The 70,047-nt window shown below is 32.4% G+C and overlaps 8 protein-coding genes across 13 annotated transcripts in view; 5 read left to right on the forward strand and 3 right to left on the reverse strand.

The window, feature by feature from the left end:
* LOC114751656 (WD repeat-containing protein 26 homolog) overlaps nt 1–1,051 on the reverse strand; it is a gene marked incomplete at its 3' end in the record, with an annotated part of 1,715 nt that extends 664 nt beyond the window's left edge. The window contains 2 exon segments of the mRNA XM_028940322.1: nt 1–235; nt 694–1,051. The exon segment at nt 1–235 is cut by the window's left edge and continues 664 nt beyond it.
* Nucleotides 1,052–3,536: 2,485 nt separating this feature from the next.
* LOC114751658 (oxygen-evolving enhancer protein 2, chloroplastic-like) lies at nt 3,537–5,544 on the reverse strand. The gene is made up of 4 exons (XM_028940323.1): nt 5,210–5,544; nt 4,439–4,671; nt 4,251–4,301; nt 3,537–3,878 (listed from the first exon to the last, which is right to left on the reverse strand). The coding sequence occupies exons 1-4, from the start codon at nt 5,451–5,453 to the stop codon at nt 3,618–3,620; spliced, it is 789 nt and encodes a 262-aa protein (XP_028796156.1). The 5' UTR covers nt 5,454–5,544; the 3' UTR covers nt 3,537–3,617.
* A 4,974-nt stretch (nt 5,545–10,518) lies between these two features.
* On the reverse strand, nt 10,519–16,877 carry LOC114751645 (uncharacterized). The gene is made up of 10 exons (XM_028940307.1): nt 16,352–16,877; nt 15,519–15,721; nt 14,865–15,134; nt 14,677–14,772; nt 13,942–14,021; nt 13,733–13,808; nt 12,661–13,077; nt 12,209–12,242; nt 11,420–11,509; nt 10,519–11,312 (listed from the first exon to the last, which is right to left on the reverse strand). The coding sequence occupies exons 1-10, from the start codon at nt 16,875–16,877 to the stop codon at nt 10,519–10,521; spliced, it is 2,586 nt and encodes an 861-aa protein (XP_028796140.1).
* Nucleotides 16,878–22,194: 5,317 nt separating this feature from the next.
* Nucleotides 22,195–26,286, forward strand: LOC114751649 (reticulon-like protein B8). Of its 3 annotated transcripts, none has more exons than XM_028940313.1 (6): nt 22,195–22,352; nt 24,325–24,514; nt 24,597–24,777; nt 24,871–25,012; nt 25,449–25,518; nt 25,878–26,286. In XM_028940313.1, exons 1-6 carry the CDS (start codon nt 22,230–22,232, stop codon nt 26,045–26,047), a joined length of 876 nt encoding a protein of 291 aa, XP_028796146.1. In that variant the 5' UTR covers nt 22,195–22,229; the 3' UTR covers nt 26,048–26,286. The 3 variants fall into 3 exon arrangements, with proteins under 3 accessions (XP_028796146.1, XP_028796147.1, XP_028796148.1); XM_028940314.1 differs by lacking the exon at nt 22,195–22,352 and adding an exon at nt 22,411–23,912 and having other exon boundaries at nt 23,999–24,514; XM_028940315.1 differs by lacking the exon at nt 22,195–22,352 and adding an exon at nt 22,411–23,912.
* Nucleotides 26,287–27,259: 973 nt separating this feature from the next.
* On the forward strand, nt 27,260–33,163 carry LOC114751652 (uncharacterized oxidoreductase At1g06690, chloroplastic). The gene is made up of 10 exons (XM_028940317.1): nt 27,260–27,653; nt 29,654–29,745; nt 29,832–29,872; nt 30,088–30,252; nt 30,356–30,378; nt 30,499–30,570; nt 31,435–31,602; nt 32,052–32,134; nt 32,215–32,277; nt 32,845–33,163. Exons 1-10 carry the CDS (start codon nt 27,437–27,439, stop codon nt 33,028–33,030), a joined length of 1,110 nt encoding a protein of 369 aa, XP_028796150.1. The 5' UTR covers nt 27,260–27,436; the 3' UTR covers nt 33,031–33,163.
* A 1,964-nt stretch (nt 33,164–35,127) lies between these two features.
* Nucleotides 35,128–40,235, forward strand: LOC114751648 (uncharacterized oxidoreductase At1g06690, chloroplastic). The gene is made up of 10 exons (XM_028940312.1): nt 35,128–35,561; nt 36,829–36,920; nt 37,009–37,049; nt 37,145–37,309; nt 37,409–37,431; nt 37,541–37,612; nt 37,712–37,879; nt 38,905–38,987; nt 39,066–39,128; nt 39,828–40,235. The coding sequence occupies exons 1-10, from the start codon at nt 35,351–35,353 to the stop codon at nt 40,011–40,013; spliced, it is 1,104 nt and encodes a 367-aa protein (XP_028796145.1). The 5' UTR covers nt 35,128–35,350; the 3' UTR covers nt 40,014–40,235.
* Nucleotides 40,236–41,868: 1,633 nt separating this feature from the next.
* LOC114751647 (transcription factor PIF4) lies at nt 41,869–45,774 on the forward strand. 4 transcript variants are annotated; one of them, XM_028940308.1, is made up of 9 exons: nt 41,869–42,184; nt 42,587–42,676; nt 42,777–43,674; nt 43,765–43,863; nt 43,940–44,005; nt 44,555–44,620; nt 44,702–44,989; nt 45,119–45,245; nt 45,339–45,774. In XM_028940308.1, the coding sequence occupies exons 2-9, from the start codon at nt 42,606–42,608 to the stop codon at nt 45,356–45,358; spliced, it is 1,635 nt and encodes a 544-aa protein (XP_028796141.1). In that variant the 5' UTR covers nt 41,869–42,184; nt 42,587–42,605; the 3' UTR covers nt 45,359–45,774. The 4 variants fall into 4 exon arrangements, with proteins under 4 accessions (XP_028796141.1, XP_028796142.1, XP_028796143.1 ...); XM_028940309.1 differs by having other exon boundaries at nt 41,869–42,086; XM_028940310.1 differs by having other exon boundaries at nt 41,869–42,058.
* A 21,006-nt stretch (nt 45,775–66,780) lies between these two features.
* LOC114751651 (polyamine oxidase 2) overlaps nt 66,781–70,047 on the forward strand; it is a 6,492-nt gene continuing 3,225 nt past the window's right edge. Inside the window, exons 1-7 of the mRNA XM_028940316.1 lie at nt 66,781–67,249; nt 68,247–68,362; nt 69,157–69,245; nt 69,354–69,467; nt 69,651–69,738; nt 69,838–69,923; nt 70,047. The exon at nt 70,047 is cut by the window's right edge and continues 102 nt beyond it. Coding sequence (XP_028796149.1) covers nt 67,213–67,249; nt 68,247–68,362; nt 69,157–69,245; nt 69,354–69,467; nt 69,651–69,738; nt 69,838–69,923; nt 70,047 — 531 coding nt within the window. The 5' untranslated portion in view covers nt 66,781–67,212. The remainder of the gene's footprint in view (nt 67,250–68,246; nt 68,363–69,156; nt 69,246–69,353; nt 69,468–69,650; nt 69,739–69,837; nt 69,924–70,046) is intronic.

A 70,047-nucleotide genomic window follows, 5' to 3' on the forward strand; every position in this document is an offset into this window, starting at 1 on the left:
GCCGAGCCATCAAATCACTAGAGCCACCAATGGGCTCAACAGAAGATGAACCGTTTGAGAGGGCTACTGATCCCTTAGAGGATAATTTCATTCGTTTTAAGGCTGGTTCTTCATCCTCCACACCTCCCATGAAATGTGCACCTCAGCCCATATATATTTTCAGCTTTGAAAAACAATACAAGAGTATAACTTAACTCAGGAAAAACCTCAGAAGAATCGCAAAAGAAAGAAATCCCTGCATATCAATGGTCCAAGAATCAGCAGTTAATACCATAAAAATTAAGCTACAGAGTTTAAACATATAATCTTAACTTCAATTTCTCCTCCATTGAAACAATAAATGAATACGGCAAAGAAGAAGAGCAATAAATTCAAGCTGTACCGCTTCAAAGCACAATGTTACTAACAAAGTCTACCGAAAAATGAAAGATTAGCTCGATGCCCAGCAAAGGTCCTGCAGAGACTATATGAAATACAAAAACACCCATCCAGAAAGAGGCTGGACTCAACAGTAGGGAACCAAAAAAAAAAAATCCACTTTACGCGGAAACAAACAAACCAAGGCCCAAAAAATTAGAGATACCATCAAACCAAGGTAAAACACAGGAATCGGCATCAAAAGTTACAGATCCAAAAACAGCAGAACAAGAACCCGGATAAGATGACGACGGTTACAACGATCCGCCGACTTACCCAAACAGCAGGGGAACGATCCGCAGTAGGCCGGAGGCGCGATCGTGACTTCAACCGCGCCGACGACTTGTTCTTGGACGGTTCTTGGCTTCAGTTACCAGAGATAATAGACGCCGAAAATCCCACCCAAACTAAAACTTGTCCCTAAGGTTTCAGATGATGAACGGGGTATTTATATATGCAGAGGGAGGAGGAAGGAAGGAATGAGAATTACATAAATAATAATCCCACAGGAATTCTCAATTTTGATTTTCTTTTTTCTTTCTCTGTTGTCCTGTCCTTCCCTTTAGCTGCTTCTTTCTTTCTACTACGCTCGCGAAATGACGATCACCCCCTTGCGCCTTTGCCAATCTCTTTTGGGCTCTTCCTTTCTTCTGGCATTGGTATGGCTATGGTATATACCTTCCTTGCTCCTCAAACCATCACCCTTTTTATTGGTTCCTCAACGCAACCATCCACGTTTTCTAATCTCTCATCATTCAATTTCAACCTTAATTCTTCACCTAACTAAATGCATTGGTGTAATTTCAAATATTATTAAGCATCATTTTCTTAGTCAATCATTTTTAGCATTTGATTGATAGTATCAATTTAGTTAGGTTTACGCCAAGAGAAAAAGAAAACCATCCAACATAAATATTTTGATATATAATACTGTAAGAACTGAATAGTTAATTTGTAAAAATTAAAACAAATAGTTAGATATTTATAAAAAAAATATATGTATGGTTTTTTCTGAAATATGTGCCGTTAATAAAAAGAATTTAGCAAAAAAAAATTATAAATTTGAAAGATAAAAAAGATTAAGTTCTTGTATGTAAAACTAAAACAAACTCTTATACAGGAATTTGTATTCAGGACAGAGGAGAGAAGAGAGGGATAAGTCACTTGATAATTTGATATGGTGATGGTTGTATTTTTTCTTTATATGACTATCTAATTGAATTATATTTCTTCAGTCCCAGATATAAAACCCTTTTTGTAGTATAAATTACACTATAAAATGAGTTTTATATTTAAGACTACAAGAGTATTTAAGTATTATCAAAACTATTTGAGAATAACTCTTCTAAAGACGCTTTTCACATTAACACAAACTAGAATTTTTTGTTTGTTACACATAGGTATCTTTCTATTGAAAGTACTCCTATTTGAGATACTGTTAAGCACCAAATGTACGTACTTCTCACAGTAAGAATTTAAATATTAATTTATCACGTTGTGAGAAACTAATTCCTTTTGCTAACTCTCATTAGTTAAATATCATCAGACCCAATTGAGAATAACTCTCTTAAAACGTTATCTATATTAACACATATTAGAATTTTTTTTGTTATACATATGTATCGTTCTATTGGAAGCACTCTCATTCGAAGTACTATTGGCACTAAATGTAAGTGCTTCTTCAAGTGAAAATTCAAATATTAATTTACTACGTTGTGAGAAATTAACCCTTTCTACTAACTCTCATTAGTTACAAGTTAAAAACCTCACAATTAAACACATTGGTCATGGCCCTATTGAAACTTCATACATACTTGCATAATATTTACTTGATGATCATATAAACTCTCTGTTAACCCGTCACTTATCTCCACTAAATAATCTTATGGTGAGCATATCAAGCGTGGAAATTGAACATTCATATTTAGATGACCAAATTGAAGCATTGTATGTTTCTTCAAGGACCACGTTGCAGAAATGTGTTTTGTGGGTGTAAAAGAAGTTCGCGCTTATTATTAATATTTAAAGCACCTCAAAAGCGAACCCTATCTAACTTTGGAAACTATTCTTAATATTTAATTTTATGAAGCGAAATATAAAACCAAATACATAAATTTATTGACCAAACGAACACGAAAAGTATCACCATAAATTACCAGAACACAAGTGTTCCATGAGCTTGAAGTTCATGAGTTTTTTTTTAAAAAAAAAATATAATTATTTAAATAGTATTAAATCGGATGCCTTTCATAGTTTAAATTTTTTCAATCTTCTAGTTCTTCTAAAAAATGATAAACCAAATGCGATAACCAATTGTCCGAATCAACATTTTCTTTTACACTAGGTTGAATTACTATTGTGACACTGTCATCAGTAGGGTAAAATTAACCTGTCTCACAACGGTCTTAACTCAGCTCACGTTCCCTATTGGTGTAAGAATAAAATTGATTGAAATCTTATATTTATAATTGAATTCAATTTACCAGCAAACTAGTAGGGATGAGAGGTAGGAGGGGTTAAAATTACCTCATCTTGAACAGAGCACACGTTGTGCTCTCTCCTTCCCGCACGGTTCACATCTGGATACCCATTCTCGGTACTTGGGGTTGATTTTGTTGACTCTTTGACTTAGTCCGCCCGCTTTGCTCCCTTTTGCACGTTAGTTCATTGCTTGATTTCTACCATTACGCAAGTTGCCCCTCGCACAATTTGGGGTTGCACTATTGCGTGATTAGCTTTATTAGTACTTTGGTGAAGTCCACCTATAACATTATCTTGACTTTAATTTAATTTTCATAACAAATTTTCCTTTCAAAGGCTTTGTTTGCAGCAGTATAGTTTGCAAAAAGCAAGGGAAGATATTGTGCATTTTGATTTTGATTGAATATGCTTAATTGAATATGAATATATGATTGTGTTTGTTTGCAAATTTGCTTGAGCTGATACACTTCAAGCTAGCAGTTGACAAAGATTCTGTGAATGGGAATTGAACCCCAGTGAAAATCAACCGAGTATCTATAAACTCCCTCATCCCAAACACGCTAAAATCATAACAAATATCCTCAAAATAATGAAACTCTGGGGGGAAGGGGGACAAAAAACAAAAAAGGAAGGCCAAGAAACTCAAAACATGAATTAGGAATTAAGATGCACATGTTGATGATTTACATACAGATTGTCCTTTGACGTATTAAAAATTGTTAAGCAACACTGAAAGAGCTTGCTGCGCTCTCCACAAATCTCCTTGCCCCCTTAAACCACCTCTTGTCTCCTGCTTGAGCCTTGCATATGTAAAGCTTACCATCCTTCACTGTTGCTGTGATCAATTGGTGCTTCCCGCCTTCATCTCCATCAGCAGTTCTTGTCAGCACTGTCACAGAGTAGTACTGGTTCCCACCAATCACGGGCGATGAGCTCTCTAAGATATTTGCTGTCGCCACGGCATCTGCTTCGAACCCACCCTGGCCAGTTAATAAAGTTTAGAACTCGTTAAATCACACAAGGTTGTCTGGTTTGTTCTTATAAGGCCAAAGCCTAAAAGTGATCAACTCTGTCTGTGACTGAATTCTTGTTAAACTGATCATCATGCCTCATTCCTCTTTTACTATCAGCAGTTGAAACACTCACATTTTAACATATCAGCTTTGAATAACAAAGGACATGATAAAGAAATAAATTTCCCATTTGATGATCTCACGATTCTCGTCAAGATGGTTTTACAATGGCAGTGCAGTTGTATGAAACACTCAAGTGTGTCTGTACATAGATTTTAAACCAAGTGTACAATCTGTAGGCACGAGATAGTTCTGTTACAGAGCAAACCATCTAATTACCTCGGAATCAGTTTTGCCAAAGTAGGCTTGTTTTCCTAGCAAATAATCCACCTGAAAAAGAAGCAGAATCAACTCTTGAGTTTAAGTCAGAAGTTGCTGTCATACAAAAAAGGTATGCTTCTATAACAAAAAAAAAAAAAAAAAAAGCCCTTTATCCATAAACAAGTGGAAGCTTGTCACGAATTTACCTTAGAGAGGAACTCCTCAGGTGAACCATAGTCAGTAATGGATTTCTTATCAGTATCAGTGACTGTGACTGTGACGTAGCTGTTGGCATCGAAGTTATCCTCATATCTTAGAACCTGACCTGGGTATTCAACCTCCCTGCTGGGGTTCCACTTGGAGGGGATTGAGAGTTTGAATCCATTTCCGTTGTAGGCAATGAAGTCAGTGTCTGTCTTTGGCTTTCCAAACACATTGGCTGCAGGCAAAGCAATCATAATTTGATCAATTTTCCCAAAGAATTCGCTTGATCTTAACCATTCAGACGAGATCCAATTAACTCAGTTCCTTTTTCATTGCACATCTGCAGCCTAGTTTTACTCAATCGACCCAGAGTAAATCGTAAGCTTTAATTACCACAAACAGTTAGAATGCAAAGCAAAGCAGTTCAAGTAGTCATGGCATGGCACCAGATATAAAATAAATTCTCGGAGAAAGCAATACACCAACTTCCTTAATTACCAGCAATATTTCACCAAAGACATGAGTAATATGTATAGTAATCATTTGACGAATAAATGAAACAGTACGCATTTCCATCACCCCACATGGGTTTTTCAGTTCAAAAGTGAAGATTGTAGACTCTATCATCACAAACTCATTCTTTGTCTCTCTGTCCAGAACTTGATTAACATCATCGTTTCCAATTTTGGGTTATGCGTGATACCAAATTCTCATATCAATCACTAATCACTACAGATTTCTCCATCATCACAAGAATGAAAAAAGGACAATACCAGCTTCCCCATAGGCAGCATCAGCAGGAGAGACCTTCGAGGCAGCAGCACCGACCCCAATGAGCACAGTAAGAGCAAGTCGGCGAGAGACGAGGCTGCCGTCATCGTCTTGCTTCTGGGCCTTGCAAACAATCTGGTTTGGCTTGTTGTGTAGCACTAGACGCTGAGGAGAAGAAGAACGAGTAGGAGAAGAAGTAGCGGTACTGAGGGCGTGGTGGTGCAAGAAGCATTGAGTGGAGGCCATTTTCGTGAACAGTTCCAAACTCACCACTCTAGCTCCTAAGCGCTCTGTGAATTGCAGAGAATGGTAGTAATAATCGTGAGCTTGGAAATGGAATTGAATTTGGATGCGGGGTTTGTGATACTCATGAGTCAATGGAAATGTGGCGCTTGGAAACGGATGGATGATGATTTTTGCTCAGTTTGGATTAGATTCTTGTCAATGGATCAGGTTATAGGGGCTCTCTTGCTGCCACGTGGCAGACCTTTGCCAATTGTCTCCACGTCATTTGACTGTGTTTGGCAAGGATGGAATTAAGAAAAGATCACAAGGGGTTGGAAGTGATGACCTGTCCAAACTCCAAAATACTACCTCTGGTTCTTAATACCTTATTTAATTTTTATTTTGGTTCTAAATATAAGACCCCAATTCACTTTGTCTCTCATATTTATGCATTTTTTCTCAACTTAGTCCTTCTAATAATTGTAGTCCTAGCCAATATAGTTGATTAGTAAGAATATTTTAGGAAAAACAATACATATTTATTACAAATAATTAACTTAACTTCTTTTTTCAATCTCCTCAAATTAGTCAATTGAGTCTTATAATTAGAACCGTAGTATAAAATTATAAATCCCCAATACAAAATCAGAGGTTGTATCAAAGGAACCCGCCACCCTCCTCAACCCTTATCATCCATCCCCTCCTCCTCTACCCAAAAACTACGCCGTTTTGAGACCAGAATTGAAGGCTGCCATTTTTTTTTTGTTCAAATCAACATTTTCTACTTTGATGTATTTTTAAGTAACATCTATTATCCTAAAATAATTTTTAGTGCACCTGATACCTAGAAATATTTTTAGTTATGCCTAGTATCTAGCAAGTTGCACTCTTAACTATTTTTTCAGTAGCACCTATTATTTTTCTTGTAATAACACCCAATATCCTAAAAGTAGTTAAGAATATAATAACATATATTATTCTAAAATAATTTTTAGTGCACCCGATACCTAAAAATATTTTTAGCAATACATAATATTTAGTAAGCTACACTTTTAACTATATTTTCAGTATCACCCATTATTTTTCTTGTAATGACACCTAATATCCTAAAACTCTTAACTATTTTTTCAGTAGCACCCATTATTTTTCTTAATAACACTCTATATCCTAAAATTAGTACTGAAAAAATAATGGGTGTTACTGAAAAAATAGTTAAAAGTGCAGCTTGCTCGATATTGGGCTGGATGTCAAGTGTACTAAAAATTATTGCAGGATATTGAATAGCATTAAAAAAAGGGGGAATTTCACTGTAGGACCGCAGAAGGCAAATAATCTCAAAGAGCCCCCAAAACTTTCTGAAACCTCACTGCAGGACCAAGGGACCAATCTGATATTAATTTTTAAAGTGAGATTACAATAATATCCCTCCCTTTTATTTTATTAAAAAATAAATATTTACCGGAGTTACTGTTCCGGCCACCGGCGCTCAGGTGGCCGCCGTCGGGGTCCGGTAACCGGTGGCCGGAACAGTAACTCCGGCGGGACCTCCGGTGGCCGGAGTTTTTTTGTTTAAAACAAAGTGACCAAGGGAGGGTTTGAACCCAGGACCCCTTGGCACACCAAAAGACTTGTAACCACCAAGCCAAGCAACCCATTCAATCATAAAATGCAAATAAAACTACATATAACAAAATAAACGCAACAGTCCAAATGTAAGTGAACAAGTGAAATTAGACGATTTACAAGTGGAATTCAAAATTTGCAACAAAAGTTAGGCAATTTACAAATAACATAATAGAAGTCATAACCCAAAATGCAAGTGTTTAAGTGCAAATGAGCAAGTAAAATTTGAAGATTTATAATAAGAGTTTATGGATTTACAATCCAAATTTGGCAAACACAAGAGAATTCACAACCCAAAATGTAAGTGTTTGAATGTAAGTGAACAAGTAAATTAGACGATTTACAAGTGTAATTCAGCAATTTACAACAAAAATTAGACAATTTACAAATAACATAATAGAAGTCATAACCCCAAATGCAAGTGTTTAAGTGCAAATGAGCAAGTGAAATTTGAAGATTTACAATAAAAGTTTATGGATTTACAACCCAAATTTGGCAAACACAAGAGAATTCACAACCCACAATGTAAGTGTTTGAGTGTAAGTGAACAAGTGAAATTAGACGATTTACAAGTGTAATTCAGCAATTTACAACAAAAATTAGACAATTTACAAATAACATAATAGAAATCATAACCCCAAATGCAAGTATTTAAGTGCAAATGAGCAAGTGAAATTTGAAGATTTACAATAAAATTTTATGGATTTACAACCCAAATTTGGTAAACACAAGAGAATTCACAACCTAAAATGTAAGTGTTTGAGTGTAAGTGAACAAGTAAAATTAGACGATTTACAAATGGAATTCAGAAATTTACAACAAAAATTAGGCAATTTACAAATAACATAATAGAAGTCATAACCCCAAATGCAAGTGTTTAAGTGCAAATGAACAAGTGAAATTGTCGAATTTCACTTGCAAATCTTTAAACTTTTGTTGTAAATCTTCAAATTTTATTTGCTCATTTACACTTAAACACTTGTATTTGGGATTGTGAGTTCCATTATGTTATTTGTAAATTGCCTCATTTTTGTTGTAAATTGATGAATTCCACTTGTAAATCGTCTAATTTCACTTGTTCACTTACACTCAAACACTTACATTTTGGGTTGTGAATTCTCTTGTGTTTACCAAATTTGGGATGTAAATCCATAAACTTTTATTGTAAATCTTCAAATTTTACTTGCTCATTTGCACTTAAACACTTGCATTTTGAGTTATGACTTCTATTATGTTATTTGTAAATTGCCTAACTTTTGTTGCAAATTTCTGAATTCCACTTGTAAATCGTCTAATTTCACTTGTTCACTTACATTTGGACTGTTGCGTTTATTTTGTTATATGTAGTTTTATTTGCATTTTATGATTGAATGGGTTGCTTGGCTTGGTGGTTACAAGTCTTTTGGTGTGCCAAGGGGTTCTGGGTTCAAACCCTCCCTTGGTCACTTTGTTTTAAACAAAAAAACTCTGGCCACCGGAGGTCCCCCGGAGTTACTGTTCCGGCCACCGGTGACCGGACCCTGACGGCGGCCACCTGAGCGCCGGTGGCCGGAACAGTAACTCCGGTAAATATTTATTTTTTTAATAAAATAAAAAGGGAGGGGTATTATTGTAATCTCACTCTAAAAATTAATATCAAATTGGTCTCTTGGTCCTGCAGTGAGGTTTCAGAAAGTTTTGGGGGCTCTTTGATATTAATTGTCTTCTGCGGTCCTACAGTGAAATTTTCCCTTAAAAAAATACTTCAAAGTAAAAAACGTTGATTTGAAAAAGAGAAAAAAAACAAAAAAGTGGCAGCCTCCAATTAGCTTTGGCTAGAGGTAGACGGTTCTTGTATCAAAGCATGATTGTCTTTCATATTTCCCCTTAATTGAATATTTTACCTAATTTTTTAGTAAATTGAATTTTTTATATTTCTTTTCTAGTGGCTCTCTCATAGTTTTATAAAATGCCAAAATTTAAAGTTTCTTTTCCCATCTCCATATTTTAAAGTTAAAGTATACCTTTCTCTTTTAAATTTATGACAAATTTCGGTTCAATTACGCTTATGAAGTGTATGTTCAATCGTTTAATATTTTTTTTGGCCAGGAATCGTTTACTATTAACATCGTTAATTTCATTAACTAAAAATGTTCACTTTGCAATGAAATGCTGCCATTATTGCTCTTCAGTTTAAAAATTTGTTAATTGACAAATATTTAAAATTATAACATATTTTTCATCAAATTGTCTTGTGATTAAATATTTTCAATTTACGAATTTTAAATTAAATATTAACATGTTAGCATTTAATTGCACAATCACTGTTTAGATTTGTTGAGTTCGTATTTTATACTAATAAAATTAACGTATCAAAATTAAGAACGAAAATTACACTTTATGAATTTAATAGACTACTTTTGCTTCAGGCCCCAAAAAAAATTTAATAGACTAATTTGGAATTTATGTAAACTTAGAGAATCAATCTAGGGGGAAAAACTTAGAGAATCAAACATGTACTGGAGAATGAAACATGTAACTTTGATTTAACCCAAATTTTAATGAAAGATCATAAATTAACATATTAACATCTATATAAAATATAAAAGTTTTTTCATGATAAAAATATAGTAATTATATTTAATAAAAACAAACTTTGTAGGATCAAAAAATTCTTAGAATCTTCAATTAATTTTTATCCAATATGGAGACTATCAATGGCTAGTGCAATTTTAAATTTTAAATTTTGAAAAATCTTAATAAAAGATGAATAGATAATTTAAATTAAATTTATTTTGTCTTTTATGTGCATCCTCTGGTATTGACTTTTGAGAAGAGAAGCCGTCAAACATTATCTACTCCATAAACAATAATTTAAGTAATCATTTCCATCATAAATATAGGAATTTAAGTAATCCCTTCTACCATAAATATAGAATTTAGTTGGAATGTTTATTTTGATCTTAAATATAAAATTTCAATTTTTTTTACAAATTTATAAATTTTTTTTTTGCTGTTTGATTGCATCTATGAAAGGGGTCGGGACTTGGGAGGATCAAATGAAGTACTCCTTTAAATAAACAAACATAAATTTATGACAAATAATTGAATTAAATTTATTGATATTTGCAAATTAATTATCTGACTGATAAAGGAATATAATTTAACAAGCTGCTTAATGAAATGATTACTTAAAACATAGGCGATTGTGATCGCAAGAAATTAAACTGACCACGCAACTCGAGTCAAATTCAAGGAAGTAGCTTGCGTAATGTAAATAATCATTGTTTCTATTTAATTATGTAACAAACTCTTCAACTAAGAGTTATCCAATAACAACACCCAAATTGTTGGCAACCAAAAAAAAACACCAAAAAAAGCAGAAACCTTGAGAGAAATCAAAGTAGAGTTTTATTTATTTATAATTAACTAGCTAACTAAGGCTCTAATAAAATTTTGGAAAAACCTAATATATAGTTAATAATCAAGGATGAATATTGAGGTAGGGGGTGTAAAAATCATCTGCAAAGGAGTGAATAGGCTCCATGAGATAACTCGTGTTTAAGCCCTTAGCAATAAAGCTAATGGGATGGTACTCTTTGAGTCCCTTAGCGGCAACGAAAGAGACAGCCTTGTTGAACAACGTTGTACTTGTACCATTCGATGAATCTGCAGATTTGCACTTGAGCTTCACTTCTTCACCTTCGCTATAATCTACACCACTGTACAAGAAACAACCTTTGTTGCCCATTGATTCAATAGAAACGCTGCCGTTTCTCCCGTCTAACCCATGAACCACTCTGAACTGTGAAGACTGATAATCGGAAGAACCAGTGGAAAAGTTGGAGAGCAATAAAGGTTTCCCTGGCCCTTGATGAATCAAGTGCCTCCCAGGAAGATGAACTGGTTCGAGCAAGACCGGCTTGTCAAGAACATCATTAATATCTGCAAATAATGTGTCTTTAATACTGTCTAGTAAGACCAGATTGAAGGTCGCATGAGTGGCTCTGACGGTGCCGGTCTGAGGTAATTTCTCCATGGCCAACGTTTTACTGTCGGTGACGTTAAGGTTGGTCAAGACGAAGCTTGAGTTTGCAGAGTCTTGTGAGAAAGTGAAGAGGTGACTGTGATTAGTGGCTGGGATTGCATGCAAATAATCTTCTGGCTTCATGTTCAGATCAGAAACTTGGAGGTCCCATTCTTCCCCAACCGTGTGGCTCACAAGAAGGAATGGACCAAATATGATCGCATTAACAGTTTTATATTCTGGCCTGTTATCTGAAAAATAAATCAAGTGAATTATTGTATCATTTTTGAGATATTATGAATTCAAATCATCATCATCATCACACACACACACACAGAGATATATATATACCAGTTACCTTTTATGGGTTCCAATCTTGGGGTGATGGGAAAGATGAGGGTGAGATTGTCACCGGCGCTCCACTTTCTTGTTATAGTCAAATATGACCCTACATGAACATATTCACAGAAAGATAATCAGATATTAGATATTAATTAATACCTGGTGAGTAATAATACCTCCGGTCCTTAATATAAGATTTTGTTTGGTTTTTATTTTGGTCTTAAATATAAGATCACAATTAACTTTGTCTCTCGTATTTATGCATTTTTTTTCCAAAATAATCCTTCTAACAATGATAGCTCTAGCCCATACACTTAATTAACAAGGATATTTTATGAAAGATAACGCCTATTTATTATAAATAACTAACTTAACTTCTTTCTTTAATTTTCTCAAATTAGTCAACTAGCTCTTATAATTAGGACTGGAGGTAGTATTAAACCAAATTAAGAAATATGGATCATTGAATAAATATTTGTTTAATCTCGAATCAGCTTCAGCAAGAGCAAAATTAAAGCAATGATGGATCGAAGCTTTTCCATAGTATCATGAATATAACTAAATGAATCTTGATGTATAATAATGACCTAGTAGCCCAATGGCATGAATATACACTCCTATAGAAATAAAAAATCGCAGGTTTGATTCTGCTTATAATTTCAGGCTATTAACGTCTGTTTCTCTAATTTTTCTTTGAAATGAAAGTAAATGAATTTCTTTATATTCACCTCCATTAACACGCTGGTTCAAAGGCTCGTTGTTGAGTAAAGCACTTGTGTCATTACGTATGTCCATGTCGGTATACGAAGGTTTAATGTAGAAGACGGCACTTCTTCTCCCTACAAAAGTAGGTTAATTTGCATGTTTAGAGCATATATATCTACAAAATTAGGAATTAAATGTACTACTCCTCCGGTCCTTAATATAGGACCCAATCTTGAGTTAGTTTTGGTCCTAAATATAAGACCCATTTCTCATATTTATCAATTTTCTCTAAATTACCCCTATAGATATTCTCTCAATCATAATCAAGTAGAAGAGAGAGAGGGGGTATTAAGAAAGATGATTATGGTGTTTTAGGAAAAATGTGTCACTTTTCTTATAATTAACTAACTTACCTAACTTCCTTAATCTAATCAAATTAGTTAAATGGGTCTTATATTAAGGACCGGAGGAGTATAATCAAATGACACTATTCAAAGTCATGAATAATGTTGAAGAAAATATAGGAATTGAATAAATAAATAAATAAAATACCTGGTGGGGAGAAAATGTGAAGGTGACACGGACAAAAGGGTCATAAGAAGAATAAGTCGAGAGAGTTTGATTGAGGAGGAAGTTGGCAGCTTTCCAGTTGAAAGTAGTTGAGATATATTGAGCAATATAAAGAGTAGGGTTTGTATTGGCTGTATCTTCTTGCTCAAAATAAATGGTATCTCCAAGCTTAGAGAAGGATTCGATTCCAGTGCCATAACAGCACCAGAAGGAATCAAACTTAAAGCCCCAACCATGATTTGAAACAGCCTTGGAAACACCACGACCTTGTGGGAGCATGTAGATCATAACCCCAGGTTCTGTCCCTCTTTGTATGCCCAACACTCCATTTGTTAATGTCCTCTCATAATAATCTGCATAGGATACATCTTTTGTCCATCTATATAGATTCCGAGCAACCTATAGGAAAGCACAGTTAATTAAGACTCAGAGCAAAATTGCACGCTTCGAATAAGAAGATTTTTTTTCCCTAAGCATAGGTATCCTCCGCCTATTAAAGGCAATATTGTTTAAGATATTGTCAGATACTAAATATGAACATCTCGTTTAGTAAGGATTCAAATCTTAATTCACCACATTATAAAGAACTTCCTGTTGGTCAAATAATTTGTATACCAGATATGTTGCTGAAACGGTTGCCATACGTTATATTATGAAATGTCATGAAAGTCGATATGACAGGGACAGGAGGGAGCATGGTATTTTTTCATACTATTAAGGAACCATTCTGAGAAATTATCGTTAAGTTTGGTTAAATTCCTCTCTTTTACTAAACATCGCCGTCACATCATCATGCCATTGCCGCTTAATCAACACATTCATCAGCTCTTCGGAAGTCTTGACCAAAGTTGACCATAATGTTAATGGTTAATAAATCTGGACTGAAGTTGACCATATACATAACCTTAGAGACCGGAACCTATATTTTCCCAAAATTAAAGAAAATGATACTTCTCTAGCCCTTAATATAAGACTTAATTGACTGATTTAATTTGTGTGTATATTTGTTGGCAAAAAAAAAAAAAAAAACAGGATGTGGGTGTATATATTGTACCTTCAACATGTTGTAAGATGAACAGGACTCTTCGGTGTCGGATTTTAGAATTTCACCCATTCTGTCTGGATTTTGCCTGATAAATTTAAACCGTTCCCATTTAAAAATAGCAGGAAAGAGAATTTTTTTCACAAAAAAATACTGTGTGTTAATTATCTATATTTGTGAAGTAATAGCTGCAAATATAAATGAAAATATATTAAACATACCAATGCTCAGACTGGCTTGAGCCTCCAGTCGCATATGCGTGTGAAGTGTTAACAAGGTCCAAAAAGTATGTGGATATTTCCTAACATATAAATTAAAATAGCAAACGTTAGACAAATATCAAACAATTATATGATTCCACTTCAATAGGGTTGAAACTTTTAAAGATGATTATTTTGGATGATATGTTTCAAAAAGAAAAATTGTAGCATAACAAAGATTTAGGAGCATGTCCCCCTCCCGGGAAAGAAAGAAAGAAAGAAAGAAACACGGGCAAATGGCATTGTAGACGAAGGAAATCTTTTTCTTTTTCATTAATAAAATTATTTTAAAAATATTTTCCTTAATTTTCTAAAAACAGGCTAGGTTTTAGGATAAGCAGAGATATTTAATTACTCTGTTAGGATATATATGTGAGTATAGAACTAGTTTCAGTGCTCATCATGGTGAGTACTATGATGCTCATTAAATTTCAACCATTCAAATTTAATATAAATGATCAAAATTTAATATTTAATATTTTTACAAAATATTTTTTGTTAATAGATACATAATCCAAAATAAATATAATATCTCAACTGTAAGGTTTTTTAAAAAATAATTTTTTATTTAAAAATTACTGGTTAAAAAGCTTAAATCTAGACCATTAAAACTATATCTCAATGTTTTATATTTTAAAGCAACGACATCACCATGATGAGCACCAAAACTAATTCCATGTGAGGGTGTTTATTTACCTTGTAAAGCGGGTCACCAACAATCTCATAGCGCATTTGACCTCCAATAACGATGGCCAGATGAGTATTCGCATGAAGACCCGTTATGTCACCGGACTGCGAAAATGCAAAATAACAATAAGATTCAAAACTTAATATTAATCATCAAAACTATAATTAATTAATTAACTAATTAAATAGCTATGCACCTTTGTGGCAAGTAAGCCGAAAAAGCAAGGCTTATCAAACATGTGAGCCAATGTACGATACTTAGAATTGCCTGTGAAGTGGTAAATCCTATAAAGCACATCGTTCATTCCACCAAACTCATCGTTCAATATCTCATAGAACTTGGGCACTGTGTTCTTCTCCACAAACTTCATCACCCTGTCGTAGAAGTAATCCGCCATCCACGTCACCATCCTTAATGCCTCCTCGTTCTCCCCAAACGTATATTGATCCAACAGCCCCGCCATTACCTGTATTATTCATACCCACACACACATGTTTGGTTATTATTGATCATGAGTCCGAGCCTCGTAACGTGGATAATATCAAACACCTTTTTTAATACTCCTCCGGTATATGACCTATTTAACTAATTTAATTAGATTAAAAAAGTTGGGTAAGTTAGTTAACTATAAGAAATTTGACATGTTTTTCCTAAAACATCATAATCATCTTTCTTAATATTATTCCTCCCTCACTTACTTAATTATGGTTGAGAAAGTATCCATAGGAGTAATTTATGATAAAATGATAAATATGAGAAATAGATCTTATATTTAGAACAAAAATTAACTTAACAATTAGGTCCTATATTAAATATCCGATGAGTTATTAGAATATAATATAATAAGTACCTTGTGAACGGTGTAATAGGGAGCCCAGACAAATTCCAGAGCTTCAAGACGATCAAAGAGCTCGGTTGGAAATGCAGAGAGATATCCGGTGTTCATTTTCTTCTGACATAAAGAGAGATTGCCAACAAGGGCATCCATCTTCTCCTTCACTGCTTCATTGTGAGTGCTTGCCCACATGTGCGCAGTTGCACTCAAATAATGACCTGAAATAATCATCAGTCCCAAAAGTTAATTGACTTTTTTCCATCTAAATATAAATAACATTACTGTAATTAACTTAAATTGGTCAACTTTCAGATAAAAGTTTCTCTTGCAAATGTTAATCCAAAATTGTCCCATGGCAGTGTTGGATTTGAGGTATGAGCTGCCCCTCTCAATTTTCCCTTCTTGTTTAATGTTTTTCCTTGTTTCTTTTTAATATTAGATTTTAAATAAAGTTAGTGAAATTTTGACATATTATCAGTCAAAAATGGTGCTGTTTCAATTTTTATGATTTCTCAAAGAATTTGGGTCTAAATTAAGAAGAAACAGCAACACTAATTTTAGGATGCATACTCTTTTAAAAAAAAATCATAAAACATTAAAAACAATACCATTTTTTTAACCATGAGATATCAAAATTTCAACATGTAGAATCTAATAGAAAAAAGAAATCGGAAAAAAAACATTTGGAAAGTAGTGGAAAAATTGAGCAGCAGCAGAGATGAGGCAACTCGTGATTTCAATATACTACCTCCAGTCCTAATTATAAGATCTCGTTTGTAAATTATAAACGAGAAGGACCGGTAGTACAAAGATAGCTATAGGTTAAAAAAAAAAACATATATACTAACCAACAAAGTGACCACGAAGCTCAATATAAGGACCTTCCCAGCCTCCATAAGGTTCACCAGGAGTAGGCAAACCAGCCGTCTTCCTAAAGCTCCAAATCAAACGATCAACATCAAACATCAACAGATACTGCAGATTCGTGTTCTGGGCAGTATGATGATGCGAATCTGGGTTCAACCTCACATCGTGCAGAGACACTGGTCTAAGAACACCTTGAGGAGGCGAATATTCACCGTCCTTGTTCATCCCTCTGTACATGGCTTCCCTCTCATATGCATCTTCTTCTTTCAGCATCTTTCTGGGAAGGTCGGGCCATGGCGATTCATGATGATGATGATGATGGGCGTGCTTGTAATAATGAGCCATAGCTTCGACTCTTAAAGACTCGTTTTTGGAGACTTCGTATCGAAAGCTGTGAGATGATTCCAGTGGAGGAAGGTTCGAACATGTCTTCGGGAATTCCTCCGCATGGCCGCATAGTGGAATAGCAAAGAGAAAAAGAACCACTAACTTCAAAGCTTTCTTCATCTTCTCACTTTTGGATCAAAACCAGCCAGTTCTCGTTCTGCCTCATTAGGTATGTATATATAACTATGAGAATGTTATTTATGAATATATTAAAATAATGATATGTATGGTTTGGTTTGCTGGCTTGTTTTAATACATTTTCTTCAGATCTTATCATGTTCTTCTATGGAGAAGTTGTTCAAATAGATTCTTTAAGGACTAGATTTGTTATATATTTAGATTTTCTAAGATCACTTAGGTTTTGTATTATCTTTTAGATAATGAGATGATATTTTTAATATTCTATTCATTTAATTATATTTTTTAAAAGAAGATTTGGTATAGAACATCATATATTTCCCCAAAATATATATATATATATATATGTACACACTTTTCAAAATTAATATGTATAGGCACATATTTTATTTTATAATTCTTTTGAGATTTAGAGAAGTTAATAACAAATTGAAATATAACATGAATATGTTCATGCTAATTAATGACTCTTTGTTATTTGCTAAGAAGATAGAAAATAAATATTGAAAATACTTTGAGTAAAAGAATATGAATTTCAGGAAATTATACTCACACATGCATCATTCATAATCTTAATATTTTTTTTACTATTGAATAATAAGACGATGATTTTTATTCTGATTAATTTTTCAATAATTTAAAAAAGATATGTAGCTGGTCTTTAATTTTATTTTCTCTAAGAAGCTAGTATAATTGAACATGGATCTTCTCAATCAAACTTTCAATTAACTAAATATAGTTTATTGTTCTACTGCATGATGAACGAAATTAAATACCATTTAATTATAACTTATAAATAATATGATATTTTACATTTGATATAATATTGATGACTTAAAATTTATGATATTTATGAACTCTAAATCTGGCTATTAGCTAAGTAATAATTATAACCTATAGGTACCTCCTGCTATTAATATAAAAGTTAAATAACTAATTTATAAATATTAAAAAAATTAATTAAATTAGTTATTTATATTAAATGGATATTGTCTTTCTTAAAATATCCCATCATTTATATGCATTCCCTTTGATGAAAACTTATTAACATATATAATTAGTATAAGAATTAATTACTTGGAGACAAAATTAATAAATATTGAAAATAAAATTTGAGTTATTATATATATGACCAAATTAAATTTTCAATTGGCAATTGTTTTTGCTATTGGCTTATTCACCCCATCATCTGATGAATACTCCTCCGGTCCTAATTATAAGACCCAATTGACTTATTTGAGGAGATTAAGGAAGTAAGTTAAGTTGGTTATTTATAATAAATAAGTGTTGTCATTCCTAAAATATCCTTGCTAATTAAGTATATTGGCTAAAACTATCATTATTAGAAGGATTATCTTGGAAAAAAATGCATAAATATAAGAGACAAAATGGATTGGGTCTTATAATTAGGACCAAATAAAAAGTCAAATTGGGTCTTATAATAAGGACCGGAGGAGTAATAACTAAGTCCGCACATGCGGCATTTTCGCAATCCATGTGTTCCACTGTTCGCTGCTATGCGTAAATAAAAACTCTCACGTTACGTTTGGTATGAAACCTTAAAAATAAGGGATTAAGATTTGAATTGTAATTAAGAAAATCTATTAAAAGAGTGTTTAGTATAAAAGATTACTTGTTATATAAGATTAGTCAAACCCATATATGTGGGATTAGAGAATACCATGAAGAGAAGTGGTATTCCTTAATCCCACCCTTATGGGTCTGTCTAATTCCATACAATAAGCGACTATTCATGCCAAATGCTATTTTAATGATTTTTTTTCAATTGCAATTTCAATCCCAATTTTTCATTTTCAATGTTTCATAGCAGATGGAACCTCAAATCTCAATATTTATAAATTAAATAACATTGATTCTTTGTAACACAGGAATCTGCAATTAATTTCTTAAATTTGTATGAGTGCAAGTTTAGTTTTTAAATAATCATTAGATGTTCAAATAAATCCAGAAAGAATTAGTGTCTCTGCACCTTCACATTCTCTTCCTGATGTTTTCTTCTTCTCTCAACTTGAATCTTTGCTATGTTTGCCAATTCATCGCAATTTTTTATTGAAGGGAAATATATTTATATTAATTATTAGTTACATTACTGGAATGTATAACATAACTTTTACACAACCAACAAAATTTTACATGATCTTTTATAAAGTTTGAGATGAGATATACATTGTTAATAACTTATAATAAATAAATTAATACTAATTAAATTTATAAATATCATTTATTAAAAAATTGATGAATTTTTAAAAATATCATCTGATATAATATAAAATTGGCCAAAAAAATCCAAAAGAATTTGGAAATCTAATTTTATGACAAAGTAAACTAATTTATTCAAAAGTGCATTTTATTTGATTGTCTATTTGAACTGGACCCAAAAATATGTAGAGCTGTATATGAACTTAAAATTTAAATTCTTTATAATTAAATATAAAGTTTTAAAAATAAATTTATCATTAAAAGGTTATCCACCTGAATGATGAAATAACCATACTTATCATTTCAATATAGATAATATAAATGATATTCCGCTTTGATTTACTTAAAACTATACTCCCTCCTATCCAGTTCTAAATGTAAAAATCATTTTATTATGTAAATTATACTATAAAATAAATCTTACATGTTCGATTTAATAATAATTTATTTTGAATAATTTTTATTAATATTTTATAGTTAATCAAATAGTGATCCCTATTATTTTGATTTGTTAAAAAAATTAAATTTAAAAATCAAGAATCATTAATGGCTTATATTGGTAGAATTTGCAGGATGGAATACAAATAGATATTAAATGTTAAACAATAAAAAATAAGCAAATTCCTTAAATGAATAATATTTATTAAAAAAGATAGTAAAAGTTATAATTATTTTAAAAAAATCAGCTGTTTAAATATAAGTTTAAAAACATCAATTGTTCTTAGCAATGATATTAACAACTGTTATTAACTTATTATGACTTCTGCTAGCTCTCATCCTTGGCTCTCTACCTTGACAAAACATTTTTTATTCAATTTTACCAACGCACGCTGTGATTGGTCACACTAAATTTGGCATGTTTTTATCTTAAAGATAATTTTACTAATAATATAATTTTATATTTATAACACCACCTAATATATGTTGATGAATCTTCTTTTTTTGCCTTCTTTTTTCTTTTTCTTTCTCATCCTCCATGCTATCTTGCAAGTTGAGAGCTTTTTTACTCAAACAAAAAAAAAGTTGAGAGCTTTCACACCTTTTTTTTTCCTTGTTGGAAATTTCTTGTAGGTTATAGATGATAAAATTTAGAGTAAAACAGGATAATTCCAGATATATTAGTGAGATAAAAACTTTACAAAATTAATATCCATGTTGGAAGAATATAATTTTGTGGTCATATTGTTAAAATTATCCTTATTTTTATATCATACAGATAGTTTAATATTTTCAAATTTATATTTTAATATGTAGTCTTTTTAAATAAGTATAATTTTTGTAATCATTTCAGGTAGTTTAGTATTTTCAAATTTATATTTTAATATTTAATTTTTTAAATAAGTATAATTGTTATGATCATTTCAATAAATATCGTTTTCTCCATGTATGGATTAGAATTATATGTTGGAAAGAAGAGTTTAAATATCATCTAAAACTAAAGCTTTTCATCAAAATGAGACAAGTTTTCTGATAAGAGTATAACAAGTGTATATTCTGGTTAAAAAACAAGTGTATATTTCAATTGCATTATTATTAATTACTTGCTTTTAAAAAATCACACATTTGCCATGTGCTACCTCCGGTTCTAATTATATAATTAGGACCGGAAGCAGTATATTAAAATTTACATATTTATCATAAAAGCTATATTAAATGAGAGTTTTTTTTTCATGAATTGGTATAAATTAAATAAGGTGTATTGAAGATTATCCGAATCCAAGATCTTATATATAGGCCATATTTTATCTAACAAATCCACTTGATTTATTATTATTATTTTTTGATACAATTGAAAATGTACCTGGGTTTTTTTTGGATGAGATATGAGAATTGCGAACCTGTTCATTTTGAAATAAAACTAAGGGTTAAGGTGCACCCAGCACCCCATGTATTTAGCCAGGTGCACCCAGTGGCCGGAAGTAATTTGTGGTGCAAATTTGCCCTCAAAGTAATTAAATTGGTGCACCGGTATCCCATGCTAACAGATCTGTTAGTTTGACCGTTAAATTGATGAGTCAGCACAAATTTGACCAGAAAATCTGACGTGGCATGTCTAATAAGCAGGTGATGTGAAATTTTTTCGGGGTTAAGGTGCATCCAGCACCCCCAAGTATTTTTCCAAGTGCACCCAGTGGCCTAAAGTAATTTATGGTGCAATTTTGCCCTCAAAGTAATTAAAATGGTACATCGATATCCCATGTTAACAGATCTGTTACTTTGACTGTGAAATTGATAAGTCAGCACAAGTTTGACCAAAATAATTTGACCTAGCATGTCTAATAAGCAGGTGACATGGCTTTTCTTGTTAATTCCATTGTTTTGTCTGAATATTACTCCTCTGGTCTTATTTATAAGGTACTTCCAGCATGTTTCACACAGACCAAGGAAAACCCTAAATTTCATTAACTCTCATTTAAATTTTAATAACTTTCCAACTTTATCCCTATTTAATATACATTATACCTCATATAAACAAAGTCAATACAATAATAAATGAGGGTTAAATTTGTATATCCATACAAAAAATTTCTCTCAGTGCCTTATAAATAGGATCAAAAAATATGTTTTCTCTCTACCCTATAAATAGGACTAGAGGAGTATATCTAAAAAAATTTCTTACTCTGAAAAAAATTCCAAGAGCCGAAGAGAGCATTTACTGAACAGAGAAAACAAAGCAGTGGCAAACGAAAAAAATATCCCATGCTAACAGATCTGTTACTTTGTGAAAATGAAACTTTTTCAACATGTTATCTATGTCAAACTGATTTTTTTTTAAAATAAAAACCTACGTAAATATAGGTCACATTACGTTAATTGATTGTTTACTTAGCTTTTATTTTTTACAAAACAAAACAAGCGGAAAACAAGAAAATTTATCATCTTGCCCGATCAGCTCTTAAAACGTTTCACTATAACAGAATCAATCAAAAGTTCAAAAACGCTAATGAAACCAGTAAGCAAACTCCAGAACGGAAAAGGATGAAAAAAAAAAAATTAAAAAAGATACATCTGATGACTTTGAAGTTGGGACTTGAGAATCCGGGTTGGTGGATTACTTGGATTGGTCAACGACGACCGTTTCCACTTTGAGGTGAAACGTGCAAGAGATTCCGCATGCAGTTTTCAAACACCCAGAAATTCTTCCAATGCCATTTTAATAACTTATCATCCACTAACTTTTCTCCCTACTTTTTCCTTTTGCTCCAATCTCCGTCGATTCTCCCTCTGCGCACTCCGGTTAGTGCACTGATTGATTCATTTCTTGTCAATCTTTTGCATGCCTAGTTAATCCTTTTAATCTCTGATTGATGTTTACTGTATAATTTAATCTCTTGTGGCTTATGATGAAATCGTTGACGATTTTTTTTTGGTATGAAAATGAATATAGTCGTGGATGATTGAGATGAAAACTGATCTCTCTCTTGGTATTGGGACGAAAATTTGGAAGATGAATGTATTAGGATGAAAATTCGTTGAATATGAACGCAGTTGTAGATGACTGAGATGATGGGGGTTTAAATTTTGGAAGCTCTACGGTTTACTGTGCTATTAGGACGAAGATTTATCTCTGTGTTTATTTTATATATGCGCTTTTTCAGCTTATGAGGAGATTAAGAAATCTTGTGTTCCCACTACCTTTCTTCCTCTTGCCCCACCAGGACCAACAGCACCCGTGGACCAGGGTTATCAACTTTTCAATGGGGCCAAGTTCAAAACGAATTTTTTTCACTATTTGGTACTGCTCCTCTAAAATATATGATTGAAATCGGGACATGAATTATTTGATCTTCCAAAATGTTTTTCCATCGTTGAGGCTTACCTTTTGTCCTTCCCATTTGCCACCAAGGAAAAGCAATGTGCACTGCTTACTGTTGACCTGTTATAAATTAGGGAAATTCTCTTTCATGGGCAGGCTGCTATAAGAATGATGTTGAAATTCCTACCACGTTGATAATTGATATGCAGAATTCAAGGCATGATATAGCCTGCAGATGGAAAGTTTCTTTAACTTCATGGATGTAGTGAAGAATTCAGGAGTAGGGTAGGTTCTTTCCCATGTATTTGCAAGCACTCTATTATTGGTCACTAATGGGCTAACTTGATCAAGTGACCGTGAAGAGTGATTTGAATCTTTTGAACGTGGAAGTTTGCATAGTGCATCTGAAGCATGAAGGAAGTAGAAAGAGAAGAGAAAGTGGATGGCAACTGAGAAGGTGGACCTCATACGTACACTCCATTTCTCTCTCGCCCCCACTCGCTCTCTTTTTCTCTGTCCCCCAACGGATTTTGAGTTCAGAAGAACCAGATTCCTGGGGAGAGGGGCAGATGCATCGTTTTACTTGGACATCAAAGCTATGCGTATGAATGACCTCCTTTGGTTGGGTGTGGAAATACTCTGCAGCAATTAACTTTTACGATGAGTTGTAAGCTGCTTTCCTCGCTTGTCTGCCCAAAACACTACATTCAACATTGAATAAAATGGGCGACTATGTTTTCTTTGTAGGACAGCTTGGGGGATTGAAGTCCCAAGCTACAGCAGATTTCTGCCCGTTTCACTCTATTTACGTTTTATATGATTGTTACCAACTTTTATTAGCATATCATCCAATCCCTATTTACTGTGATGGTCAATCAGATCTGGAAGAATGGTTCATGCTACACTTACACCAGGTGTCAAAGGTCTATTGGCTCATTTTGGCACAAAACTAGAGAACGTGGCTCAGATTGGGCCATAACACTTCACTGAGTTGTGTTGGTCTCCGTGAGAGCTTTGCACAATTACATGAAGAGCTTAAGGTTCAATCAAAATTTAATCTTGATAAAATTTATAAGAAGCTTGATTTTCTTATTGGTAGGACTTGAACAGAGGTTAACTTTTCTAGATGAAAGAAGTCATTGGCTTTGAAGAGCTGTATGCTGACAGAAGAATTAAAGCTTCAGTAAGCAAAGTCATGAAGCTTGCTTCTTGAAGAAAATAGAGGATGTGTGGAAATAAGTTATTTTCAAAAGAATTGTGTAATATTATTTGACATTGTGGTGTTCTCTGATGTCCAGCACTTTTCTCATTTGTCATGCATTAGAAAACAATCTAGTTCTCACTCTCACCGTGAGCATGCTGTTGCTGTTGACTTTCTGAATGATACTGCTATAGCGGATATTATAATTATAATGTACAATCTTTCCTTCCTTTTTTTGGTTCACACTTTAGGGAAGTTCTGGAAATATGTCTGACAAAATCTCACCTGAGAACCTTCTCAACAACCTCATGGACACATTCACTGAGAGGCAGAAACCTGTCTCATTCTTTGATGGAGAGAGTTCATACTCTGTGAACTCTCAGTTTAGGAGACTGTTTGGACGTCAGAGGCCTGTGCACCATCTTTTAGGGGGTGGAAAACGTATGAAGCGGAAACCTGTCTCATTCTTGTTATTATGATTATAATTATCCTTGTTTACTTTTTTTATCCTTTGATGTCATAGCTGCTGATGTCTTGTTATGGAGGGACAAGAAGATTTCTACTAGTGTTTTAACTAGTGCAACATCTGTATGGGTGCTTTTTGAATGGCTTAATTATCATCTCCTGACTCTTTCATGCCTCGCTCTGGTTCTTGTTATGGTTGTGCAGTTTATTTGGTCAAATGCTTCAGGCTATTCTAGCAGGTTTTTATCAGAGAACATCTCATCTCTGCTTTTGCATGAGTTTATTCTGATGTAATATACTGCTTCAAGTGACCTTTTTCTTCCTGGTAACAGTGTGCCATCTAAAGTACCCCGCCTTGTTCTCCCAGAAGATTTCTTTGTCAACATTGCAACAACAGCTGGTGCTGAGGTTAACCGAGGTTTGAGGTTTCTTCAAGATGTTTCTTGTTCAGGAAACTTGAAGCAATTTCTTGTTGTATGTTGCTTTTCTATGCCTCTTTTGTACTTTATTATTGTCATTTTGATACAAATTCATACCTTTCTAGGTTAAACCATTGTTCACTTTCTGAAACTATTTTTTCCTTTCTGCATTTTCTTTTCACTCTATTCACTTTGTTTTAGAACTTCATCTTTCAATTTTGACCTATTATTTTTATTTGTGGTAGCTTCTTGTTTGGTCTTCAAATTCCTGGCACGATACTAATCTCTGCCTATAAAAAGAAGTTATTGTAATTTATCCAAACTGCAAAGAAACTAGCGTAGTTTCACTCCAGATGATGAGTTGAATACCACAATGATGCATATTTCTACTACACCCTCAAATGTAGCTTCCTCCTCCTCCTCCTCCTTCCCCCCTTATCTAATTTTCTCCTTTTCCAAGAATTTGTGACTAACACCTAAAGTGTTCTCAGGTTGTTGGAAGCTTGATGGCCGCGGCTGTGATTGGAGGCTGGTGCAATTTCCTCACTGTCATTTATATTGGTAGGTGACCTTCTTTCTCTTGCCATGCTTAGTATGTAGAGAAAATGACATCTAAGGACTCATAACATAGATAAAAACTTTCTCAAGGATCATACAAATAAGATCTTAATTTGACAATCCAATCTTAAATTATGAGATCTTAATGTGGAACTTGTATAGACCTTGACTTTTCTAACCTTAATCTTCTATGCTTGGCTTTTCTAATGCTTATGTCAAATAAGTGCTTAGTATCATTTCATGTGGCATGACCTGTTCTGGAAAATTCACAAGGATTGAATTTGTAGAAAATTCAACAATGAAGTTGTTATCGTTCCATTCAAATTCAGTTATTTATGAGATACTTCATTTTGTGTGGAAAGGTTTTGTGGCTGCACATACACTCCCTGTTCTGTATGAAAGGCATGAGGATGAAGTCGACAAATTTGTGTACAAAGCTCTTGATGAAATGCAGAACCGATTCCGGAACCTCGATGCCGGTCTTCTCAGCAGGATCTCCAAGGGAAAGCTCAAGGGAAAGAAGCATGATTAGATTGCTAGTAATGCTTTTCTGGTTTTAACTTGAATAAGTTGTATTTAATATTCTGTTTCAATATATTGTGCTGGATGCTGTTTCTGCTTCTGTTTCTTAGTCTTTGACTTGGAAGGGAGGCTTCATTGTTTGTGAAGGCAGTTGCGAGAAAGAAATTTAGTCTCCTAATTATCTGTCATGAATGAACTTTGTGTGTTTTCTCATAGCATGATTCAGATTTCCTCAGATCTTCGTGTGCATAGACTGTATAGAGTCCCATATCCATTACCGTTTCTCTCATACGAGGAATTTTTAGACATGTGAAAATTAATATCTTATAACTTAAAGATAATTGTATAAGCAAAATAAAAATATGCAAATTACTCCTCCGGTCCTTAATATAAGACCCATTTGACTAATTTGATTAGATTAAAGAAGTTAGGTAAATTAGTTAGTTATAAGAAATATGACACGTTTTTCCTAAAATACCATAACCATATTTCTTAATACCCTCTCCCTCTTCTATTTGATTATGGTTGATGGAGTATCTATAGGGGTAATTGAGAGAAAATTGATAAATATAAGAAATGGATCTTATATTTAGGACCAAAACTAACTCAACAACTGGGTCCTATATTAAGGACCGGAGGAGTACATAAATGTGCTACTTTTATAACTACAATGAGCAATAGGTTAAGGTGCGTCCCTAATATTGTGCATTGTGTTTTATTCAATACGTGAAGAATTTTTACAAGTACATTTAACATTTTAAATGTCTTATCCACTTGTCGTATGTGAAAAATATTTTAGAGTATTGAATCATGGAATACTTTATGATACTGGACGTACTTAAAAAATTATTTTAAGATATTAACTAAACCACAAAATATTTTAGAGTGTTAGTCCTGAAAAAATAATTTAGAATACTAGATGAACCTTAAGCCATAAGCAAGTGAGCATTGCGCAGGAAAATCTTAAGCACAGGAAGATCTTAAGCTCTGGCTTTTGAGTATTCAAATTTCTAAGTAAAATTTGTCTACTTATTTAATGAAATTGGATTTATTTCCCATAAAAAATGACCTTGAAAAATTAAATGATTATAAAAAATTTAATGAAATTATTAAAATCCATAAAATGAATGGAAGGAAAACCATTGGAAGCAATTATTGTACTGGCCTGTGACCACAAAATTAAATGCGAGTACGTAACGTCCTACTCGGCTCAATTATTGTGCTGGCACAAATTTCTGGGAAGAAAAACTTCGTTTCCTTCAAAACTCTCAGGAATCTGCCTAGCAATCGTGTCTCAGTTGTTCTCAGAATTTGTTCTTTGGTTTAATTTGGGTTTTCCTCTTTCATACTCATACTTCAGATCCCCTTTTTGTTGAATTTGAATTGCATTTTCCTATTCATGGCCCTTCATCTCAGCAGTGCGTGGTTTGGTAGTTTTCTGGGTCACTCGAGAGTTCAGAGAGTAAAATCAGTTGCTTCTAAGGGCTCTGCTACTCTCAAAACAGAGGAAGAGAAGAAGATAAAGTTAGGTGGTTCTGACTTGAAGGTGACAAAGCTGGGAATTGGAGCTTGGTCTTGGGGTGATATTACTTTCTGGAACAATTTCAATTGGACTGGTAACTTCTACTTCGCTTTTAGGAATGACTGACTTGTTTCCCCTTCATATCCATATTCCATAGTGAATTAATGAGTGAAAATGGTGAATTAATGCCGTAGTGCTACTTTTAAAAATTAATTATCAGAGCTCTACAGTTTTATTTGATTCTTAATTAGGTTTTTGTAGTTTAATCTGATCTTGTCAAGTGAAATTATTAGGACCACCATTTTCATATGGATTGGTAATTTGATATTGTACCAACGGAACCCAAACCGGATGAATTGGGTGTGAATTGGTGGGTTATTCGGATTAACCCACCCGCCAACCCAGACTTTTTCCAAAAAACCATTTTTAAAAATATTAAATCTAATCCGTAGGCCATGTAATTCTCATTTTAATAACATATTTCACATAATCAACATGATTTAGGGTTCAAATACAATGAATTTTCCTTACAAAAAAAAAAAGAGCGAATCTAAAGACAAGAAAATTATCTAGGTTAAACGGCCCAACTTGTACCCTATATTGGCTCATTTAATCTGTCGGTTTACTGGCCGAGGTTTAAAAAAGACATGTTCATTTAGAATTTTTTTTAACCCAATCCGTATGAGAAAATGGGCCATTCGGGCTTTGATCTGACCCGGTATACATGGAACTCTCTCTTACCCATCATCAAAGGCCCAGCACTGATGGTTCAAAATTGCTTTGATGTGTATTATATGCCTAAATAGGATGGGCTTGGATGAAGCCCAATGGGCCAAGTGTTAGACTTGGCCCATATTGTTGGATTAGATGTAATCGAGATTGAGCCTGGTGCAGAACAGCAAAAGCACAAACAACGCGAGACGCTTTTGCTTGTTTTTTTTTTTTAAAAAAAAAAAAAGAAAAAACCTAGACACTCGCACGGCAAGTTGAGGAAATAGAGTATCCAATTACGTTTAAAAGTGGTATGTCAAACATGGCCAAGCAGTTTGTGAATGGTTGATTTCTCTTGTTTGGTCATGTTAGAATAGTTTTTAAGCTTAGGAGTTAGCTGCTAAGTTTTTTTAAAAATTTTTTTTAGTTATCTTTTTATTAGAAACAATCTTATTTGAACAACTGCTAAACACTAAGGGCCTGTTTGGATGCCCCAAAATCATAGTTTCAAAAGCACTTTTCCGTAAAACGAGATAACCTCCTCCACATATTTACTTCGTAATCCGTAAAAGCACTTCTGAAACCATGGTTTGGTTTCTATCCAAACACTCCCTAAATATGAGTGTTTCTCCTAACATGGATTCTATCTTTAATTTGTTATGTTGTGAGTGTCTGACTTCCTCAACTAACCCCAACTAATCAAATAAGAAATACTCCTCCTACCTTTAATATAAGAGCTAATTAGGGAGTTAATGTAGATCCTATATATAAGACCTATTTCAAATGTTTATCAAAAGTTTTTTTAAAATTAATCTTATTGATATTCTTCCACTAATAATATGTAGAAGAGGGAGTGAGGGAATTAAGGAAGATCCCGGTGGTGCTTTAGCAAGAAATATATTATATTAACTAATTTAGTTGATATCTTTAATCGATTTATCTATTAAAATTAATTAATTAGGTCTTATATTAAAGATCGAAAAACTATTATAAAATCAAAAAACTGATTTCATATAGAAATCCATTATAATTGGAGTACCTTCTAAATCAAGTGAATTCATTACGGCACGCCAGTATTCAATCTTATATTGAAGCATAAAAAGTTGGTTCGGTCAAAATGGAATATAAAAACGAGAAAAAACGGGACAAGGTTAAATATGATGCCAATATAGGAGACAAGATAGATGGCTTTGGTGCCTGAAACAAGCTGCATCTCCACTTGCCACAGTCTTAGTAAGCATGACTTCTAAACTTGTTTTACTATTTGGCATGCATGCTCCATGGTATATTACACTTTTATGTCATTCTTCCCCTTTTACTGGTTGGATAAATATTAGAACCTCACTGTTTTATATTTGACATCAGTATTTGTGGTTCCCGTACATAAGGATGAGAAAGCTGCCAGAGATGCTTTCAATGCTAGTGTTGATGGGGGCCTAACCTTCTTTGATACTGCTGAAATTTACGGTTCTAATGTGAGTATTTATCATCTCCTTTCCCCCCCAATTTTCAACAAGTATCAATGTCGGTGAGAGTAGTAAGATTTTGTTCCCTCCTGCAGCTCATGCTAGGAGCAGTAAATTCAGAGGTTCTTCTTGGAAGGTATATGTGCTAAGATTTCAGTTGTGCCTTTCTCATACAATTTGAGTTAAAGAGGGATAGATATACGCAGCCTTACCCCTACAAGCAGAGAGGCTATTTTCAAGATTTGAACCCCTGGCCTCTAGGTCACATGACAGCAACCTTACTATTACTCTCTGAGGCTCACCCTCTAAGGAAATTTTCAAATCAATGCTTCTCATTGTTTGTTATATAAGGTTTATCAAGGAAAGAAAACGGAGAGATCCAGGAGCAGAGATTGATGTTGCTACCAAGTGTGCCGTATTGCCCTGGCGGCTTGGTCGTCAAAGTGTTCTCACTGCACTTAAAGATTCCCTTGCTCGACTTGGACTCTCTTCGGTGGAGCTTTATCAGCTGCACTGGTGTGTACTTTAATTAAGAAGCAAAGTTTCCTTTTGTACTTGTTGAAGAAGCTTACATTATGTTGTGATTCCTCAATTGATTGATTGAGATTATTGTCTTCAGGCCGGGAGTATGGGACAATGAAGGTTGTCAAGTGTATAAACATTATTTCATTGATCTATTCTGGTTCATGGAATCAAATGACTATGCATCCAACCATGTTCAGCTTCAGAGAAGGCTCTTTTCACTGGTGAATTTATTTTCAGGGTATATTGATGGACTGGGAGATGCTTTTGAACAAGGCCTTGTTAAGGCTGTTGGTGTTTCAAACTATAATGGTAATTTCTTGGAATAATTACATCTTTTTTCAAATTGAATTCTTGCTTTGTGTAATATTACATGGCTAAATTGTGCAAAACTTTTCTAAACTTATAATCATGTAAAACAAGCTCTCTAACATTTCGATTCCCACCTTGTTAAAAAAGACCCTTGGAGAAACTCATCTTGCTTGCAAAGTCTCGATCTTGATTACTCTTCCAGTCCTAAATATAAGACCCCTTTTGTAGTATAATTTACAATACAAAGGGGTCTTATATTTAGGACCGGTGGGAGTAGTTAATTACTCATATACTCCTCTGGTTCTATTTATAGACAAAGAAATAAAATATTTTTTTTGTCTTATTTATAAAGCACTGAGAGAAATTTTTTATATGGATGTACAATTTTACTATTTATTTATTATTATGTTGACTTTGTTTGCATAATGTATATTATTATTTATTATTAGTTGTTAAAAACTAAATAAAAGTTAATGAAATTCAGGTTTTTCTTGATATGAATGAAATATGTTACAAGTGACTTATAAATAGGACCACAGGAACACCTGGTAATAGGATCTATAAAAAGTGCTGGATATTGGGTGGCCCAAAGGGCTATAAAAAAACTTAATAATAGATCCCCCTAAACTTTCAACTCTATGCAAATAACCGCAAATTATCAATTTTAGACCCTTTAAATTTTAAGCCATTTGCAAATAAATGGGAAGCAGAACTGATACTATAGGAGTTGCTTATATAAATGTAAAAGTTCGGGGAGGTTTATTGGAATGTTTCAAAGGTTATAGAGGTTATTTACATATGAAATAAAGTTTAGGGAGATCTTGTATGATTTATCCATATTATTCTACCATTTCTTGTAAGCAGAAAAGCGGCTCCGTGACGCCTATGAGAAGCTTAAGAAGAGAGGCATCCCTTTGGCTTCAAACCAAGTAAACTATAGCCTCATCTACAGGGTCCCTGAGGAAAATGGTGTGAAAGCTGCATGTGACGAACTTGGGGTCACAGTGATTGCATATTGTCCACTTGCTCAAGGTGAACTTCTCTTCGCTATGTAATCACTATGCTTCTTTATGATTAAATGATAAGATTTCTCTCTCAGTCACACTTAACCTAACATTTGGTTTCCTGCTTCTCTAGACAAAGATGCTTCTAACATTTGAACATGGGTCCGGACTGTTCTCTGTTAATGGCTTCTTCCCATTCTTGCCCGTGTTGGATTCTGGATGATTCATGTAAATGATTTCCTTTGTTTCTACTCTTTTTGAGGATCCAGACCTGTTAGATATTGTCATATTGTTGTAAATGATGGCCTTTTCTTGACTCTTAAGAGCTTAAAATTTTCAAGCTGAATTGGTCCTCTACATGGATTGTACAGTTTGATCTGAAGCAAAACGGACTTGTGTTTTGTTCAAAGTGCTTTCAAGTGATGGGGAATGATAGAAGTTATAATAAAGTATTCACTGACCTATAATCTTAAACAGGAGTTTTATCAGGAAAGTATGGTCCTGAGAATCCACCAACTGGTCCTCGAGGCATAGTTTATACTCCAGAATACTTAAGAAAGGTAAGACCTTCAGTGGTTTTGCAGATCTTAATAGTTCTAGCCACCTTGCTTCTTTCATCAATTGCCAATTTCTTCTGCAGCTCCAACCTTTGCTGAAAAGAATCGCTGAGATTGGAGACAAGTATGATAAAACAAATATACAGGTTCATTCTCATCTTCAAGTGACATTTATAATTTTGAACATTATCTATGTTAGTGGAGTACAATTCGTATAAGGCTTTTTTGAGCAATATAGTGAAGATGCTTTACTTTTTGAATTAAAAGGGCACACATTAATATGGTTTTAATTTACAAACAGAATTGAACCTGTGACTTCCTACTTACAAGAAGCTTTCATGTCATTAGGCTACAAAATCATTAGACGAGTGAGAACTTTCTAACTTGACAAGAATTGATTATTATCATTAAAGGCGTAAAAATGTAAGAAAAACACAAATTTACCTCAAATTATAGAGATTTCATACGCCCCATCATGGTAAAAACTTTAGGAATAATCTTGTATCTCTAATTATTTTATAGAGGAAAGCTTTCTAGCTGTTCATATACCTCTTTTTGGTTCTTGAACATAGCTTCTATCACTTTAGTGCCAAGAATATGTTTTGTTCCAAGTTTACTCATTCAGGGCACTAACATGATGCTAGCCCTTCTTTGAATGATTAAAGAAAAAAACGTTACTGTATTTATGAAAAACTAGTGCTTTTCCTTTTCAGGTAGTCTTAAACTGGCTTATGGCACAAGGCAACGTTGTGCCTATTCCAGGAGCTAAAACTGCAAAACAAGCTAAGGAATTTCTTGGTGCACTTGATTGGAGGCTAAATGGTGATGAGATAGCTGAGCTCAGAAGTATGGCTTCCAACATTGAACGTGTTATTGGTCTTCCTTTCGAAAGATTTTGAAATATTAGCATTATGTTAACAATATTTTATGCGCGTGAGTTCATCACAGCAGAAAATTAAAAATTAATAGAGGTTAAATATGAACTTGATAGTTTTATAATAAATATTAATGTTTAGAAGATATAAAATGAAATTGCATAAGTAATTATAGATAAATAACTACGATAATGAAAGCAAAAATTAAAATTTAAGGGCAAAAACATATTATAGCTTAGAATTAAACAATATTTATGTCAAATTCCTTACATCTATTATCTCAAATTTTCTAGTCACACATAAGTGTGTGTTCTGTTTTTAAAATATAAGCATTTAAGATCATTTAATTATAAGTTCACGTAAAAAAAGTAACTTGATCTAAGTTTTTATTATTATTCTATTATCAATTTATGCATATTAAAAATATGAACAACAATTATTTTGAAATTTCCTTTCATATGCTTACTGAAAACATAAATAGTAATCCATTTTATTTTATAATCTTTCACCCGTGCAAATTAAAATGTAAATAATAACTTGTTTCATTGCATATTAAAAAGCTAAAACATTTTCTTCCTAAATTTATTACCTCATGTACTCAATGTTCTAGAAATTATTTTAATGAAATTTATTTTATTTTTTCAATTTGTTAAATATGTGAGGACTAAAAAAAGTGATTTTCTTGTTTCATTTATTAGCCCTATACTCACACTTTTAACTAAAGGTCTCACACCGTCCTTTTTCATTGCAAGCCTTGCATTCTCTTTAATTATAGATTTAAAAAGAAGAAGAAGAAGAAGAAATTACTATGAATTATGAAGTCTAAAATGAAATGCAATCATTAAAACATTCCAATAATAAGTGAACAATATGGATATATTATCATTTTTTAAACATAACTTGTTATTACATATTACTTATTTGTTATAAGATTTTTGGATAGTAACATTATAATACTCTCTCCGTTCCTTATTATAAGAGACATTTGATGCTTATTGCATGTTCTCATGTATAAGAGACACTTAAAAGTTGTCTATATTTTTTTTGTATTGATTTCTTATTTTACTCCTATTTATTTTGTCTCTAACTCATATTCTCTCTCCCTTCCACTTCTCTTTCTTTTAATAATTTAATTGTTCTCTCTCATACTCTCTCTCCTTATTAATGGGGGTATTGTTGGAAAAAACATTATACTTTTTTCACATTAATTGTCCTCAACTAATTTTAACTGTTTTTTTATTAACGTAATTTGGTTATTTGTCTCTTATAATAAGAAACGGAAAGAGTAATTTTCCTAAAAAAAGGAAAATGTCACCAATCAAATAACTGTTCATTTACAATAATTCTATGTTGTACTTTATATGTTGATGATTAATTGATTATAGATTTAGTCAGAAAATTAGGTACAATTGCAGCCATAAATCTCACAAGTGATCTGTAAATTTATGAATAGTACAAGGTTTTCATGGTCATTTTGTTGGAAGACCAGTTTCTCCTCTATTTTAGGGGTATTTAGGAAACTATAAAAGTACTTTTTCATAAATCGAGACAAATTATTTTATATATTTATTTCGTATATTGTAAAATTATTTTTAAAACTATGGTTTCGTTTTCATCCAAACGCTCCCTTAATCTCTTTTAATTTAATTTACAAGCAAATACTCTTTACTTCTTAAACGGGTCTTTCTAAAATGAAGACTTTCAGTTTATCATTTTTATTCATTAAAAATAACAGCCTGATATTTTGACCCAATCATTTTTTTTAGAAATGACTTATATTATGAACGCGGAGAAGTATTTGTAGTGATTTTTTTTTAATTTATCTCTATTATATATATAATAAAAATAAATATGTAAGAAATTTATACCCTTAATTTTTTTAACACTCCAAAAATTCATATTATATATATATATAAATATATATGAGTGAAGGGAGTATTTAATGACGTTGTTTTTTTTCCTTTAAAAAATGACTATGCAAATTAAAAGATTATCATGAAATTTAATAAAATTGAAAAGTATGAGCGGAAATTTTCAAGATTAACGGATAACAAAGTACGCTTGGACGTCAAAGAATTGTGAAATGTGCAGTGTCCACAAAATTAAATCTGGCGTGGATATCCAATAGCCACGGCCTCATTTGCATTTTCTGCCATTTCTGTTCTTCTTCTCAGTCCTTACCTCACGTCAATTTTTTCTTTCAATTATGTAGGAATCCCTTCCCTTCAATTCTGTAGTGATCTGGGCCCAGTTGTTCTCCGAACTTGCTCTTCAGTTTAACTTGGGGTACTCGGAAATCAGATACCCTTTCGTGGAATTTGAATTGCTTTTTTCCCCCCTCTTCATGGCCCTTCATATCGGCAGTGCGTGTTTTAGTGTTCTGGGTCACTCGAGAATTCACAGAGTAAAAGCAGTTGCTTCTGAGGGTTCTGCTACGCTTAAAACAGAAGAAGAGAAGGTCAAGTTGGGTGGTTCTGACTTGAAGGTGACAAAACTTGGAATTGGTGCTTGGTCTTGGGGTGATACTTCTTTCTGGAACAATTTTGAATGGAATGGTAACTTCTTCTTCTCCTTTATGATTGACTTACTTGGTTCAACATCGTATCCATATCAAATTGCTGAAAATGGTAAATTCATGCTTTGGTATGGTTCCAAGAAAGTAGCATGGATTTATGGCAAAGTAATTAAGTGAACATGTATATCTGTTCCTTCTCACTCATCATCGGAGGCCCTATACTTGTGGAAGCGTACCTGCCTAGTGGAATGGACTACCCACGATTTAGCCTGGTACACAATTAACTGTAGTCATGCTCAACAAAAAGTTGAGGATTGAGGAAGCTGTAAGCACGAAGTCATATTTGTGAATGAGTGGGCATATTTTATAGCCCCTGTTGCTCTCTTTCTGGAAAACATAATACTACTACTATAGTTTGTCGACAGCACTGGGGTCTAGGCACAATATAGCAGAGGCTGACAATAGCAAAGCAATGCAAAGTAAAATGTCTAAATGTCAAACAAGGAATGTTAGAGAATCAACTGACTGATTTCATCTGTAAATTATATACTTTCTCCGTTCCTTTTCACAAGATAAAAGTACCTAACTTACCCACATCATTAAAATGGTTTTAACTAATTTATGTCTTCTTTTTTCACCCCATTTTCCCACTCTCTACCCTCAATTAATGTTGGGCATTTTCATCTTATGGGGAAGGCTGCCTATATATTTACTCCAGAGTGAGCCAAGTCTTTTAATTCATTGATTTGGGAAATTTTAAGGAAAACTATTGATTACTTCTAGAATATTGTAAATTGTCCTATATATAAGCACATCTCACCCTCCAGAATTTTGTCTTATAATTACAGATGGAGGGAGTACATTATAATTACAGTACCTTCTAAACAAGTGAGTTGATAATGGCATGCCATTATTCATTCTATTATTGTAGTGTAAAAGGCTGGTTAGATGAAAGTGGAAGATATAAAAAAGAAAGCGACAAGATTAATCAGATAATGGTATAGGAGACAGGATAGAAGGCTTTGGCGTCTATATCAAGCTGCATTTCAACCCGCCACCGTCTCACTAAGCATGACTTTCTAAACTTCTTTTACCCTTTGGTAGGCATGCACCACAGTAAAGTACACTCTTGTGTCATTTTTCTTTCTTTACTTATTGAATAAATATACGGTACTTTAACTATTCTATACTTTATTCAGTTGGGGAACAGCAAACAATAATTCGCCTTGCTCCTTATTTGGTTGGAATAATTTTAAATCTTGGCCATGAAAATCAATATTTTGACATCAGATTTGTGGTTCCTGTAGAAAGGAAAGAGAAAGCTGCCAGAGATGCTTTCAATGCCAGTGTTGATGGAGGCTTAACATTTTTTGATACTGCTGAAGTTTACGGTTCTAAGGTGAACTTTTATCTTCTCTTTTCTTTCCATTTGCATTCAATAAGTGTAGATGTCGGTGAGAGAAGTAAGATTTTGTTCTCTCCTGAAGTTTTCGCTAGGAGCAATAAATTCAGAGGTTCTTCTTGGAAGGTATGTGCTAAGATTTTAGGTGTGCCTTTTATATACTTTTTGAGTTAACTAAGGAAATTGACAAATCAATGCTTCCTTTTGCTTGTTATACAAAGGTTTATCAAGGAAAGAAAACGTAGGGATCCCGAAGCAGAGATTGCTGTTGCAACCAAGTTTGCTGCATTGCCCTGGCGGTTTGGCCGTCAAAGTGTTCTCTCTGCCCTAAAAGATTCCCTCAGTCGACTTGGACTCTCTTCAGTGGAGCTTTATCAGCTTCACTGGTACGTATTTTAATCAACCAGCAAAGTTTCCGTTTCTATTTGTCAAGGCATATAACATTATGTTTTGATTAAGCAATTGATTGAAGTTCTTGTTTTCAGGCCTGGAGTATGGGGAAATGAAGGTTGTCAATTGTAAAACATTATTTGGTAGAACTATGGAATCGGATGACTATGCATCCAATCATGTTCAGCTTCAGAGAAGGCTCTTTTCACTAGTGAATTTATTTTCAGGGTATATTGATGGACTGGGAGATGCTGTTGAGCAAGGCCTTGTCAAGGCTGTTGGTGTGTCAAACTATAGTGGTAATTTATTGGAATTTTTACATGCGTTATTTTTTATCTGAACTTTCGCACAGGGATCTCGAGTTATATATGTATTGTTATCTTGTTTCTTTTAATCAGAAAAGCGGCTCCGTGAAGCCTATGAGAAGCTTAAGAAGAGAGGCATTCCATTGGCTTCAAACCAAGTAAACTATAGCCTCATCTACCGGGCCCCTGAGGAGAATGGTGTGAAAGCCGCATGTGATGAACTTGGGATCACAGTGATTGCATATAGTCCAATTGCTCAAGGTAAACCTCTGCCCTAAATAACTAATATGTTGGGTACAGCTAATTGAGCTCTGTATGATTAAATGAATACTTTTGCACATATAAAGATTCATTATTTTTGTTTTCATTTTCACGTTTAATGTATCATCTGAAAAACCATGGCATCATTAACGGATCAAATAACAACATTTATCTGTCGATCATACTGAGGTTTATTTACATGAAAAGATAGCCTCACATTTGTCTCCTGCTTCTTTAGATAAGGAGGCTTCCACTTTTAAACTTAGGCCAAGACTTTGATGATCTGAATTCTTTTTTCCTAATTATTTTTTTGGCTTGCAATTTGGTGTCGCCGTGCATATAAGTATCCCTTTTGGCTTTAGGCTGCCAGTGTTGCTTTGAAAACTTTGAGAAAAGCTTTCACCTAATCTTGGATTGGGTAGGTAGGTCAGCAAATGTTCAGTAGAGGTCCATGACAACAAGAGCAGGGCTCAAACTGTGAACAACCATCCTGTTTTAGCATTTCTCTTCTTTATATATTCTTGCATTCCTTTGCTACTAAAATATTGTGAGGTTTTCATGCATTATCAGGCTAGACACCTATGTTGGATTCTGGAGTGTCATTGTTATACATGTAATTACAGCATACAAAAGGTTCAAGTTCTTGATTTGTAGGGCTGCAAAAGTTCCATTTGGTTTTCATGACACCTTTTTGGCAATGCTTAATTCATGCCAAACGTTTTATAAATTAGGAAGGTATAATCTTCTCTTGACCCTTGAGATCTTAAAATTTTTTATTGAAATGGTACTTTAGATGGTATTCGAGCCCTTATGACTAAATAGTCAAAAGTTTGATCACTTTTTGTCCTGGATTACAAAGTTTGATCTTATGAAGGTAAAATGGACTTGTATTCTTTTTTTTTTTTTTTTAAGTGCTTCCAAGTAATAGGGGTGTTGGAGATTATGATAAATTATTCACTGACCTTTATTTTAAGTTTTGGAGTTGAAGTGCTTGTTGACAATATTAACTGTCCTTTTCTTAACAGGAATTCTATCCGGAAAGTATGGTCCTGAAAATCCCCCAACTGGCCCTCGAGGCAGAATTTATACTCCAGAGTTTCTAAGAAAGGTAAAAACTTCAGAAATTTTGCACATCTAATACCTTAGCCACCTTGCTTCTTTCCTGAATTGCGTTTTTATTTTGCAGCTCCAACCTTTGCTGAGCAAAATCACAGAGATGGGACAGAAGTATGATAAAACAAATACACAGGTCCCTTCTTATCTTCAGTTGCGACTTATAATTTAAATTTTAATATATTGGTGAAGTCAACTGATCACAATTCTGTGCATAGAATTACAGAAATTCAAATTGCTAAAAACTGCAGGCATAATCCAATCTCTCTCAATTATTTTACAGAGGAATGCTTTATCTGTTGATATAGCTATTTTGGTCCCTGAATACGTCTTCCATCTCTTGGTACCAAGAATATGCCTTCCTTCCAATTTTCACTCGTTCAGAGTACTTACATGATACAGGCCCTTCTTTCGAGGATAAATTACTCTGTCGAACTGAGGCAAAATTATGATCAAAGTAACAATGATGGCATCTTTGGAAGACCAAAATAGGATCCCCTCTTTTTTATAATGATCTGTGCATGATATTCTGATTAGTGGATTTCTTTCAATAATGGAAGTAATGCAGTGAGGAAAGAGAAGAGAATGAGGAACAGGATCTGCCTGGGCCCCAACAGATTTGGATCCAGTCAAATGCTTCTATTGGTGCAGTACTTGAGTGCATTTATTGGGTTGAGGAAAAATTATTTAAATAAAATGAGAAATGAAAATAATTAAAATCCTTAACTTCATGTCTACACTTGCCATTTTTCTCATAATTTAAAGATTATGAGATTTTTATTACTCGTTTTTGTGAGACCACTAGTTGATGAAGAACTCGTAATTTCCCTGTCAGGTAGTCTTAAACTGGCTTGTAGCACAAGGCAATGTTGTGCCTATTCCAGGAGCTAAAAATGCTGAACAAGCTAAGGAATTCGTTGGTGCACTGGGTTGGAGGCTAAACGATGATGAGATAGCAGAGCTAAGAAGTATGGCTTCAAAGATTGAGCCTGTTGTTGGTTTTCCTGTTGAAAAACTCTGAAAAATTATTATGTTAACTAAGCCAGGAAAGTTATCTGTAAATTTTTCAACAGTGTACAAATAGAGAAAAGCTAGTCACTTTGTCTAGCAGATTTGTACTTGGCATAGCTTTTATATAAATGCCATTGTGAAGTTTAGTTTTCTGTTTGAAAGATTACTTTCTTTATCTATATGGCCTCTCTTGTCAGAAAAATAATCAATTCAATAGCTTGATTGATAAAAATAACAGCTCATGTAATGATGAGATGGAATTGATGGGTACTTTATTCCTCATAATGATGCTTTTTATATGAGATAGTCCATAAATGCTTTTAGAAGGATCATTTTGAGATTGACATGTATTTTCCAAGATTAAATCGGATATATTCTATTTTTTCGGTCCTTAATATAAGACCTATTTAACTAATTTGATTAGATTAAGGAAGTTAAGTAAGTTAGTTAATTATAAGAAATATGACATGTTTTTTCTAAAATACCATAATCATCTTTCTTAATATTATCCCTTTATATCCTACTTAATTATGGTTAAGGGAGTATCAATAGGGATAATTTAGAAAGAATTAATAAATATGATAAACAAGTCTTATATTTAGGACTAAGATCAACTCAATAATTAGGTTCTATATTAAATATTAAAGGCCAGAGGAGCATTTGTGAGAGATTACATAAAAGCATCACATTGCGCAACTCAATTAAATTTTTTTTATATTAAGGGAAATTTAGTTAATGTACTAAAAAGTATTTGTTTTCCCATACAGCAATTATATTTGAATAAAGCAAGTTGTTTCTTCACCATGCTTAGACCTTCATTTTTATATTAATAACATACTCACTTCTTCAAACACTCCCTTGCTAAAATATTAAAATAATAGTCAATATTAATATAACAATATACAAAATAAACCCCATAATAACACGAGTGCAGCTTATTTTTGAATTTCATATAATATAAATAAAACAATAGACTTCAATCAAGAATCTCCACATATATATAATTTGAAATTTATAAGATGACATATTATTATTAATCATGAATTATAAATAATTTAAACTATATCCCACTTGTATATAGCTAATGATAAAATAAAAGAAGAGTGGCACATAATTTATCTGATAAAATAAGCCATTATCATTGGCCAATGAGTGACAGATTGGCAGTGCCACGTGGCGTCACCCGTGGTTTGTTCTGGATTGCATCGCCCTTGTGTGCATCCACATACAGATTTGCTTGCTTCTCCTTTTTCAGACCATTCTCACCCACACACCCAATTTGCCCCTATATTCCAGCCAAATAATAATATTTTACAATTATCATTATGCATTTTTTATTTTTAAATTTAATTTTTTTGATAAATGTGCAATTTTATCCATGACTTTTTATGTAATTTTACTCCTAATTTTTTATGCAATTATATTTGAATAAAATTTCACCCCTGATAAAAAAATAGAGGTAAAATTGTAGCTGATTTTTTATATAAATATCTCACACTTATTCAAGATATAGTTTTAAAAAATGTAAATCTATATGGGTTTAATATAAAATTTTTCATATTTTCCTTCAAAAGTTGACAGAAAATAAAAGTAAAATATTAATAAATAGTGTTACTCCAAATAAATGCCATGTTTTTCACTCTAAAAATATGTATATATTAATTTATAATCAATTTAATTTACAAAGTTTTAAGGGCCTAAATTGACCTCCCCTTGGCACGCTGAATGAAATTCTGTGATGATGCGCCACTTGTACAGCCACGTTTTTCTCCCTTCACAATCCCAAGCACCCCATGTTCCCACGGAATTTTATCTCCCTCTCTTCCCTCTCTTCCCTTCTCTTCTCTCCTTTGGGTTGTCACTCTCATTCTCGCTTTGGAAAACTCTTCTTTCTTCATTCTCTGTCCTCACACTTCAGCTCAACTATCATTTGTTCATATATGTGTGGGTGTGTGTGTATGTATATGCATATATATACAGAGAGAGGAAGGGAGCTGCTTCAGTCATCTGGCTTCAACTTCCAGTCTATGCGGTCTGAGAACTTCCATAGCTCAGGCGGGTTATTTTCCTGCACTTTCTTCGGGTTTCTTTCTGCCTTGCACTAAAAAAAGAATTATCTTATTCTCTCCGTTCGTGTTAGCAGCAATAAGGGAATCATTTCTTGTGTTAAAACAGCTTTCTGTAAGCTGCTTCTCGTATTTGCCCATATTTTTCGTTTTCTCTATTTTCCCTCCTCTTGGGTTTTCACTAACTTTTTTAAAACCTGGCCATGCGAGTCATTTGCATGTTCCTCTTCGGGAGTTTGAACTTGTGAAGCTTTAGCTTTGCTAACTTATTATGCGAATGACATAAACATCCTGGGGGTTCTTTGTTTCTTTTTAAACTTGATTTTGCTGTCTCCTCTGCTGGTAAAGTTCCGTACGTGATGATAGACAGACATTTTTTATTCGGGTTCACTATTAAATTAGTCATATGCTTATTTAATTATATAATTAGTTGCAAAGTGCATCTTATTTTATTGTTTTTGTGAAGGTTGTTAGTGGGAGGACGAAATCTAAACATCTCTTCTTTCTTTTGTTGCAGATAACTGATTTGATTAGCCATGAACCATAGTGTTCCTGCTTGTAATTCTCAGAGCAATAGCAGTTTCATCAATCAAAAGAATCCCATGGGGTGTGTTCAATCTATCTCTATAAAAGATTGAAACTGTTGTTGGCCCATTTAATTTTTTTTTCCTTTTTTTATAATAATTAACCTGTGATAAATTCTACAGACCAGATCAAGAACTTGTAGAGCTCCTTTGGCAAAATGGACAGGTAGTTTTGAACAGTCAAACACATAGGAAACCAGTTTTGAATTCAGTACACTCCAGGCAAGTTCAGAATAATGATCAATCAACATTGAGGACTGGTGGATCATACGGGAACTTGAGTAATTTGTTTCAAGAAGATGAGACAGTCTCATGGATCCAATACTCACTGGAAGATCCATTGGAACAAGAATTATGTTCAGACTTTTTACCTGAACTTCCATCCTGTGAGATTGAACCTGGTAAGCCAAATAAGCTGTTTGAAGAAGAGAAGTTTTCCAAATTCACTACCGACAGCGCCTCCCATCTGTCTGCAACTTCACAATCACCTAATATGAAACTGTCCCCTGTTCAGAAATTCTCGGGAAATCCCATCCTTTCTCCTAGATTTTTTCCTGATTCATCTCAGAAAAACGTTGACTTTAATGGGTCACCAAAAGTCCTTAATTTCTCTCAGTTTTCAGCGGTTCCTAAGGTTGTTTCAACATCTTCTAATGCACAACATGGAGAACAAGGTACAGGTAAGATGTTGCAAAATGAGACTGGAGAAGGCTCAGTGATGACAGTTGGTTCAAGTCATTGTGGTAGCAATCAAATTCCTCGAGACAGAGATGTGAGCAGGATTTCAAGCAGTGGTGTTTGGACTACTAGTTTGTCAGCAGAGCCTTTTTCCTTTAGGGATAATGTTCAGAGAACACTTCCAATGGGTGAAAAAGGGAAATCAGAATCACATGAACCAACTGTCACTTCATCTTCTGGGGGCTCAGGCAGTAGTCTTGAAAAAACTTGTTCCCGCTCTACTAGTATCTGTAGCCAGAAAAGAAAAGGGACAGATTCAGAAGAGTTAGAGAAACAAAGTGAGGTAAAGTGCTGTCCCTTTCTTCATTTGTCTCTGTGATTAAATGTTAGGTTTGTTGCTTTTGCTAGTGAGAATTGTCTGTACATATAGTAGACCACAGAACTCAAATCAGTGGCTAGAAACAAGGAAGCTCAGCGGACAGGGTCTTCCCGAAGGAACCGTGCTGCTGAAGTGCATAATCTCTCAGAAAGGGTGAGGACATGGACTTTTCTGATAAATTGAGATTATGGGAACTTCTACTTATATCAGAACTTCTCTACTGATGCAGAGACGAAGAGACAGGATCAATGAGAAGATGAGGGCATTGCAACAACTCATACCTCACAGTAACAAGGTTGACTTACAGGATGCATGTTAACTTCTCGCTTTCTTCTTCCCATTATTAGAGAGCATTCACTGTTCACGGAGAGCCAGAAATTGCTTCATTTATGATTTACTGACTGCCAGATTGAAAGTGGTTTATAAGCAAACAAGGCATTAAATGTATGTAAAGAAAGGGAGGGAGCGAATGAGATAAAACAATTCTTTTAAGTTTATTCTTGGCTTTTGGCATGTAGATAAAGTAATCTCCCAAGTACTTTGAAAACTTATATGTAATAAAATTAACATCTCTATAGTATTTAAGACATATAAAACACTTAAATCCTTCATATTTATTATATTCAAACATCATATAAATAAGTTTCCATCTGCCTGGGAAATAAAAATTTCCTTTTACTTGACACAAGCTATGATAATGACCCTCCCCTGCCCTCTAAGGTAGATGCTAGATATTTTCAATTGGAAATATTGTTAAATCCATTTTCCCTGGTTTTATATGTTTCTACTTTTCATAAGATCCTATCATAATGGTGTAAAATCTGAACAAGGGCTGTATTTGCAGACAGACAAAGCATCTATGCTAGATGAGGCAATAGAATATTTGAAATCACTTCAGTTTCAGCTTCAGGTACAAGTAGCCTGCAAGATCTTATTAATGAAACTTGTCTTCAAATTGGGAATAACTAATCAATTTGGCTCCTGCTTTTAGATGATGTTGATGGGAGCTGGCATGACACCAGTGATGATTCCAGGAATTCAGCACTACATGTCTCAAATGGGTATGGGATTTGCAACACCTTCTGTGTCTAATCATATGAATATACCAAGAGTCCCATTCGATCAATCCATATCTATGTCTCAAGCACCAAATCAGACTGTACCATTCCAAGCTCCTGTTCTGAGTCCCCTTAATTACCAAAATCATATGCAAAATCCAGCTCTTTCTGAGGAATATGCACGCTGCATGGGCTATCATCTTATGCAAAGTGTCTCTCAGGTGTTAATTCCTTTCAAGTAAATAATACCATTTTTTCCATATGCTAAATCCCCCCATGTCTTCAATGCTTATCATAGTTTACCTTTGTAGTTGATTTCCTTTGTTGCCATGTTTTCTTGGGTCTTGCAGCCAATGAATGCATTCAGTTATGGTTCCCAGGCAGTACAACATAGTCAAACCATGATTCCGCCTAGCAATAGCAATGGACCCCTGAGTGGGGCTGCTAATACCAATGATGCTGTCGGTGGCAGGATGGGTAAGCCACATTAATACATCTCCTCATTTCTTTCACGGCAATAAAATGAGGAAGTGGATCAATTTATGTTGAAATTTCACCTGTTGGGTGAAGGAATTCCAGTCACCATGTGAACAGCCGACGAAAAATCTCCTTCTAAAGCAGTCACGTCCTTGGACTTTGAAAAATGGAACTTCTCTTCAGTGATCCTTGATATTGAATTCCTCCCAATTCATTATGATTGCTGGCATTCTGAACTAGCATACTACAGAAGAAAATGCCAAGCAGATAATTTCAGCACCTAGGTTACCCTTAATTGAAATGGTCTCAAACAGTGGCTTGTAGCTGGCTGCAAGAACTGTCCTTATCATTTTCTAAATACATGACATAGTTATACGTCTCATGAAACTGACTATTATTGAGTGTCTAATGTGAATGCTAGTTATCCAGTATCAAAATTTTCATGTCATTCTTCAACCTTAAAGATAACCTTAAGCGTTATCTTTTATTCATTTCCCATTTATATGGAATTGTTCTTTGTTGGATCCTCTTACATTTACTCCTGAGTTTCTTCGTTCTAAGACCTCTGTTTTACCGTTTTGCCTTGTCCATTGTGCGTAGGTTAAGCAGAGGCATTCTTATCAGAGAAGCCATTGTAAGCTTTCGCAGTATTTCTTCCTGCTAAACTACATATACTTGATATGCCTAGCTATTTAGTCATTTCCCTGTATTTAATAGGGATCATAAGAAAAGACAAGAATAGAATCATGACATCTAAATATACGTGCCATATAATGCTTTAACCGCAGAAATGGGATTGATTGGCTAACTTCAGATTCAGAAAGATTAAGAGAGGCAAAGATCAGTCTTCTCTATTGAAGTCTATCCAAATATAAAGCAGTTGCATTTTTCATATCATGCATGATTACTGTCACACTAATTAACTTCCGAAAGACTGATAAGTGAAGGGGTCCACTTTATGTTCATTTGTAAGGTTTTTTTTGGCTATGCACGTAAGCACACTACCAGCAGGGTAATCATTGAACTAATGTAAGCCATTCATTGTTTTAAAAACAACAATAGATTACAATGAAAAGGATAAAAGTCAAGATGCACTTCTACCTCTAGAATGCCAATTTTTGGTGGAGGTGACTTATTCTGTTATGCAACTTGATTAGGTCATCTTCTTTCTTTCCGGCTTTTCCCACTGATTACAGCGGGTCCTATGGCTCTTCTGTTACCGAAGTACTTTTTTCCGTCAAGATTTATGTTATATGATCATAATTTTCAAAAGACTGGGTGGGTCATGTTTACTTGTCCCTTTCTTTCTCTCAAATAGGATTGGTCTCAGTTCTCTGTTCTATCATCACATTGCAATAATCACACTATGCTTCAAGAATTAAAATCACCACATTTATATGCGAGACAAACACTGATTGATTAGTCCATATCAGACTGAACCCGTGCCAGCACATTGTACTGTATTCTTTGATTATCTTGGTGGCATGGAAATTGAATGTGTGTAGATTAGACCAAGCTGCATTTGCGGTTTTGGGACTTTTTCCATATGTACATTTATTTTGATATTTTTGGGAAAAAAATTATAAAATTAGTCTTGTCATCCAACCCATGATGAGGAATAATAGGGAGGGACCAGTTTGTGGGATACTTTCTGCTTAGTCAAGTTGTAATTGAATGCTGAGATGGTGGCCCCTTCTTCAACATTAAAGGTAATCAACTAACTGCGAGACTGTTGATAACACTATACGTTAGATGTAACAAAGTTGTTATCTTGTCATGAGACCTCAAGGATAGACACATGTTATCTATAAGGCTATGACTCAACACAATGTTGGCAATGTGGTCCCTTTAGAATATTTATTCACATTCCTACATTGAATAAAAACGAATAAACAAAATAAGTGATTTTGGGGATGTTAAAAATACCCTCATGTCCCAACTCTAAGAAGTAATAAAATCAAATAAGATATAAGCAATCATAGGAATTACTTGATTACAATATAATACTCCCTCCAATCTTAAATGTATGAGTGAGTTAGATAGTTTAGTTTCATCTTAGATGTAAGACCTTAATCGACTTTGTTTTTTAAATTTATAATTTTTTTCAAACTAATCTAATTGATTGCACATACTACCTCCGATCCTTAATATAAGACCCCGTTTGACTTTTATGTTGGTCCTAAATATAAAATTCCAATCCATCTTGTCTCTCATATTTACTCAATTTTTTTCAAGATAGTTCTGTTAATAATTATAGTTTTAACCAACATACTTGATTAGTAAAGATATTTTTGGAAAGACAATACCTATTTATTACAAATAACTAACTTAACTTCTTTTCTTAATTCCCTCAAATTAGTCAACTGACTCTTATAATTAGGACTGAAGGTAGTATTAAAAAAGTTTTTATTAAAAGATAGTTCGAGAATACATGATTAAAGGAGGTATTTTAGGAAAGTCAACACATTTTTTTTTTACAAATAACTAATTTTATTAATCTTTACAAAGTAGTTATCCAGTTTATATATTTAGAATTGAAGGGAGCATATAGATATTACAGAGAGAATTCCAGCTTCAAGAATATTTGCACCTAAAATTTATTCAGTTGGAAGGTTTGGCTGAACTCAATCCTAAAAGCATCAAGAACAGTAGTAGCAGTAAGGGTGAAGCTAAACTTTGTCAATTTCGTGTATCTTTAAAGCCCTCCGAAGCTTATAAAGTTATAAGTTTGTTGTACTTGCCTACTTTTTTCATATTAGAATTTGTGGCTTACCAAGTAGAACAAATTATGTTGGAGGTAAGTATGAGTAAAGATTGAAGACAAGTCTCTCATAGAGTTGAATTGAAATTTAAGCAGAGTATACAAGTAAATCTAAACAAAATATCATATACATACATATATATTCATAGTATAATAAAGAAGAAGGTTGATTACCAATAAGTTATTAATTGAGATAGTAAATAATCTCACCCCTGTAATAAGGAGGAGAACACAAATTCGAATCCTGATAAAAACACTTGTTAGGAAGGCTTTAACTTTAACGCTCCTGGCTCGATGGAAATTAGTCTCAAGACTAAAGTAGTTTGAGGATACTTTGAGTTATACTAACAAAAAAAAAAAAAAGTTGGTTGGCAAAAAGACAAAAAATAAAGAAGAAGATTGAATGAATTTCTGTAGTGATGGAGGTACTTTAGTCCTAATATATTTATTCTATCCATAAATATGGAGATTGGAGATGGAAGGTGATGAGTTAATTTAGCAGAGTATGAAAAGAATGTTTATTTGAACCCATCTGTCATTGTTCTGAGCCATGAAATTAAAGTTTGAGATTCTTCCAAAGGAAAAAAAAAAATTATCAAAGTAGATGTGTTTTGTCTTGTGTGTGTGAACTAAACAACACTACCTAAAGTCTGAATATGGCTTGATCAAACTGTTGTTTTGATCCAATTTTTGCTTACACTTTCTCAGTTGTATATTTGGTTGAAAATAAAAAATCAAGAAAAAAAAAGAGAAAAATTATATTTAAAAAAATTATGAAATGTCCATGCACAAGTAATTAATTATGTGCTTGATATAACTGATGAGTGATGGCAGCATATTCTTATCCTTCCTTGAAAACAATGGTTCATGTTGCTTGCTTGTGACATAGGGCTTTTCACAAAATAAATGAATAAAATGAAAATGTCATTTTAAATGGATACATAAAACTCCATTGAAATGGTTGAGTTAAAAAAAAAGGAGTAATATGGGGAAATATCAAATTGAATTTTTATTGGAAAAATGATAAAAAAAATATCTTTTAAATTTTAAAATGACAAATAAGTGATTTTATCATGTCAAAGCCTTTTTAAGAATAATCAATATTTTTACAAGTCATTTTAAAATTCAATAGGTATTTTTTAATCATTTTCCATTTTTATTAGTCTTTTTACATTTATTGTATTAGCTATTTGGTATGAGAGATTATAAATTACTCCTCCGGTTTTTAATATAAAACATATTTAACTAATTTGATCAGATTAAAGAAGTTAAGTATGTTAATTAATTATAAGAAATATGACATATTTTTTTTCTAAAATATCATAATCATCTTTCTTAATATTTTTCTTCTTTCACTTACTTAATTATGATTGAGAGAGTATTCATAGGTTAATAAATATAAGAAATAGATCTTATATTTAAGATCAAAATTAACTTAATAATTAGGTCCTATATTAAAAACTGGAGGAGTAATATAGAATTAGGTATTCTCAAACGGTTGATTCGCGATAGCTTTCTTTTTTCTTTTTTCTTTTTTTGGGCCTCAGATTCGTGATAGCTTCCTGAACACAATTTTTTTCACTCAAAAGATTTGAATAAAATTGCAAGAAAAACAATAAAATTTTAATTTACTTAAAATATGTTTGATAGGTGATGGGCTTCACCAATGCAGTCATTATGATAATTTTTAATTTTAATTGAGTCTTTGTACTGTGATCACAAGATCCAGAACTAATTTTTCGATGAGCGTGATCATCAAAGTAAAAAATTACCCATATTTTGACATTTGACCAACAACCACAACAAATATTATGTTATTAGATAGGCTCGCTGTAGAATGCTATTGTATTCTATTAGAAACCTTTTTTTTTTTGGTAAATTATAAGCTAAAAGGTTTTATTATCAATAATTTCATTAAATGTTCTCTTTTATTTTTTTTCCTTTTTTAATGAACTCCATGCAGCCTGATATACTATTCTCACACCTCCAATAACCTTCTTTGTCAATATACAAACCATCTCAAATAAATTTTTTTTATATCATTTTCTCTTCAATAAACATCATGCCAAGTCTTCCCTGTAGATGTTTATTATAAGCCTTTTTTACTTTTCCTTGTGTAACTACAAATCTATCTGAACATTCTTATCTCTGCTATTTTAATTTTATGCTCTTATTTTTTCAAAAGTTTTTATCATTGACCAATATATCTAAATAAATATAAGAAATCTATCATAAAAAATCAATTTGTAAAATAAAGAACGTATACGCCATAAGAATTATTATAGTTGCCATTGAAAGTGATATGATCATTGACTTTTTTATTTTCTTGGAGATGTAGGGGTCACCCCCAATTTGCTTGATTGTACTTGAATTGCAAAATGCTATCTACTCTCACCATCATCATCTTGTCTCTTCCATATTCTCTCCTTTAAATCATCACACTTTGATCCCACTTTCACTTTTCTATCTCTCTCTCTCTGTCTTAATGTTTTATATATATATATATATATATATATATATATATATAATAGAGAGAACCATAGCTCAAACTAGAGTAATGCCAACTTCACATCAACTTTATTACTCCCTCAAAGTTTAAATAAAAACCAGTTATTGAGAAATTTAGTTTATTCTTAAATATAATATTTTAATTTATTTTTCCTTCTAAATTTATAATTTTTTCAAATTATCTCTATTAATTACACATATTAAATAAAATTTTTAAATATATATAAATTAGTTATATGGTTCCTACGTTTATAATTGAAGGAGTATTATGATTTTTAAGACTAAGAGAATATACAACCCAATGACCCAGATCCTATGAAATTTAGAACAAGAAAATTTTAAAAGAAATCATAATTGCATCTCAAGACCAATCATACTTATAAATTTTTAAGGAATTTATTAATTTCTGGAGAAATATTACTAAAGTTTAAAACAAAAGGTATAATTTTGTAATAACTTTGGTAAAACTTGTGGCAAAATTCAACAATAATATCATCATATAGAAATAATTTTATTTCCTAAATTTTTTAATTAAACTTGGACTTTTTTTTCCAATGTGCATGGCAAGTACTTTTACTACTCCTCTAATTATAAATGTAAAACCCATTTTAAAGTTAAATCATACTATAAAATAGGTCTTACGTTTAAGACGGAGAAGTAGCTCATAAACAATAGAGTTATTTTATAATTTAATATATACACACATATATTGACAAGTTGACATGGATATCAATATATTTGAGTGATATTTTTTAGATGTGATCCCTAAATATGATTTTTCAATTTTTTTTTTTTAAAAAGGTTGGGACCTAGTTGAAGATTTAAGCAAAACGTAAATGATAATAAATACTCCTCCGGTCCTAATTATAAGACCCAATTGACTTATTTGAGGAGATTAAGGAAGTAAGTTAAGTTGGTTATTTATAATAAATAAGTGTTGTCATTCCTAAAATATCCTTGCTAATTAAGTATATTGGCTAAAACTATCATTATTAGAAGGATTATCTTGGAAAAAAATGCATAAATATAAGAAACAAAATGGATCGGGGTCTTATAATTAGGACCAAATAAAAAGTCAAATGGGGTCTTATAATAAGGACCGGAGGAGTATAATGAATTGAAGCCCTCCATGTGAATACCCCATCACAGGTCCGCAAACCTTCAAGTTGCATGAGCTACACTGATTGATACCCTTAGACCCTAATAAAACATGTTCCTCTTTATTTCTTTTTAAATTAGTTTTTGCAAAAGCTTGTTTTATATCCACAAGATAGATTTGAAAATCTCTAGATCACTTTCTGCTCTCTATTCCCACTATCAAATCTCACTGAAATCCTTTTATTATATCCCTCCAGTCCTAAATATAAGACATATTTTGTAATATAATTTACACTACAAAATGGATCTTATATTTAGGACCTTAGGGCATACATAATATCTACTTTTTTATATATTATGTCTGGATTTCAAAAACTTTTTAAAATGTTTGGGAAATTAAAAACGGAAAAACTAGTCTGCCAAATATATACTTTTATTTAAATCATTTAACCATATACAATAAGAATTTCACAAGTTATTCTTCATATTTTCTCTAAAATGATGTTTACTTATATAATCAGACACTTATTTTTTTATATAAAAGTTTATATTTCACAGTATTATTTAATCGCTAAAGATAAAAATAAAAAATATAATTATTCGCTAGACTTTGCTGGTGGGTGGGTGGGTGTGGGTGATTTTGATTCTTTAGTCATATGTCTGAAATTAAATTTCCCAATTCCATCCAAGTTGACTACACTCAGTAGGGGCATCATATGACTGTTTATTTTTCGCCTGAAAAAATGTAAGTCGTTTTTTTAAAAAAAAGGAAAAAAAGACTGATTAGGCGAAGATTGCACTATTTATTCCCTGTTTATATCATTTCAATCATTCTTGTAGAGTAAAAAGGGCATAAAAATTCATTTATACTATTTTTTAGTTTTTTCTTTTGTCATCCTTTATCTAATAGAAGAAACTCGCCCAATTATCATATTTTTAGTTGCCCAGAGTATTCTCTCATTCGAATAGTAAAAAACTAATCTCTTAAGGTACTATCAGACGCCGTAACGGAGACCCCTCCTAACAGTGTTTTTTCCATGCATATCACCTCAATGATCGAACTTAGGACATGATGTCTAAGGTGCCCGAATCCCTTTCACTTGGACATGTTGTTCACCCAGTTATCATATTTATTGAGAGTTAAACTTGCAATCATATGAAAGACTTAAAAATGTGTTTATTGTCATTTGATCAAAAGGGCGCGACAAAAGTTATTTCTTTTGGGTAAAACTTGGCCTATGTTTAGTGTGAAGGAAACGAAGAGAAAGGAAGGAGGAAAAATATTAATGGCTTAATTTAAGAAATTAGAAAAGTGGGACAAATTTTTTTCATAAAGATGTATAAAATAAAAGGAAAAAATTATTTCAAAGATGTTAATTCCCTTTTTTCAATTTTTTAAATCCAACATACTAAAATTTTTCTCCCCACCGTCTCTGTCATACCAAGATTTTGCTTTTTATTCATACACTTGATTTTCAATAAAGCCCAACTGTTCTTAGCCCAGAAGGCCCAATCTCGGGTAGAAACAGAACCTGACCTCTAAAGAAATTTGGGTCAGATGTATTTCTAAATAGTTTAATGGGCCTCCTTTTTGGGCCCATAACTTATTTTTCATGGAGTTCATGTTTCCACTTTAAATTTACCTAAATTCATAAGTTTGACAACTTAATACTAACAAAACTTTAAAATTAACTAGTTGAGCTTCTGGGATATTAAGTGGATGTGAGATCTCTTCACAATGTAATACTCCCTCTATTTCATACTAATTGTCACAAAAACAATTATGACAAATGGTAGAATAACATTGGATTTTGTAAAATTAATGTTACATTCTTAAAATGTCCTTAGTTTTTTTTTAAAAAAATAAATACTACTTCAAATATAACATATTCCTGAGATCTAAAATTAATAAGAAGAAAAATTGAAAATAAAAAATTTAGTGTATTCTTAAAATCTAAAATTTTTGGGTATTATAAAATATAGAAAATAGTGTTTCTATGACAAATAATACGAAACAAAGAAGTCAGTTCTTTAAAAATAAACACAAGGAAAAGTCAGTCTTATGCTTAACTTCTAATTAATACTACCTCCAGTCCTTAATATAAAAACTAGTTAACTAATTTGAGTAAATTAAAAAAAAAACTAGTTAAGTTAGTTATTTGTAATAAATAGGTGTTGTCTTTCCTAAAATATCTTTGTTAATCAAGTATATTGGTAGAATTACCATTATTATAAGGACTATCTTGAGAAAAAATGAATAAATATGAGAGACAAAATAGATTGGGATCTATCTTATATTTAGGATCAAAATAAAAGTTAAATGAGTTTTTATATTAAGGGTCGGAGATAGTAGTTTTTTTTCCCTTATCTGAAGTTCTAAATTCTAATAGTAATATATACATTTGAGGTCTTTCTTTTTCCGCCATTATGTCAACATATGGTAATTTAATAGTTCTAATTTGGACAATTTATTGATAATAACGCGGCTTAATTGATCAAACCACGTGAAGTTGCAAGTTTCATGATTTGTCTCACCTGTTAAATGCTTTCCATAAATTTCATCATCTTCCACTAATCTCATACCAAGAAATCAATTTAATAATTAATCAAGTTTCATCTCTACATTAAGAAAAATATGCTCTCAAACTTCAAATGAACGAATAAAATAATATACTGGCTTTAGAAAACAGAACACATTATCACTCGTTTGATAATGAAGTGGCCGGTCGGTATTTGTTTATGAGGATTTATTTTGGTATTATCCCGTTATTTCATCTTTTTTTTGTCTTGTTTTATAGTCAATCTTTTCCCTCTCTTTTTCCTTATGGAAAAGGATTCTTTAAAAAAAAAAAAACTAAAAAAGGATTGTTTCAAAGCGTATGTTCATATATTATAAATATATTAAACAAAAACTTATAAATATAATTTAACACACCAATTTGAAATAAAATGCATTCAATTTGATATTCTTGTTTGGCAGAATTATTTAATTTTATATTCAAACCCTTAATATTAATAATTTTGTAAATTTATATTATTATTATTATTTAAGAATCCGCCTGAGGTTATTAAGAATAAGAAATGAGGTCATCTTAATTACCTTTTTTTTCCTTCTTATTTTAATGAGGTTATCTTGCCTAAAACTTTAATGGGATGAGCTAAGTTGACTATTCATTTATCACGTCTAAGTTACTATAATATGCGCAAGTTCACATTTAATGTTTATTTAGAGAAAATAAAATAATAGGTAATATAAAATTTTTAGTATGTTTCTCTTTTACGTGTGAGCTAGGAATAATACAACCTATGCTCAATCTCAAAATTTATTATCAAAACTCATATATCAATTAAAATATTTTGTGAGAAGTCAACATTTAATGTTGACTTTTTTTGAATAAGTTTACGTTATACAACCTCCGATTCTAATTATAAAACCTTATTTATAATCTATAAACGAAATCTTATAATTAGAACAGAAGATAATAAAAATAAATATGTGAGAAATATAATATTTTTGGTCCTAAATATAAACAAAATTTTATGTTTAAAACTCAAAATAATATGAAAAAAAATATACGAGAAAAATTTTATCTTGTTTAAAATCACTTTTAATGAACTCTCACAACCTACAAGTTCAAACAAGCATAGCTTGCTCCAAAAAATAAAAATAAAAAGCCACTGTATGTGAGTATTGTTGTCAAACTTACGAGTTGACTCTCTGAATTTAATATTTTTACATTTTCAGCTAACAAAATCGTGTCTGTTTACTCTTAAACTCTTGATCATTGTAAATTCAGTTAAATTTACAAGTTCATTTACTGAGTTTACCATTTTTACGTTTTTAGCTTGTAAAATCGTGTTAACTTGTTCTTAAACTTGTGATAAATTTTTGGATTTGATTATGTTCAGTGACTTATATATGAGTTTTATAAAAATTTCTTTGTTGAATGTGATAAATTACGAACGTTGATGAATATAATTTTAATTATTTAAATTTAAAATATATTTAAATAAAATTCCTTTTATTTTCTATATATTAATTATTTGATTATATATTTTTAATACTAATTTATTAATAAAAATAAACTCTTACAAATTTATGATTTAAATTTATATCATTATTATAAGTTTATTTAAACTGGTGAGTTTGACATTTGCATGCGAGTCCAAAGCAAATCTGGCTGTGATTGTTAGTCTTAAATTTGGGGGGTCCACCGTATCAAATGGTCGGTGAAGTTCGAGTAAACAACAATTAATTTTATCTTCTTCTCGCTGCAACAATTTTTCCACGTGCCCCTTATTCAAAAGCTTGAGTAAATGTTAAAATAGGTTTAGCCAAAGTACACCGGTGAAGTGTTTGGCCGCCCCACAGACACTTTTTAAAAATACTTTAACACAAATCAAAATAATTATTATCATGTATTTATATTATATATCATAAAATTATAGTTTCGGTTTTATCCAAACACTCTCTTAACCTAATTTAAAATAATGCTGTGTAAAATTAGATTTTATATACTCCTCACGTCCTTAAAATAAAACCTAATTGTTACGTTGATTGTGATCCTAAATATAAGACTTATTTATCATATTTATCATTTTTTTTAAATTACCCCTATTGATACTCCCTCAAGCATAATAAAATAAAAGAGGGATGGAGGATATTAAGAAAGATGATTATAATGTTTTAGGAAAAACATGTCATATTTCTTATAATTAACTAACTTACCTAACTTCTTTAATCTAATCAAATTAGTTAAATATGTCTTATATTAAGGATCGGAGGAGTATATAGACAATACTTACATCAAATTCTTTATATTTATTATGTTAAGTTATCTAATAACACGTGACCATATATCCTATTTTTAAAATATTAATATTTAATAGTATTTAATTATAAATGTACATAAAACAGGAAAAAAAAACACATGGTATGTATGATTAGAGTACTTAACATAATAGATATAATAGATAAGAAACTTGATCTGAGTTTATATATATATATATATCAATTTATAAATTAGGTAAATCAGTTTAAAAATAATAATAAATATAAAATATAAATTGGATTGAAACTTTATATTCAGCATAAAAATAGCAAAATCAATCCTTTTAACTAGTTAATTTTATATTAAAAACAAGAGGAGGTGGCATGTACAGGTATCTATCAGACTTTTAGTTATAAACTTGAGCCTGATATTTGCTAGAGAATCCAGCGCAGCCGCAAAATTATGATGATTTGTTAAGGAGCTTATCAAATTAAATCAAATCACATAATAATCTGATTGATTTTCTTCTTATCTCGTTATTTTCACGTGCCCTTGCCATCTTTGTCAACATTCATTACAAACAAAACTTATATTTATTGTTCTCACCCATAAAAGAAACTTATATTTATTGTTTTTCTTAATAAAGCCAATTATTAGTTAAAACAAAATGAAAAAAAAAAGATAAACAAACCATATCTGAATTGAAAAAAGTAGTTTTCTCTTATTTATCAATTATTTTTATTTCCCTTCCGAGTTGTTGGATCAATCCAACGGTGACGAAACCATGTGAAGTTGTGAACGTAATTAAGTAATCTGAATTAATACCTATTAAAAAAAATGACCATAATTTTATATGCTGTTCATATATACTACCTCCGATCCTAATTATAAAACCTTGTTTGTAATATATAAACGATGTCTTATAAATAAAACCAATGGTAATATATTGTTTTCCCTTGATCGCATAGTTAATTACTGTCTCGTTCTAATTTATTAAATACCCACAATATGTAAACTACAAAGCTTTATATAGCTCTTTATATTAACTTTAGTTATTTTCTATATATTTCCCTTCTCGTGAAACCAAGAATTGATAAAGGATGCATTTAAACTAACAAAAGCTTAGCTGAACTGGTAAGGGGTTCATCTAACTTACCTAGGGTGTGTTTGGATTGGCGTTGGGCAAAACTGACTTCTAGTCTAACTGACTTTTGTAACTGAAGTTAGAGTAAAAGTCAGTTAGTGTAATGCGATTTATGTTTGGATAGGTGCTTATAAAAAGTCAGTTTGAAAAGTTAAAAGTTGTTTGGATGATTAATAGAAAAGTGAATTTAGTTGTAAAATGACTGAAAAGGACATGGACTTTATTGAATAATAGTGTTAGATATTTTATGTTTTTAACGTGGTAATAGTTAAAAAAATACCTAAAATTATTATGATAAAATAAAAATAGTTTATTTATGAGATTATAAAATAAAAATATTTGCTATTGAGAAAAATTTAAAAACGCATTGTAGATAATTAATTAAATAGATATAATGAACAAATTAAAAAAATAATAAATAATATAAATATGTTGTTTAGTGTTGGTAAGGAAAAAAATAAATAAATGTGTTGGCCTACACAGGGATCGCCAACAAAGGACATGACGGTAAAAAAATTAGTGGGTCCCACTCACTGCAACGCAACTGAAGGCAAAAGCTAGAAAAAGTTTCATTAGATAAAAGTCAGTTTGAAGCGGTGGTGGCGATGGAACAAAACGCTATGCCAAACGATCTTTTTTCTTCCAAAAACTCTCCAACCCAGGTTTCACACTTTCCAAGGCGCGTTTTGCAGTCTAAACGGTAATCCAAACATAGCCCTAATAGTTTTGTCAGTTGCGTTAAAACTTGTTAGAAGAGCCTGACAACCTTTCCACCCAAAATGGTCCTATAAAACTCGATTTGAATTAGCAGATTACTCGGATATCTGGTAATAGGATTCAGAAAAAGCGCTAGATACTGGATAGCCAAAGGATTATTAAAAAAAAGAAGAAGATGCATTTAAAAAAAATTAACTAATACTTTATTAAAAGTTAATCATTTTGAAATAAAACTTAAACAACCACAACTATTTTGAAAGAAGGAAAATGTGATTTTCAAAGAAATCTCTTGCAATATAATCTTAAAAATTATTTTTAAACTGTAATAAAAACTCATGATAATACACTTTATTAACAAACCACATAATGTATAAGAAAAAAGTATTTACATAATATATGATAATACGCTGTTGGTAAATTAGGAATAATAAAGACCTCGACCACCTTAAACTAAAGTTTTTTAACCATATATGTAAGCAAATCTCATGAAATAAAAAACAAAATGATCAAATGTTTTTATACATTTCAAATATATGTTTTTATACTCATCCATTTCCGACTTAGGATGTTTTAAAAAAAATCATGAAGGTCAAAAAGGGAAAAAAATTATAAAGCATGCCCACATTAGACCATTAATGCACGAACGACTGTGCGCACAAAAATACAAATAACGATCATTGTCACAAGTAATATTTTTAAATATTATATCCACAGACAACTTTGATGACATAATCTCAACGAATAGACAGATTAAAAAATTAGAAAATTTTAAAAAAAATTAATATCAGCTTTAATCTCTTTATTTTACTATCTTCGCTCCTATTTATAAGGTTTCATTTACAGATTATACTCCTCCGGTCCTTAATATAAAATTCATTTAACTAATTTGATTAGATTAAGGAAGTTAGGTAAGTTAATTAATTATAAAAAAAGTGACACATTTTTCCTAAAACCTTATAATCATCTTTGTTAATACCCCATCTCCCTCTTCTACTTAATTATAATTGAGAGAATATATATATAGGGGTAATTTAGAGAAAACTAATAAATATGAGAAATGGGTCTTATATTTAGGATCAAAACTAACTCAAGAATTGGGTCCTATATTAAGAACCAGATGAGTAAATAAAATCTTATAATTAAGACCGAAAATAGTAGTTTCGGTAATCAACAACTTTAGTCCTACATATATTGTTTTAGAAACTAAGGGCTTGTTTGGATCAACTTTACAAAAGTGTTTATAAATACTTCTACGTAAATTGAGACAAAACTTCTCTCACATACTTACCTCGTATTTTATAAATCACGTTTGAAAATCTGCTTGTAAGCTACTCCTCCGGTCTTTAATATATGATTTAATTGTTGAGTTAGTTTTGGTCCTAAATATAAGACCCATTTCTCATATTTATCATTTTTCTCTAAATTACCCTTATGGATATTCTATCAAATTGAAAACAGTGTTCCATTGACTATTGATTATTTTACCCCAAAAAAACACTGTTCCAGTGACCAAAATTTTTCAGACAGAATAAAATAAAGTCAAATAATTTTACAAATCAAAATCACTGATTTTAAATTTTAGTGGTCAAAATTAAAATGAAATCGAAAGAGATGGAAGAAAACTAGGCAAGTGCAATCCCACGTGTCGCACTACAAATCAGTGACTGAATTTCTCAATTATATAATATAATTGCGAATTGTGTGGGGTGGGTTGTTGTCATCACTCCTATAATGCATATAAATGTCAAGGATTAAAAAAAATAAAATGATAAAAATCAAGGTCAGCTCTATTCATGAATACATAAAATAAAATTCATAATAAAATTAATTATTCATAAATCATAAAATAATGAATTTTTCTAAATTTTATATACCAGGAAAAAGGTATATCTAATGTTTTGTACAATTTTTTTGATGAAATAATTTAATAAGACAAAATCATATGATAGATTATTTTTCTTCATGTTTAATGTCCGAGGAAGAAATTTTTATCTCACTGGAGTGTATCAGAAAATTTTTAATATCAATGTCAAAAAAAGGGTAATGAAATGAATAATAAATCATTTCTGTATCCTCATTATAATAATAAAAAGAATGATTCCACAACCAAAAAAAGTTGGTCCGGTTGGTAAGGAGTCAGTTCATAACCCATAAGATTGTGAGTTCAATCCCGCTGCCGATATGAGGATCTTGTTGTTGGGCAATTTATAAGTACCTTTGTAAGTACTCTTTGGACCTAGAGGCATGTCCTGGCCATGGTAGGCTCTCCATAACCTATCGCATCTAGACTTTTTTTCACCAAAAAAAAAAGAGGAGAAGAATGACTTCACAGTTAACACGATAAGAATACAAAACGAGATCAAAAAGAAGAAACTTAACACTCATTCTTATTTTATTGAAGATATGTTGAGGGTTATAACCTTATAACCTCAACTTTAATTTTAAGAATTAAATCAAAATATTTTAAAATTCATAACACTAAATATAAATATTATTCTAACAGGTAATAATTAAATATAACATTTCTTTTTTCTTAGTCCACTATTTTAGATTTCACGAAATTACATGTCATGTGATGGAAAAGGAATCATTTTCCTCATGTCAACCAAACTGGACCCGGAGTAATTAATCAAAATTGACATTTTTTGGAAACCTGCCTTCAACATGTCCCTTTGATCTCGCTTCATTTCCATTTTCCAACATTCATTTTCATCTTTGGCCCAAAAAAAAAATCATTTTCATCATTCCATAATTATAAATATTCTTGGATAGCTTTAGTATAGCCAAGACACAAATGAACCGAGCCAAAATCCGAGGCATTAATGAGGGTCACAACGGAATGGGGAGGTATGGATGGGTGACTATATTTGTTGATGGAGCTTGCTCATATAAGGATGACAAGGCGAGTTGTGGAGGTGTTAGAGACCACAGACAAAATTTAATTGAAGTTTTCGTTCTTAATATATAAGATGTACTATTGCAGAAAATATCTTTTATGGTGGTTAATTAAAGGACATTTATCGGTAGAACTTTGGGTGTGTTTTATTAGGGCATGTTTAGAATAGCGGTGAAAATCCCTTATAAGCACGTTTTACGTAAGTAGAAACAAAACTCCTCTCACATATTTACTTCATATGTCGTAAATCACGGTTAAAAACCTACTTATAAGCTGTTCCAAACAGACTCTTGGTCTTAAGAGAGTGGTGAGAATCATAAGTTTGCATGAGAAATGATTCTTTAGATGCAATTAAGCTCATCAAGGATGGTAATAATAATCTTCATGATAATTGGAATTTAATCTTGGAAAGCCATGGCATGCTTAAATGAGATTAGGGTTGATCTTTAGCATATCCAACAAGAGAAAAACTCTGAAGCTAATATGTTAGTCAAGTGTGTTTCAGTCATATTTCTTGGATTTCACTTGGTTCTTTTGGATGATCTTTGTTTTTTTCCCGTTGTAATGTAGAGTAGTTGTTTATTGCTTTTTTCTGTTATCAACAAATTTGATCTATCACGATGTGTTTAGAAGAAAAGAAAATTAGGGAAGAAAAAATAGAAGGAAAAATGTACCAGCCATACATGTCTTCCAATTATATCTTCCAAATCAGCTCGTGCCGTAAGGTGTTAGGTTAAGTCCCGCAACGAGCACAACCCTCGCGTTTAGTTGCCAACATTGAGTTTTGGAACCCTGAGCAGACTGCCAATGTAGGACTCGTGTAGTTTTAGCCTCAAATTTTCTTCTTCAGGTTGAGATATTTTGAAGAGAAAACTAGTTTCTCAAATTTAGCCCTACCCTCATTCACCACTCTTGGTTGTCTTCATTATGCTTGAAAATGAAAATGACATGATCAAATTTAAAATTTTAATTTAACGAAATTTTAGTTATAAAATTAACTTTATTTTAAGGTCTAAATCTATTAAAACATATAAAATATTTAAATTAAAGTAAGACCATTTAAAATCAATATGATGATCCAGATTATAATAAGCATTCTGCGCTCATCTTTTTAAGAGAGGCTCCCCAGATTATATGTACAACGACGTAACCTGTATAATTTTTATTTAAATTATGATTATAGTTATATTATAATGATACTATAATTATAAATAAAATCAAAAGGGCTTGAATTTTGCTAACAAATTATTTTAGTTTTAATTTATTAGTGTCATTATTTTTATTTAAACTTTTTTTATTATTGTTATATCCCTGCTTATAATAATATTATATCATTTATATCCTCTCTGGAAAAATAATTTTTTCTCTAAATTATTATTTTTAAGAAAATCTATTTTGCAATTGGTGAACGTGATGATTCACGTCACTATCCATTGGGTAGCGGACCACCTTAAAGTGTGAAAATTCTAGTTGTAGGAAACGGATGGTGGCTTAGGATTCAAAAGAGAGGAATATAAGTATCTTATAAAAAATTTATTTGACATTTTAGTACTTGTTGTAAAAATATTTGTTCACATGATGAAATACTATTTGTAATCTAAATTATAAAAACTTGTTTATAGACTATAAATAAAATTGTATAATTAAAACCGAAAATAATAGAATTGTGAATTTCATATGTTGTTTTAATAAATAGATGTGTTCCTGGTAAAAAAAAAAGAAGAAAGAAGGTATTTCGATGTGTTCGGGTTAAGAAAAAAAGGTCAATGTCATCATTGGGTTATAATTTAATCTAATTTTAATTTTAGTCCTTATCATTTTAAATCATTAGTTTTAGTCCTTATGGTATCATAACAACTTAGTCTGAGTTTAAAGATAAAAACCAAAACCAAAACTTGTTAAAAATATATGGACTATTCTTTAAATTTAAACCAAAAAATTATGAAATTATAGGGACAAAAATTACAATTGGATCAAACTGTAAGAATAGTATTAACCCCAAAAAAGTAAATAGATATGTTGAAGATGAGTAGTCGTCAATAATTTATTTATAAAATATCCAAATATTATTCTATCTGAGACTGGTAGACTGTGCCTATTTATTTAAATGACTACTATTTGAAAAATATTGCAAATTCTACAACAAGTTTTAAGAAAATGACAAAAAAATACTTATTGAATTTCAAAATGATAAATAGGTCATGCTAACTATTTTTGAAACATTTGTTGACTTCTCTTGTAATAGTTCTGACATATTAAAATTTATCAAAATCACCTATTTGTTATTTTAAAATTCAACAGGTATTTTGTTTTATCATTTTTTCTAAGTTTTAAGAGTTCTTTAAGAATATGTATATATTCATGATTCTTGAAGCTCATCGCTTTCAAGATTTTTCAATGTTTGGAACTTTCTTCCAATTTTTCATTCATTTTGTTTTTTCTCCAACTTTTTTTGACTTCAACAAATTTTGGTATTAAGCGGGGGTTTATGTCAAGCTGTGATTGTGAGCCTCTTATAAGCATTGCGGCCTTATCATTACATAATGAATACATGGCCAATCCATATTTAATTAGGACAATTCATATTTTAGATGTTTTAATTTATAGTTTTTAAGCAAAACAAAAAATTTTGTGGGCAAAATAAGTAAAACTTTTTTTTTGATAAAGACAATTAATATATTCCAATTTAAAGTTTTCAATTATTATTTTTAGATTAATTTATTTTTGATGGATGACAAAAGAATATTATTTTTTATATACAAATGAGTTATAGCTTAGTACTCATTTGGAGTTGCTTATTACAAACACATTTATGCAAATCAAAATAAAATTCATCTCATATACATACCTTGTATATTATAAATCACAGTTGAATTGAAGATTTCAAGTACCATTTCAAACAAGTCTTGTCAATGATCTCACGTTTCAGTTTAGCCATTTTCACTGTTTCTTGAGTCTTGATTCAATGTGATGAGCTAGTTTTGGTTTGGCTACCAAGCATAGTTTGGCACAAAACATGAATATATTATTTTTCTATTAAAATTTTGTCCATTAAAATAAAAATTAAAAAAGCATATTTTATGTCTAAATTTTTTCTCAATTATTGATTTAATCTAGGGTTAAGGAGCGCTCAGCATCTCGAACTATTTTTCCAGGTGCACCCAGTGTCCTAAAGTAATTTTTGATGTATCTAATATCCCAAACTAATTAAAACGGTACGTCCATATCCCGAGCTAACAGAAAAGTTAAGTTTGACCGTTACCTTGCTGACTCAGCTAAAGGTTGATTGAAAAATCCTACATGGTAGCATATGATGTGTATTATACCCACTAAAAATTCGATTTATTTCCTCTTCCTTCTAACGTTTATGTTCTATTAGTTTTTAAACTTAAAAAAAGAAAGAGCATCGATCCAGAGCAATTCACAGCGAACAAATTAGGGTTCAATCCTCACCCCCATCTCTCGCCGGTGGACTAAGCAAATCGATTGATTATGGATGACACCGAAATGAGTTAGGTCGTAATTATTAAGCCAAGAGCAACGGTTATTTCCGTATGCTTTCCTTTCTTAACCCAATTGCATACTCTTTTTGGGTCGGACAAAAATAACCATATTCTTCGCTTTTCTATTCTATATCCACCTTCCTCTTTTCACAATTAATTAATTTGATTGATTGAATAAATTTTCATTTTTGTCTCTATATATCTGTCGCTTCCCTCATTTAGCCTCAAGTTAGCCTTCAACGGTCTCTCAGTCTCTGGTTTGATCGATTCCCATTTATCTAAGGCCACAGAAATAGAAGTTTAGACGTCATCGCTATGGTGTCTCAGAAACTCGTCACCGCCTCCATCGGCTCGGTCGGTTTTGTCGGCTTGGACGAATTAAGCTTGGATGCCGCATCGTTGCTGGTCCATCGTGGCTTCAATGTTCAAGCCTTTGAGGTTCTTTTTTCTCCTAATTCTTCTATTTCTCCTTTAAAATGTTCTCGGCAAATCAGAATATTCTCCTTTTTGTTTCTTGATGAAAATGAGAAAGAGGGGGGTGATCATTGCATGTTCGATAGGATATGTAAAAAAAAAAAAAAAGGCCTCTTTTCTGTAAAAAGGAACCCCTTAGACTGGGTGATGAGGAAAATAGAAGCTTGATTACAAGTGGATAAGGAGGATGCGGCAGAAGGAGACAAGACGCGAGTCATGGACTTCGACAAGAACAACACTGAAGATATGCAGGAGGAGGAGAAGGAAAGGATGCTCATCGATGAACTCTCTGCCATTGAAGAAGATGCTAGGCTAGGGCAGACTTCTTCCATGCCTTCAATTTGTCTGTTTTAAAAAATAAAATTTGCATAGGGTGGGAGCATATGAGTCGGCAGATACTTGGATTAAAATTTAGTGATGTGGTATTGTTTCATTGGTGAGACCACAAATGATGTGGCAAACCAGGAGCATCTAAGAATTTCTTTAGAAGGAAGAGGAAATAAATCAAATTTTTAGTGGGTATACTACACATTAGATGCTGCTATGTAGGATTTTTCGGTCAACCTTAAGTTGAGTCAGTAAGGTAACGGTCAAACTTAACTTTTCTGTTAGCCCGGGATATAGATGCACTGTTTTAATTAGTTTGAGATACTGGATGTACCGAAAATTACTTTAGGACACTAGACGCACCCGAAAAAATAATTCAGGGTGTTGGATACACCTTAACCCTTTAATCTATATGCTTTAATTCAATAGAACTTACTTTCTATAATTTCTCATCCAAAGCAACTCAATTCTTATATAGTTTTTTACTCTGTTGAGCGGCTATAATTCTTGAACTCAAGAAAATATAAGGTTTAATTTACATGATCAGCCTATGGGACCACATTGATGATTCTGAGAAAATTTAGGAACTAAAGCTTATACTACCTCCGATTCTTAATATAAGATCTTGTTTGATTTTTATTTTGATCTTAAATATAAAACCTCAATCCACTTTGTCTCTCATATTTATACATTTTTTTTAAAGTAGCCCTTCTAACAATGATAGTTCTAGTCAATATACTTGATTAGTAAGAATATTTTAGGAAAGACAACACCTATTTAGGACAAATAACTAACTCAATTTACTTCCTTAATCTCCTCAAATTAGTCAATTGACTCTTATAATTAGGACCGAAGGTAGTATGATCCTAATAAAAAAAACTTAAAATTAAAAGTATACAAATAAAATAAAATAAAGTCAAGTCTGGACGGTTGAGATATGATACCATGACAAGCCTAAAAGATGACTCAGGAACTAATAGTTTTTCTTCTTTGGCCAAAAAAAAAAACAAGTTTTTCTCTGAGGATGACGTGTCGGTGGAACGTTTTGTGCGCCACTCAACGGGAAAAAATAGTTACCTTTTTCCTACGTGGAGTTCCCGTATCACATTTCTCTTTCTCAAGTCACTCTCATTCACTGACGTACGAAAAAGGGATAATCGCTTCCCCAGCTCGTTATTAGTACTGAAATTACCAAAATAGCCTTATCACATTTCCATCCGCCTTGCGCGTGGCTACCACGCCATATCGGCGCGTCTTCTTTTCAGGTTAGCTGGCAAGAATTAGGTCTATAAATTCCGAAAAGCTGCGAAGAACTCATAGCGCTGATCAAAAAAATCATCTCCACTTTTCCACCATTTATCATCTTCTCTCTCTACGAGCGACCAAATTTCTCAAATTCTTTATTCGTTTTCTCGAAGCTTCATCGAGATCGCGAGGCCACAGGCCTCCACCGACACCCAAATCGCAATTTCCCGCCGATTGTTGCTCGGAAATTTCGCCGATTGAGGCATCAGATTCTGTAATCCGATCGATTACAGGGCTGAAGTGGTTGAATTTGGAAATTTAGTCGCATGAACTGGTTCGGGAAGCTGGGTTTATTCTCGAATTTGAATTCTGATCACTTCATTACTTGTTTGTTAATTTTCATCCTCCATTTTTCACCTCAATTCCGTTCTTCTCTGTTTCAATTTGAGAAGAACCCTCTGGAGTGGTCATTAATTAATATTAATAGTAATCGCAATCCTAGTAGTGGAATATCTACACAATATGGAGTCTCGAAAGAGTAATCCCCAGATACGCAGAGGTTTGTTTTTTATCTTAGTTTTTAATTTTTTAATTCAAAGTCCCTTCAAGTATTTTGTTCGTTGCATTTGACTTAATTTCATTTCAGCTAGCATTTGATATGTATTTTAACAGTATCGCTTTGGTGATCGAAATGGACAGATTATAAAGGCTTTAGTCTAACTCACAAACAGTGTGAGCACGTGCATGTGTCAATTAGTTTTTCTTCATTTTGTTATGTGTTACTGATAGAGTTGTGGATTTTAAGAATCGAGTTGAAAAAGAGTGATCTTCTTATTGTACACTTTATATTAACCATGGAATACCTCGCAAATTCGAGATTGAAATTAAAATTATAGTTGATCTAGTCATATGGGAAGACTCTTTTTGGTTTGGTTTTTGTCCTTTTCTTATTTGATTTCAGTTCGTATATATGGCAGTGGTATGTGATATATTTTAACAAAATCGCTTTGGTGATCAGAGCGGAAAAGTTATAAAAGGCTTCAATCAACTCACAACTGTGCGAGCACGTGCACGGCCGCTTAATTTTTTCTTCCTTTCGTTTTGAGTTGTTGATGAAATCGTGGATTTTAAGAATCGAGTTGCAAAAAAGTGATCTTACGTGTTCTTTATCAAAGAAATTATATGGAGACATAATATATTTACCATTGAATACCCCGCAAAACTGGTGTTGAAACAAGAATTAAAGTTGATGTTGTTACATGGGCGGACTGTTTTTGGTTTGTTTGTATCTTATTCATATTTGAATGTCTACGGTACTATGCCAGCCTGTGGTTGCGCGTTGATCACTTCGTTATTTGTATTCAGCTTAAAGCACTTCATATTAATTAGGAATTACCTCCTTACAAAGTTCCTCTCCCCAAGTAATAATGTTCGGAGAGTCGTCTTTTTTGATATTGTGGAAACAAAATGTTCTAATTTGAGCTGTGTCTTCTGATGCTAACTCATATCTCACTCTCACTGTCACTCTCACTCATATCTTCTCTTCACTCCTGCAGCTCTTTGCTATGCAAACGTTAACGGGCAGCAGGAGAGGTCACCATCTGTTATTGTCATTGGCGGTGGTATGGCTGGAGTTGCTGCTGCTCGGGCACTTCATGATGCCTCATTTCAGGTATCTAAGCAAATGTGGTGAAATTTCTGTCATCCACCCTGCATCTTTGCAGCTTAGTTGACTTGTACACATTAAAGGAATGAGTCTGACTTGCGACTAATTTACATGCCTTTAGGTCTCTGCATATTAGATTAGCTTCATAAGTTTTATTATAAATTACACGTATAGAATTATTTGATACGGTAAGTTATCATAATCTTTGAAGGTTTGACGCAATATGCAATCTGTTTTGCAAAACGGCTATTATTTTTTGTTTCTGCTGAAGTTTCATTGTCAGCTGTTTTGTTGGTAAGACTGATCATGTAGAAGCCTGGCTGGGTACAGGCAATGGTATTGCGTGATATGGTTATCCTCCTTGCATGCCCTGAACGAGCAACTATAGTGAACTTACTAAGTTGGGACTGGTTTTGTATTCTAGTCAAATTAAACCGAATTCATTGAGCATTTTGTATTTAATGAAGGGGGCAGCTTACCCTCATTGTTTTGATCTTCATCTTCATCTTCCTTTCTCCCAATTTTTTTGAAAGGAAATTGACATGAATACGAGGACGTTTTTTTGCTTCAACAATGCAAATTATGGGGTGAAAACAATTTTCTACAATTAAGTTAAGAAGGAGAACACTGGATTACTTTCTTTCTATAAGATTTCACATTTGAGACTTACACATTTTCAGTAGTAGTTTATTGATCTTTGCAAGTTTCAACCCAGTTTTCTAGCACAAAGAGATGTTTAGATTTATGACTCTTTGCCAATATCTATATGGTTAAGTAGTGCATTTTTTTTTTTTAATCAGGTTGTTCTCTTGGAGTCACGGGAAAGATTGGGAGGCCGAATTCACACTAATTACTCATTTGGCTTTCCTGTTGACCTGGGCGCATCATGGTATGCCTTATTTATTGTATTTTTTATGGCCCTAATCTGTTTATGGTCTTGACAAGATAAACAAATCTTTTCTTACCTTGAAATGGCAAATTATTATTGATGGTTCAGGTTGCACGGAGTGTGCCAAGAGAATCCACTGGCTCCAGTGATTGGGAGGCTGGGACTTCCTTTGTATCGAACTAGTGGGGATAACTCTGTCCTATATGACCATGATTTGGAAAGGTAAACAATTGGTTTCTCTCTGTCTAGCTGTCACATAAGTCTGCTAGTTACATGGTTGATGAGCTATTCAATGTTCTTTCATGACCGTATTTTGTTTTGTTTTGATTTCTGCACCATCCATGCGTTAAAAAATATTGCTTACAAGTTCTTCTTGATGAATATTCATCAACTTGGGTTTTGCAGCTACGCTCTCTTTGATATGGATGGAAATCAAGTTCCCCAAGAATTAGTCAAACAAGTTGGTGAAGCATTTGAGACCATTTTGCAGGAGGTTAGCCATCATTTTAATTTATAATGGGTTGGTTTATATGATTAATTGCTGGGGCTATTATGAGCACTCTATCTAATGATTCTTCCTCACATCATGCAGACAGATAATGTAAGGAAGGAATTCAGTGCAGATATGTCTGTGCTCCGTGCTCTTTCAACTGTTTTTGAAAGAAAGCCTGAATTAAGGTTGTTACTGGAATGGATCTTTTTCTCCTTCTTGGTCTTTATTTTATTTATTTATTTATTTATTTAATTTTTTTTAAATTGATGGTAAAGTAGTGGGGATGCTAACATCAATCTTGAGTGTAGG

This window comes from Neltuma alba, unplaced genomic scaffold, assembly GCF_004799145.2.
Source record: "Neltuma alba isolate B1F8T4 unplaced genomic scaffold, ASM479914v2 tig00006999_pilon, whole genome shotgun sequence".
Classification (NCBI taxonomy): Eukaryota; Viridiplantae; Streptophyta; class Magnoliopsida; order Fabales; family Fabaceae; genus Neltuma; species Neltuma alba.

What these genes read in the sequence shown, in the direction of transcription:
- LOC114751645 (XM_028940307.1), bottom strand. Translation starts at nt 16,877, where the DNA reads ATGAAGAAAGCTTTGAAGTTAGTGGTTCTTTTTCTCTTTGCTATTCCA. An exon ending in GTCTTCTACATTAAACCTTC is followed by an intron (nt 11,510 to 12,208) that starts GTATACCGACAT and finishes ATGTTCATGTAG; the next exon opens with GGTCATATTTGACTATAACA. An exon ending in AAGATTGGAACCCATAAAAG is followed by an intron (nt 11,313 to 11,419) that starts GTAACTGGTATA and finishes TTTATTTTTCAG; the next exon opens with ATAACAGGCCAGAATATAAA.
- LOC114751649 (XM_028940313.1), top strand. Translation starts at nt 22,230, where the DNA reads ATGCAGTTTTCAAACACCCAGAAATTCTTCCAATGCCATTTTAATAAC. An exon ending in TTCTCCCTCTGCGCACTCCG is followed by an intron (nt 22,353 to 24,324) that starts GTTAGTGCACTG and finishes TTCACACTTTAG; the next exon opens with GGAAGTTCTGGAAATATGTC. An exon ending in TCTTTTAGGGGGTGGAAAAC is followed by an intron (nt 24,515 to 24,596) that starts GTATGAAGCGGA and finishes TTGATGTCATAG; the next exon opens with CTGCTGATGTCTTGTTATGG.
- LOC114751652 (XM_028940317.1), top strand. Translation starts at nt 27,437, where the DNA reads ATGGCCCTTCATCTCAGCAGTGCGTGGTTTGGTAGTTTTCTGGGTCAC. An exon ending in GGGAGTATGGGACAATGAAG is followed by an intron (nt 30,379 to 30,498) that starts GTTGTCAAGTGT and finishes ATTTATTTTCAG; the next exon opens with GGTATATTGATGGACTGGGA. An exon ending in ATGATAAAACAAATATACAG is followed by an intron (nt 32,278 to 32,844) that starts GTTCATTCTCAT and finishes TTTCCTTTTCAG; the next exon opens with GTAGTCTTAAACTGGCTTAT.
- LOC114751648 (XM_028940312.1), top strand. Translation starts at nt 35,351, where the DNA reads ATGGCCCTTCATATCGGCAGTGCGTGTTTTAGTGTTCTGGGTCACTCG. An exon ending in GAACAATTTTGAATGGAATG is followed by an intron (nt 35,562 to 36,828) that starts GTAACTTCTTCT and finishes TGGTTCCTGTAG; the next exon opens with AAAGGAAAGAGAAAGCTGCC. An exon ending in TCAGAGGTTCTTCTTGGAAG is followed by an intron (nt 37,050 to 37,144) that starts GTATGTGCTAAG and finishes TGTTATACAAAG; the next exon opens with GTTTATCAAGGAAAGAAAAC.
- LOC114751658 (XM_028940323.1), bottom strand. Translation starts at nt 5,453, where the DNA reads ATGGCCTCCACTCAATGCTTCTTGCACCACCACGCCCTCAGTACCGCT. An exon ending in TGCTGCCTATGGGGAAGCTG is followed by an intron (nt 4,672 to 5,209) that starts GTATTGTCCTTT and finishes CTTTGCCTGCAG; the next exon opens with CCAATGTGTTTGGAAAGCCA. An exon ending in CTGAGGAGTTCCTCTCTAAG is followed by an intron (nt 4,302 to 4,438) that starts GTAAATTCGTGA and finishes CTTCTTTTTCAG; the next exon opens with GTGGATTATTTGCTAGGAAA.
- LOC114751647 (XM_028940308.1), top strand. Translation starts at nt 42,606, where the DNA reads ATGAACCATAGTGTTCCTGCTTGTAATTCTCAGAGCAATAGCAGTTTC. An exon ending in AATCAAAAGAATCCCATGGG is followed by an intron (nt 42,677 to 42,776) that starts GTGTGTTCAATC and finishes TAAATTCTACAG; the next exon opens with ACCAGATCAAGAACTTGTAG. An exon ending in TGCTGTCGGTGGCAGGATGG is followed by an intron (nt 45,246 to 45,338) that starts GTAAGCCACATT and finishes TGTTGGGTGAAG; the next exon opens with GAATTCCAGTCACCATGTGA.